Source organism: Vulpes vulpes, chromosome 6, assembly GCF_048418805.1.
Source record: "Vulpes vulpes isolate BD-2025 chromosome 6, VulVul3, whole genome shotgun sequence".
Lineage (NCBI taxonomy): Eukaryota > Metazoa > Chordata > Mammalia > Carnivora > Canidae > Vulpes > Vulpes vulpes.
The window spans coordinates 64,435,471-64,497,196 of NC_132785.1; the positions used below are offsets into that span (position 1 = coordinate 64,435,471).

Here is a 61,726-nt window from a genome sequence, read left to right on the forward strand (position 1 = left end):
GTTTACTTTTCATTTTAAGTCCTTTTTTTTCTTTTTTTTTTTTTAAGATTTATTTATTTATTTATTTATTCAGAGAGAGCAAGAGAGAGGCAGAGACATAGGCAGAGGGAAAAGCAGGCTCCATGCAGGAAGCCCGATGTGGGACTTGATCCTGGGTCTCCAGGACCACACCCCGGGCTGCAGGCGGCACTAAACCGCTGTGCCACCGGGGCTGCCCTTCCTTTTGATTTTTTAAAAAAGTTTATTCATTATTTAAGAGAGGGAGAGTGAGAGAGAGCATGAGGGGTGGGCAGAGGGAGAAGCAGGCCCCCCACTGAGCAGGGAGCCCAATGCCAGGCTCCGTCCCAGGACCCTGGGATCATGACCTGAGCCGAAGGAAGACTTTTAACCAACTGAGCCACCTAGGCGCCCCCGTTTTGAATGTTTATGACCTCTATTACCTGTTCAAAAATTAAATAATTTAAAACAAAACAAGGTCTTGATGTTGCAGAGAAAAAAGGGAGACCAGAGGGAGGGTCCTGACGAGAAGCAAATGACAAAGTTGGAGACGCAGCCTCCACAGAGGCAGCAGCAGAACCAGAGTTGAATATGTAGCTGTACTGCCAAGGGAAGAAAACTCTTTTTTTTTTTAAAAAAAAAAAAAAAAGTGAACTCTATGCCCACAGTGGGCCTCAAGCTCTCCACCCTGAGATCAAGAGTATCATGCTCTACTGAATAAGCCAGCCAGGAACGCCAGAAAGAGGGCTTTTCCAAAGGAGGACTACAACCAATGGTCAAATGTGGCCAAAGGGGAAGATGAGGGCAAAGGCCCAGTGCCTTTCATGTCTGAAGCTATTGAATTATGTCTATTGAAGATGGTGGTGGCAGGGCCTCCTCCATGAGGGGTGCCACACACACCACAAGCCTCTCTCCCCCTAACTCAACCAGTCCCATCAGCCCAACCCATCTGTGTGTTCCCTCCAGACGCCTACAGGAACAAGCTCAGAACAGACGGCAGCTGAAGCCACGCTCCCGCCAGACTTGGAAGATGGGGTCTTCACTGAGAGCCAGGCCTCTGATGGAGGCACAATAGCAGCAGGCTGCTGATCTGGGCTGGTGTGAGAGATCAGCACAGGGCCAAGGGGCCTGAGCTGTTTGTGCCAGGCAATGTCTTCTCTGCCCTCGTGCTCCTCTTAACCACTGCCGATTTTGCTTGCGCTCCTTTACTAGCTAGCCCCCGCTGCCCCCGGCCTACAAGGCCTCCTCACTGGCCAGGAGCATGAACTGTGTGTGTTCTGCCATGAGGGGCCAGAGGTGAGGCTAGTCCTGTGTCTTGGAGAGCATCCCTCTGCTCTGGGCCTCTCCTCAGAGTTGGTCCTTTAATGCCCTGCCATATCTAACCCTCTCTAGAGAGACTGGGGCAGGGTCTCTCCTCTTCTGAAAGCCTGCTGGTCCTGGAAGAACATTTCACCAGTCTTCTGGGTTAAACCCTCAAGCCCAGAAAGTCCCTTCATACATCTTTTTATTAGTCTACCATGGTTCCATCCACATCAGTCTAAGTCCATTTTTCCTGGACATTCATCCACAAATACTTGTTCCCCTCAAGTATTGCCATATACCAGTCACTGTGCTGGGCCCTGTGGGAACAACAAATACAGGTAAGACACTATTCCTGCCCTCAGGGAGCTTACAGTTGAGCTGGAGAGATGGGACAAGGTGGTCAACAGCAGCAAACTGGACTACATTTTGACTCTAATTATCTGGGGGCTACATCATGTGCTCTAAGAATTATGAACAGAAGAACCAGAATGTGAAGACAGATTTTAGGAATTGGCCTTGAAGGATATATGCAGGCTGTAAATAGATGGGGGAAAGAAAAAAACACTCCCTGTGGTGAAACTATGTGAGCAAATGCACAGATGTGAGACATGGTAGGCAGCCTGCTGCACGAGATAAAGACCCTCCCTGTACAGCCAAGTTGTCAAGGGACCCCCAAACCAGGTAAGAGCATTCTGCTTCTTAATCTCTTCTCTTCTTGGTGACTGATGGATATGCTCAAGATCCTTTGTCATCTATTGGAGTCTTTTTTAGGAAATCTTTACCCCCAAAGTGGGGCTCCAACTCACACCCTCAGATCAAGAGTTGCACCCTCCCAACTGAGCTAGCCAGGTGCCCCTCATCTATTTGACTCTTGATGCCAAACTCCATGGCTTGGTGGCCTTGTGGACTCAAGATCCAAATATAAACTCAACAGGGGCCTTTTAAGCATTTGTTAGCACTCTGTCCCACTGTTTTCTGGATGAAGAAAGTCACTCTCAACCACCCTACCTTTCTGGACCTTAGTTCTCCCAACTATAAAGTGAAGGGAACAGTACCTACCTTGTAGGATGGTCATGAGGACGAAATGCAAATGCAGATATCTAATTTGTCAAGCATGTAAGTGAGCCATGGACGTAATGTTTTTCTACAATCTGTGTCCTGGTCCTTTATTCAGGCACCCAGACAACTTGCTAACTTCTCAAAGTACAGCAGCACCCTGGAGACACAAATCTAAGGGGCACCTGGCTGACTCAATTGGTAGAACATGTGACTCTTCATTTTAGTATCGTGATTTGGAGCTCAGGAGGGGTGTAGAGATTACTTTAAAAAAAATAAAAGGAGGAACACCTGGGTGGCTCAGTTAGTTGTCTGCCTTGGGTTCCAGTCATGATCCTAGGGTCCTGGGATGGGGCCCACATCGGGCTCCCTACTCACCGGGGAGTCTGCTTCTCCCTCTTCATCTGCCCCCCACTCCCACTCATGCTCTCAAATAATAAAATCTCTAACAAATGATAAAAAAAAATTTTTTAAGTTGTCATCCAATGAGGTCCAACTTGCCTCCAGAGTAACCATCGTAGATAACCCCCATGATTGGATTTGCTGTTTTGAGGATTAAGGGAGGTAGAGATTGGCAATGGAAACCTAAGTGATGGTATCGTATTGCACAGGTTTCCTTTTTTTTCTTTGTTCCAGTTATAATTTCTTTAGACAGAGGACCTGCGCTGATTTAAAGTATTTCTCTGAAAGGAAATCGTCAGAGCTCTAGAGACCAAGGAGGGCAGGTGCTATGGGACACCTGGATAGGTGAGGAGGGGCACTAAGCAAAGGCCAGTAGCTGAGAACATTGTGGGGTTTCCTTGGCCAAAGCAAAGGGCACAAGGCACACTGAAGGTACCTAAGGTACCTGATGGTGTGGCCAGGTAAAGAATCATCTTGACTTTTTGAAGCCATTCGGTTATCGGATTTATAATTTCGTGCACAAAAACGGACTAAGCCAGTAGGACTTGTTTTTCTGACATCTAGGCTGCTTGTGATCCAGGACCTTGTGAGCTTGGGACTTCAGTCCAGGAACAATTAAGATTTACCTTTACCATTGCCTCACCCTCACTACTCTCCCTGCATATACCGAGCATCCTCTGAAGTTGGGAGATGAGGTCAGATGGGATGTCTAGTGTGTGGGTACCGAGAGAAATGGGAATAGTGGTGGCAGTAGCAATGACAAGTAGTAATGACAAGCTCTTAAGTTCCAAGGTCTCTTCATGGATCATTTCATTTCAGCCTCACACGGTCCCTGAGACAGATACTAGAGTTAGCTTTTCCTTTTCACAGATGAGAAGTCTGTGGAGTCACAGAAGGGATAGAACAGCCCAGCTTACTCAGCTGGTTTTTGACAGAAGAGCAATCTGAACCACAAGGTGTTGCTCCAGAGTGTGACCAATCTGCTAGAGGGTGAAGGTCCCCTGGCTTGCATGGACCCAGGAGTTCAGAAAAGGCTAATTTTCAGTGGTACCCTTCTCAACAAGTAGGCTTCATGATGCTTGAATGCTTATTATGTTGATGGAGGCTCCCTTCCTTTCTGGAACATTGACTAGTTTGACAAGTCTCCGATTTCCAAGGTCATTGCTTCCCCTCCCTGCAAGCCAGCACTGACTGGCTCCTTTCCAGTCTTCAGGCCCCTCATCCATCTACCATTGCCCTCAAAAATAACTGCTTAATGGCTCTCCAGTAACTGCAGCCAACTCTTTAAGGGCTCTTGAGAAGAGATCATGTGGGAAAACTAACAGAACTCATCCAACTTTTAGAAGTGAGATTTGATCAGCTGTTTCCTTGCCTCCACCTTCCCAGATTATCTAAATTGGTTGGTCTTCTTCACTTCTGAGCTCTCTCAACCAGGAGCACATGAAGAGCAAATCCATTCTGGATATAAAGTGCAAAAGTTGGGAGGGAAAGAGAGGGATGTTTAAAGCCAGAAGGTTCAGACGCAGTTCTGAGACCAGAATTCCTTTCCTGCATCCAGCTCAGGACTATCGACTTCACCTGGTTGTTATGGAAACATCAGTTTCTGTTGGATGGCAAGCAGCACTTTTGACAAAAAGCATCACAGGCTACCATGGTAACATCAAAAAGAGTAAAGCTGCATTCTCTCTTGGGAGGGGTGTGGAAGGAATGGAGGACACCAAGGAAAGCAGGCAGGAAGGGACGGGCTGACTTAACAGAGAGAGAATTAATTCAACACACATCTAGTATGTGCAAAGCAAAGTAATAATGAAGAAAACATGTCTATGGCTTGCCTCATTGGGCTATAATCATCTAGCAATAGAATTTTAACTGTAAATAAAGGCAGAATAAAACTTGTAACAGGACAATCTTGAAGAGGGAAATCAACTAGCAAAGCTTCAGAGTCTTAAAGGACAGGATTCTGACCAGAAGAGGAGCAAAAAGAGAACAAAATGAGCAGACAAGGAAGTGGAAAAGTCCAGGACATACTGAGAACTCTGAGTACAAAAGTAGAAAAAGCCGCTTCTAGGCCTTGGCTCCCAGGAGACACAGGCTGAGATTAGGATCCAGGGATCTGAAACTAGACTAGCCTGGATTGGAATCCCAAACTTGCTGTGTAATCACAGGGCAGGTTACTTACCCACTTGGGGTATCCATTTCCTTGTTCACAAAGCAAAGATGGTGAGTCTACCTCAGAAGGTCATTATGAGGATAAGCAACTCCATGCATATAAAGTGACTAGAAGGATGCTTGACCCACAACTCTGCACCAATGTTGACAGTTACCATCATACTACACCTCCCACTTTTGGAAGCCAGCTCAGCCTCTCCTCAGTGTCCAACTAATAATTCCTGATTCTCACCACACCTTCTGCAATAGAGAAAGGAGAGGCTGTGGTTGACCATCTCCCTTCAAGATGTAACCTCATTTCCTCATAAACACCAGGATTAAAAGTTCAAAGCGCAAACCTGCTTCCTCTGGTCGCTCACATCTGGGGGCTGCTGAAGCTTAAGAAGGAAGTAGGCAAAAAAATAAAAAATAAAAATAAAAAAAAAGAAGGAAGTAGGCAGAAACCCAAATTCAAAAACACGTTTAAGTTTGAAGAACAGGGAGGAAATACCACCACCTTAGAGAAGACAGAAGCATAGGCTAGAAGTCAAAAGTCAGGTGAACATCTCCCATTTAGAACTGAGGACAGCTGGGCAATTGTACGCAAGAGGATCATCTCAGCCAGTCTCTCTACCCATACCTGAGCCATTATGCCCAGGCAATAGAAACTGAGGAAGGTTTCTTTTACCTTAGGAGGATATTTGCTGCCCCATCCCCTCTACTCCAACCACCCTCAATGCAGGGATGAGTAACTAGAAGGCATTGAATCACATGCAGTGACTCTGGCTGTCAGCCACTGGATGCTGTCACCTTATAGAGGTTAAGACTAGAGTAGCTATCTTAGATGTTTCCTCACTTCCCTCATAGTCTCTCCCCCACCAAGAGGCTGTATGAGAAACTAAGAACGGTTAGGGGGTGGTGGTGAACTGAAGTGGAAGGAACCAAACTGTAGGAAGGCCAAAGTAGGCAGGGATGGGAATATAAGGAAACCAAGCAGAAACGGGAACCCTTCTGAGGAAGGCAGGGAGGCAGACAAGGCCTGTGGGTATTTATGTGTGTTTTTTTTTTTTTAATATTTTATTTATTTACTCATAGAAACAGAGAGAGAGAGAGAGAGAGAGAGAGAGAGAGAGAGAGGGAAGCACAGACACAGGCAAAGGGAGAAGCAGGCTCCACGCAGGGAGCCCGACATGGGACTTGATCCCCGGTCTCCAGGATCACACCCTGGGCTGCAGGCAGCGCTAAAAGCTGTGCCACCAGGGCTGCCAGGTATTTATGGTTTGAAGGAGTTCGAGACTACCATGAGGAAGCCTGGTCCCAAGCTTCAGAACTAACAAAAATGGTCCACATTGCTTTTCAGGATGCATTAGCAGCCAAATTAATGACTACAGGGGGACTGGGCTCTAGCCAGCTACTATGTAAAAACAATGCATCCTCCTTCCCTTCCCCCAGACCCAGAGAGCAAACCAGGACAGGGAAAGGGTGGGGGTGGGGGCGAAGGCAACAGGAGCAGCAAGTCAGGCTGCCACAGCCCAGAGGAATCAAGAGCTAGTCCAGGGTCCTAGTGGCCTTTTATGCCACAAGCAGGTGCCAAGTACCTAATACTTCAGTGTGAAAAGCAACCCCAAAAGCTAATACCACCAAGAAACCTTTACTCAGCTTAGGAAAGTCTGAGAGCAGACAAATTAAAACCTAACAGCAATTATCCATATTTTTAGCATGACAATAAAATCTTAACATTCTGTTGCCATAGAGACCGGTAGAGAATGGAGTCGTCCTACAGAGCTCTGCCCCAGAACCTCAGACCTCCTCTAGGCTGGTCCCTACCTGGTGAGCCAGGTTGTGGCAGGCCCCTAGTCATAACAAGCCTTACAAAGCAGGTGGAGGACAATGTGTATCCCCTTCATCAGGGCAATTCCTGGAATACTCAGCTTTCTGGAATTCACTGGTCCCAGGCCTGTGCTATCCCCTGTGCTATCCCAAGAAGGGCTATACATGGAAAGCAAGAGTTGAGGGGACGAACAGCAGACTTCAGGCCTGGGGAGCCTCGATGCCCAAACTCCTGTGGATACTGAACTGGGAGTTCCATAACAGAGCCAAAGACGGACACAGAGGCTAATGGTCAGAACGGGGAGCTTAGGTTTCTTTGGTACTCAAGCTCCTCAAGATCACGAAACACCTCTAGCTGAGGGTGCAGAATGTGCTACTGTCACAGTGCCATCTGGTGGAAAGACAAGATCTGTCCTTAGGCAGAGTCCAGCCTGGTGGTGCGCCCAGTGGCTGGGCACGGTAGGTTTGGAAATAAATTTAAGATTGGGGGAGGAGAGGGAGGAAAAAAAGGAAATAGTTAAGATGAAGACATATGGAGGAAACCCACGGGGCCGAGTGTATAATGCAGACAGATGGGGAACTCTATCCAAGTGTGTGCCTTTTGTCCATTTTAATTTCTAGAGAAGGTTAGATAAAGTAAAATTGAAGGGACAAAATACAAAGGCATTATAAATGTTTTATATCCCTAGAACCATTCACGGTTTTGGCTCATGAGAAGTTATTAACATCAAACACACCAACTGACCGAGACCACATACATATGGGCAGCAGCTGCCAAAAACAGTGGAGCTTGCCATTTATACAAAGTTTATACATATATATGTATGTGTGTACACACAGATACACATACATACATATACATATATATCTTATATACACAGACACAAGGGTATAAAATCCAGTGAAGAGGGCTCACATGTGCCCAGGTAGGGGACAGGAGCAGCTTTCACAGGTGGGGTTGAGCCCATGGTAGAGGCACATGGGAAATAGCAGAGTAGCAGCCTCCTCTCCATCCTCCCACCCTGGGCCACAGGAAGGACATGGGAGGAAAGACAACTATACAAAGGAAGATGGAACATATACTGGAAAGGTACCCCACCTTTCACTAAACTCCTGAATGCTCCGAAGACACCCAAAATGCCTGGCAGGACAGATGATTCCCACACCTCCCAGCAAGATGCTGAGCCCACAGTAGCAGTTCTGGCCCCAAGCTGAGGCCTAAGGCAGGCTTCACAATGTGCATGTCCACACCATCTTCCAGGGCCTGTGCGGCAACAAGCCAGCACCTTCATGGCTCGCCCCCCAAACTCCAAAGTCCTCTTACACCAGAGGTCTTAAGGGTTTCCCTCAACAGATTGTAGGGTAGAAGTACAGGAAAAGGAGAGAAGTTAGTTCCTTCAATTAATGCCCTATGGCCTTCCCAATGGGGGAGGAATCAAGGAATCACTAAGAGGTGGTTGGGAAGAGCAATGAAGGTCATCCCAGGAGATGACATATGTGGAGAGACAGGTGCTCAATGCAGGTGCAGATTCTGTCCTCTTCGACTAGTGGCTTTGCTCAGCAGAGTCCAGTCCCAATGGGCCCTGGGCAGGAGCTCTTCTTGAGTCTAAGGGTGGCCCCAAATTCCCGCAGATCAATGTCCACACCCTCAGGATGGCTTGGTCCATAAAATGGAGAAGGGGCCATGGAAGGGTAGATGTGGAGAAGGGAGTGGCAGGACCCAGAGGCACAGGGAGGCAGTGTACTGCGCCACTGATTTACCTATGGCAAGGAGAAGAGGTAAACGGAAAGCCACAGGAAAGAAAGTAACCAGTGACTTAACTGAGCCAGCCCCTGAGACTCACATGGTCTGAGGGGTGAAGAGGCTGGAAAGCTGGAAGCACTGGGAGGCAATTGCCTGGGAAGCGAGGTTCAGTGCTGGGCTCAGAGCTGTGAGAGAGAGAGAGAGAGAGAGGCACAGTGAGTTACTGAGCACAGATCATTCCTTCTTTCCGGGCTCCAACCCTTCCTCCCTCTCCCAAGTCCAAGCCTACCAGTCAGAGCCGCAGGGTTCAGGCCCCCCAAGGGAACTGTCCCATTTAGTTGCAAGGCGGCAGCAGCTTGGGCTGCGGCAGCAGCAGCTGCAGCTGTGGTAGGCAGCTGGATTCCAGAACCTAAAAGGGAAAGAAAAGTTGGTGTTAAGTCCCAATCTCGGATCTAAAACTCAACCCCACGCTCTTCACTCTACAGAGAAACTCGCTCCACCTTCTGCCAATTTGGCCATGAGCTGCAGACGTCCACCTGCCGATCCCAGATCCAGCTCCTGGTCCCCATCCGGAAAAGTGATATCTGTGCCACCATCCAGTCGCTCAGTCACATGGCCAACTCTCATAGGTCGACCAGCAAGCTCAAAGCCATTCAGCTGTTCCAAGGCCCGCCGGGCACACTCGGAGTCTGAGAACTACAAGAAACACAGGCCATTATCAGTCACTTACTGACCACAGACATGCTCTCCAACCCCCACTACCACTGCCTAGTCCTGCTATCCCAGGAAAAATGCATGCTCGCTGTGGCACAAATTATTGTCTTAGGGAGTGTGACCTAAGAGCCTCATCCCTCCAAAATGATCATGTGACAAGAACCTTTTCCAACGGACTCAATGGCAATCTTCCAGCTCCACTAAGAACCCAACAAAGGGAAAAAGTCTGTTATCTTTAGGGTGGCCTACACTTATGAGCTGCTTCACAAGTGAGCATATAAATGGAAGTACGACAGGCTGAGAGTCAAGATTCCTGGGCTTTTATTTACACCCTTAGGACTGATCAGTTTCAATTCTCAGTCAAAAAGTAGGAATCTGAAACCCCAGAGCCCAATGGTAGGAGGGAGTGCACCCTGGAATAGAGAGCAAGACCGCACCCCACCCCTATGCCTATACCAGTGCTGTTGATCACAGAGAGCTCTATTGTCCAGCAGCACCAGAGCAGCCGCGTATAGAGAAGATTCCAGACTGCTGTTGAAGTATCAAGGGTGTTGACAAAAAAAGCAGCAACACAAGAGCAAAAAGGCCTCACAAAAGCTTTTCTGCATCCGAGTCACACAAGGAGTTATAAGAGGTTCTTGCCACCATGAACACCAGAGCTGGCTTTGTTTCCTCTGGTAGCTCCTGCCTTAGGGCCTGGCACGTGGTACTGACAATTCCTAAGCAGGTGGTATAGGTGGCCTGCCTTCACTGGATACTTCTGAAGTGATCAGTACCCCTGGTCAAACACAACCTACCTCTCCTCTGCCCTGTAGGCAACTGTGGGGGTGTATGCTGCCCGGACTGAACCCAAAAAATATCAGCTTCTATAAGACACTGTGGCTGGCAGCCAGTCCTCAGCCTGGAGTCACACAGAAGAACCAGTTATGGGAACTGGAAGCAATTCTCTTGGGAGTGTTAGGAAAAGGTAAGACATTCTCACTATTTTCCCTATAGTGGTCTCTGAACATAAAGATACTTCTCAGTGGAGAAACTCAGTAGTGCCAGAAAAAAAAAATCCCTACTCCTGCTCTTATCATGAAAACATACTAATTCCATGAAACATGTCTATAAAAGCCCACACCTAACTTCCCTCATGTTCCCAACTTCCTAGCTGTAGCCTGAAATCATTTCTATTACCCAAAGAGCACGTTGCAGCACCAGGGAAGCTGGCTGACCTCCAGGACACCCCCATATCAGGGCCACTAACAGTGTGTAGGAGCAAAGTCAAAATCTCAAGCAATGCACTCATCTCAAGGGGCAGAAGGCTAGTCCAAGCTGCAGGCACCAGGCCTTATGGGTCATTTTTTTAATAAGATTTTTTTTTTTTAATTCATGATAGACATAGAGATAGAGAGAGACAGAGACACAGACAGAGGGAGGAGCAGGCTCCATGCAGGGAGACCGACGCAGGACGCAATCCTGGGACCCCAGGATCGCGCCCTGGGCCAAAGGCAGGCGCCAAACCACTGAGCCACCCAGGGATCCCTTATAGATTATTTAGAAAGTTCCTAAAGGAGGAGGATGAAGCTAAGCTGCAAAATCAGACAGGTGGACAAACCCACACTGAAATTCCAGAGTTAAAGACCAGAGACTCACCGTAATGAAACCATAACCTTTAGAACGGCCTGTATCTGAGTCCTTCATCAAGACAATATTATCAATCTGTAGAAGAGAGAGAAATTATTAACAATCTTTGGCTAACTCGTACTCTTGACCTTTCCTGCCTGACTGTTCTACCTCTAACTCTGTAGCCAATCAATTATAAATCTCCACATCTTTTTATTTTTTTATATTTTATTTATTTACTTGTTTAAGAATTTATTTTTTTCTTAAGATTTTATTTAAGTTTATTTATTTATTTATTTATTTATTTATTTATTTATTTATTTATTTATTTATTTATTTATTTTAAATAGAGAGAGAGAGAGAGGCAGAGACACAGGAGGAGGGAGAAGCAGGCTCCATGCCGGAAGCCCGACATGGGACTCAATCCCGGGACTCCAAGATCGCGCCCTGGGCCAAAGGCAGGCGCCAAACCGCTGAGCCACCCAGGGATCCCCAGATTTTATTTATTTATCCATGAGAGACACACAGAGAGAGAGGCAGAGACACAACACTGGCAGAGGGAGATGCAGGCTCCATCCAGGAAGCCCGATGTGGGACTCAATCCTGGGACTCCAGGATCATGCCCTAGGCCGAAGGCAGGCACTAAACCGCTGAGCCACCTGGGCTGTCCTCCACATCTTTTAAAAAAGAGACAAAGGCAACTTCCTTCCAAAACACCTTTTCTGACTAACCTTACCTTAGTATGAGCCCTGTTATTTGATTTTATGGTGCCTGACTCATTGGTGTACTGAATACTGAATGCAAAGATGGAGTCTAACTGTCCCCACATAGACCCATACGTTTGTTCTGATGGATGCTGTGGGTTAATCGTGGTCAGACAGAATGAAGAGGTACGTACACTTACCCTCCCCACTTTTTCCAATTCCCTTTAGAAGTTTCCATCACTTTCTACTCACTTTGCCAAAGGGCTCAAAAATGCCCCGGAGCATGTCCTCAGTGATATTGAAGTGTAGGGAACCCACATAAAGGCGCATTGGTCCACTACTGCCCTTCTGCAGGTTGTTGGCCATGGCTGCCAGCCGGTTTTTCTCAGCCTGAGCAAGAAAAAACTGATGAGTCACATCCCACACCTCCTCCCTTCAAGCCCATATTCTCATGTCAGTTTTGCAACCTGCTCACCTGCGAAGCCTGGACAATGATGGGCACTCCTAGCAGCCGCTGCCCAGTTAGCCCAATGGCAAGGGGCACAGACTGGATTTCACAGAATTCCACATATGCGATGCCCTTAGAACGACGGGAGTTCCGATCTGAGATGATTCGGACATCACGAACCTAATCCCGCCAAGAAGGAAATCCTGAGTTGGGCATTAAGGAGGATGGATGGAAAATAGGGTACGTGGAAGAAAACTAAGGTCAGGGAGGTTACCTTGCCGACAGCGGAGAAAAAGTCCTCCAGGTCTCGAGGCCGAATGCGGGCAGCTAGCTGCATACAAAAAACTGTGCGGGCATCACGCTCCTCAGGACTCAGATTATCAATTGGCTCCCTAGAGAGTGAGCACAATTTGAGACACCCGCTCCCAAAACACGGTCACTGTTCTCTAGCTACCTCCTCAGGTACTATATGTTCCTATATTCTGGCTCAAACGGCTTTCTATTCATACCTCATGGTCTAGAAGAGCATTCATCATGAACTCACCTGACGGGGCTCTTCTCTCTGAAATGGGGACTCTTACTGTGTGCATACCTGCGCCTACAGAACAGAGAACAAACAGAAAATCCTGTCATCCAACTTCACTCATGTTGGCTTGAGGCTCAGTCTTCCATCGTGAGAAGACCAGATGCCGGCACCTCAGCTCACATGGGAATTCTCAAGACCACCCCTGTAAGTAACAAGGTCTCCCTCCCTCCTGCCCATCACATCAGGCTGGAAGCACCTGCATGTAGGAACCACTGCACAGCGGTTTTACCCAGACTACCACATGAAAGCTGTTGTATTAGCAAAAGGTGGTACCCAGTGGCAAGTGGCGGGCTCCGGTAGCGCACGCGGTCCTCACGCCGCCGGTCTCGACTGCGTGACTCACTGCTGTGCCTCCGGTCCCAGCTCCGGCTGCGGTGGCGACGCTGCCGGTCTCGACTTCGGCTTCGGCTGCTTCTCCGCCTATGCCGGTCCCGGTCTCGACTACGACTACAAGTGGAGGGCACTACTGAGTTCACTACAGGACAAACCAACCTGTTGTAGGGCCTCTTTCCCTTTGTAGGGATCCTCAAAACCCAAAGGCCCCCAGCATTATTGACTCACCTGCGCTTCCTGTCCCTGCTTTTACTATGGCTCCGACTCCTCTTCTTCCTGTGAAGAAGGGGAAAAATCCTGATGACTAAGGAGGTTTTATGCTTTCCCCCAAGGAAAAGGAATGACGGAAAGACCAGGGTGGAACAGCAGTAAAAGACCAAAAAGCCTAGGATGAGTGGCAGGAGTTCACAGCAACACCAACTTGCACACAGCCCTGAATGCTGTGTGGCATCTAAAGTGGCCATTTCCCACCTCACCCCCTGCCAAAGCCCAGTAAAAGCAGCTGCTTTCAAATCAGGAGCCCCTCACTATTTTATTCAACAGAAACAATGATGCTAGAACAGATCCACAAGTCTATGCTGGAATGTGAAGGCCAGAAGACCATTAAACCAAGTCAACATGATTCCCAGGACCCAGCATTAAAAATGAGCAGTCTTATAAGCAACTGCCTCCCTATTTTGGCCATTTCTCCGATGGACACGGTTGCCTCCCTTGCCCAAGTTGCCAGCCCATCTCTTTATGCCACACTCACTTGCTTGAGTCCCCACTAGCGCTGCTCCCACTGGTGCCACCACCACTGGTGCTCATGGTGCTCGTGCTGGTATTGGCAGGGCCATCTTTTTTAACCTCTTTCCTTTGCTGTTCATCCTGAGAGGTTTGCCAGGAAAGATGTCAGAGGGTACAAGGTGGCAGACGCACATGTTCCATTGGGCAACAAAAGAACAGAAGTGGACAGAGAAGAAAGCTTATGAAATCAAAGCTCGCAATTATCCAGCCCGTTCCTGACCACCTGGGTCTCCTAACAAAGGGAATAACAGAACGGAGGAAACTACCTGAAAAGAAAAGATCAGAGTGACAGATTTTGATGTCAAACTTTAGCTACCCGACATTGGTTCCACTGACATCTATTCCCCAGGAGAGTGAGAAATTACTTAGGTCTAAGATACACTGACTTTCTACTGTGTCACTGATAGCTATGAGCAAAGCACTTATTCCTAGAACATTCTGCCCACCCCCCCCAACCTTCTTCCACCCCCACCCCTCAGCTTTGGGACCCTCTCTGCCAGCATGTCTTTAGAATTAGAGCCTGGAGAGTGAAGCTTACTAAAAAACTATAACTTTTATGAGTAGCAACGATACATAATAAATAATAAATAAGCAGGAAAAAAGGATTTACAAAATGTTGAAACTGATGATCTATAACTGCTTCTTCTTAACTAACCCAATTCCAGGAGTGAGATGGGGAATATTACCTCCTCCTTTTTATAAGGAGCCTCCAGCATGGCCTCAATCACTATATCAAAGTCATCGGACGCCATCGTAACAGATCTGAGGAGAGGACATGGATATATAAGAACCTATTTTTCTGCCCCTTTGGCACCCCACATCCCTTCCTTCTCCAAGAAACAGATTTCAGAATTCTTGAATTCCAAAGGGATCTTCCAGGCAGTTGCTCACTCTACATTTATTTTTGCACATTTTAAATCTGAACGTGTTTTGCTCTGGCTTAGAAAAGGTCAAGTGTCTAGAAAGAAAATATCTGGGCAGCCCTGATGGCCCAGCGGTTTGGCGCTGCCTTCAGCTAGGGGTGTGATCCTGGGGCCCTGGGATCGGGTCCCACGTAGGGCTCCCTGCATGGAGCCTGCTTCTCCCTCTGCTTCTGCTTCTCTCTCTCTCTCTCTGTCTTAAATAAATAAAAGAAAGAAGAAAGAAGAAAGAAGAAAAAAGAAGAAAGAAAGAGAAAGAAAGAAAGAAAGAAAGAAAGAAAGAAAGAAAGAAAGAAAGAAAGAAAATAGATAGAAACAAAATACAATACAGACCCTGTCCTGTGAAGAAAAAGTGTTGGCACTCAAATTTACTATTCACTTGACAATGGACACTAGGTCTCCATTCTACAATTCAAAATTCTGTATAAATAATTGGTTTAAACTTAAATCATTGAAATGAGCACATATTCCCAATAAAAAAGTAAAGATGCAAGACTAAAAAATTAGGAACAAGACAAAACAACACCAGAATGCAGACCTGCCCTAAGCTCTTCCCCATACCCCCCACCCAAGCATCAATAATTAAGGGACTCATCGTTAAGCATGTCCCATACAATACCAACTACAATTCAGGTAACTCAAAGATAATGATTCAGACAGGCTTAATCAATTCCACTTTGAAACCTGTCTAGGCAGGCAGAGTAAGACTTCATGCCTCCCTCAAGCTTTCACACCTAGCAATCATCTTTACCAAGTCTGTCTACCACATGCCTGTCAAATAAGAAAAGCAGATGATATCAAACAAAATCAACAGAATATTGGTCTGGAATTATCAATATACAGAACATGCATGAATCTCAAAATAATTATGCTGAGTGAAAGAAATAAAACCAAAAAAAAAAAAAAAGTATAAACTTTTTGTGCTTCCATTTATAGGAAAAAATTCTAGGAAACACAAACCTGTAGAAAGCAGAAAGCAGATCAGTGGTTGCCTAGGGATATGAAGAGGTGGGGAGAGGCTAGCAGGAAAAAAAATCACAAAAGGGCAGAAGAAACTTTTGGGGTGTGATGGTTTCATGGGCGTTTAAATATCAAAACCCATCAAATTATACACTTTAATGTACATAACTTAATTTTATGCAAATTATACTGCAACAAAGCTCAATAAACAAATACCTCAATACCTCAATAAATAAAAACAACTCCAGCTAATCTGAAGAACTTCTGTGCAAAGGAGGCTGGTCACAATTAGACTTTCCATATCCACAAGAGCTTTGTCCTCTTTATTTTTTTAAAAGACTTTGAGAGAGTGACAGATTGCAACAAAGAAAGCATGAGCAGGGAGGACAGGTAGCCTGACTGAGGGCTTGACTCCAGCACTTTGGGATCATGACCTGAGCCAAAGGCAAACGTTTAACAGACTGAGCCACCCAGACACCCCAGCTTTGTCCTCTTTGAAAGAGCTGATCCAGGGACACCTGGGTGGCTCAGTGGTTGAGTGTCTGCCTTCAGCCCAGAGCATGATCCTGGGGTCCCGGGATTGAGTCCCACATCGCGCTCACTGCATGGAGCCTGCTTCTCCCTCTGCCTATGTCTCTGCCTCTCTGCCTCTCTCTCTCTGTCTCTCATAAAAAAACCAAAACCAAAACAAAAACAAAACAGCTGATCCATCATCCAATGGTGTGGTTTGTCCTTGTTGCGCTCAGAGCCCATAGCCTATTTTGGTGATTTAAGAATAAAAGAGAAGAGAAAAAAAAAAAAAAAGAATAAAAGAGGAGTATAAAAGTAAGAACATCAAATAAGTCCTGTAAAAATATGACTTATCATTCCCATAGTACCTGATATTGCTAGGCACCAAACTAAGCCTGTTACAGAAACAAGATTCTTGGAAAGAGTAAAACAAAAATTACCTGGAGCCAAATTTAAGACTTAAAATAGAAACCAAATCAAAATCAAATAGGTGTGTGTAAGAACCAGTGAACCTGGGGTGCCTGGCTGGCTCAGTCAGTGGAGCTTGCAACTCTTGATCCCGTGGTTTTGAGTTCCAGCCCCATTTTTTTTTTAAGATTTTATTTATTTATTCATGAGAGAGAGAGAGAAAGAGGAAGAGACACAGGCAGAGGGAGAAGCAGGCTCTGAAGGGAGCCTGATGTGGGACTTGATCCAGGGAACCCAAGATCACGCCCTGGGCTGAAGGCAGGCGCTAAACCCCTTAACTACCCAGGGATCCCATCCAGCCCATTTTTGAGTGTAGAGATTACTTTAAAATCTTCTTTTTTTAATCAAAGATTTTTATTTATTTATTTGACACAGAAAGAGAGTGCACAGACCTGGGGAGCAGCAGGCAGAGGGAGAGGGAGGAGCATACTCCCCGCTGAGCAGGAAGCCTGATGCAAGCTGATCCCAGGACTCTGGGATCATGACTTGAGCTGAAGGCAGATGCTTAACCTGAGTGCCACTCAGTCACACCAAATATAAAATCTTTTTTTTTTTTAAGATTTTATTTATTTATTCATAGACACAGAGAGAGGTAGAGACACAGGTAGAAGAGGGAGAAGCAGGCTCCATGCAGGGAGCCCGACGTGGGACTCGATCCGGGGTCTCCAGGATCACACCCCGGGCTGCAGGCGTTGCCAAACCACAGCGCCACCAGGACTGCCCCCAAATATAAAATCTTAAACATCAACAAAAAAAAGCAGTGAACTCAACTACTTATTATAATTAACATGATATATTTATATAACAGTCAAAGGTAATACATGCTACAAGCAGTTATCAGGTCCAATGCACAATGAAAAAACTGAGGTTTTGTGAACTACCTAGAGTCTCAAAGCTTAAATCGAAGAGCTGACTCCTGATTAAGGTCTCCTGCCTCAAAGTCTAATGTCTCATCAATTCTATCAGTCACCTCTCTCTCCTGTGCTTTATAACTTAGCCCTAAAGGAAATTTCAAAAAGAAGAGTACACAGCATACCAAGATGTCTAGTTTTGGGTTTTTTAAAGATTTTATTTTTACGTAATCTCTACGTCAATCGTGGTGTCAGTCACCAGTCAGTCCCAAAGTCTCTCATGAATAAATAAATAAATATTTATTTGAAGTCTAATGTCTTAAACTCTACTGTCTCTCTCATGAGAGACACAGAGAGAGAGGCAGAGGGAGCAGGCTCCATGCAGGGAGCCTGGCAGCAGGGGACTGGATCCAGGGTCTCCAGGATCACGCCCCCAGGCTGAAGGCGGGGCTAAACCGCTGAGCCACCGGGGCTGCCCCAATAAATAAAAAAATCTTAGAAAAAATAAAAAAAAATAAGAGGTTTCAATCTATCATTTCCTTTATTTCCAGTCATAATGGCTGCCAAGTCTATACAAAGTTTTCTGTATTTCTTTCTCTAAGAGTATTTCTTTATTTTATTTTATTTTTTATTTTTTAGTTGTTTATTAAGAGAAAGTATTCCATAACCCAGTGTTCGTGTTTCATAGCTCAGGAACACAGGACAGTCAAGCTTCAGTGAAACGTAACCCAAAGGAATTCTTTATATTCCACATTCACTTTGCACTCTGAAAGATACCAGCCTTCTTCATCTCTTCAAAACCTTTCATGGAATCCTAATTTCTGTAGAAATCTGCATGTGCCTTCTTTCTTGGTTCAGCCACAGCAAACTTATAAAAAGCTGCAACCTGCAGGGATACAGCGAAGGCTCCAACGATATGAAATCGCAGACGCTTGGCCAGAAGGCCTCGCATCTGAGGTTTCATTAAAGCACTTGAAGTCATGGTAGTTATTCTCCTCAAACCTAACGTCCTTCCTAAGAGAATTAAAAGTATTTCTTTATTTAAATAATCTCTATACTCACCGTGGGGCTAGAATTTACAATTCCAAAGTCAAGAGTGGTACACTCTTCAACTGAGCCAGCCAGGTGCCAAGTCATACACCCAGCTCCTTTTTATTTTTTAAAATCTGCTTTTTCCTCACCAAACGAAATGCTTCTGATTTCAATAACTGCTCTTTGTTGACTGCTACTATAGGGTAGGAGTAACTTAACACACACATGCTCAAGAACTTTCACTTAAGTTGACAGTTCTTGTGACACCACCTACAAAGAAAACTTTTCACTCAGGTACTCAGAAATGAATGAATCTATTTAAAGCACCAACATACATAACATGAGCACATTTTGAAACTTGAAATCTCACTGGGTTTGGCATATCTTTTCAGACACCCTAGAAGCAGTAAAGTCCCAAATACTATGTATTTTCAAATTGGTAGTTTTCAAACTCTTCCTATGTCCTAAATTACGGGTCAAAGTCCATCAACCCCACCCATTAAAACACTATAGAGCCTACTTCCACCCCTGGCTCCAAAAACTCCATTGGGGGGGCCCACAATGAATGCAAGTGCCTGGACTTTGTCATCGCACAGTCAAGACCCCAGCAAGCACTTAGGCCTCACTGCTAAAGGAACAAAGGACAGTGAAGAACCACTGTCCGCTCAGTTCAGGCAAACTTCACCACACGCTGAGTCCCACAGGGTGATGCGTCCAGGCAGCTGGGCAGAAACATCTCCAAACTGAAGGCAGCTTAATTTGGAACAGGAACAGGGAGAAAGGTAAAACAATCCCCGTGCTGTGCAACAAGCCAAGGCTACACTTTTAAAAAGTGGTCCTGTAAGTAATGATTGGCACCATCTCTGCGAGGGCCAATGTCCCAATGCTAAAACCTTCTATGTGGTCTAACTATCCTGTACCGCCAAAGAACGTGTGGTCAAAAAACGGGACCAGGGAAAAGCCCAGAGGTCAACACAGTCAACACGAGCCTTCCAGAGACTGAAGACTGAGTAGTCTCTCAGAGTTCCCTAATCTCTCTGAGTGGTGGCACTAAGAGCTGAAAAACCGATCCTACGAGCCCTCTCAAACCGCGGTGGGTCGATGCTCCCTGCACCCCCGCGCCCCGGTACCGGCGACCCCGAAAGTCAGGGCTGGGACCGGGAAAGAGCGGTCACTGGGATCCTTGGGACAACATCATCTTTAAGAGAGAGAGCCAAGAGGGTACCGATCCCTAAAGTCATGCCAGCGGGCTACAGTTCGCTACGCTGAGGTGGCGAACACTTCCAGACCGAAGTAAGCAAAAATATTTTGTTAAAAGTTTGCCTGATTCTGCTCTTGACGCCATTTTCTGCCTGTGACGTCAAGGGGAGGCGCCGTGCGGCAACGTCACGCATTGGTGACGTCGCGGGGGACCGGGTTTCGGGGTTTCTCACCAGTTCCGGGTCCCCGCAGGGGGGGTCCCCGGTTTCCGCCGTTCCTTTGGGAGTGTTGAGGGCGCGAAGTACGGCTATTTTCCAGAGTCTCAGCAGTAGAAGAGGCACTGCAGCCCGAGCTGCTAGTCTTCCCGCAAAATGGCGGCAGCTCCGCGGTCTTCCAGAACTTTCCCCAAACTGCGCAGGCGCCGAAACATTCAGGCGGTGGAACTAATCTCCCTGGTTTCGCGGCAACAGTCCAAAGTACAGATTTTCATTGGCCAAAACCCTGAGCATGGGTGGAGCCAAACTCAAATGTCTCTTAGCAACCATTAAGTTCCCCTCGATTGGCTGGCCTCTCGGAGAGTGGAAGCGTCCTAAAAGCGGCCGCCCATCGCCCTCTCATTGGTTAGATGACTTGCGGAAGGCGGAGAAGGCGGGCAAAGAACCAGCAAGGACCCTGCGGCCTCCCTCCCGGGCTCCAGGTGTCGAGGAGGTACGGTGGACTTCTTTGCTACTCTCTACTCTTGATTTCCCAAAAGGGTCCCGTGTCGTACTCATCCGCGACAGCCTCGCGGAGAGCACTTGCATTTGTTTCACGCCGCCCGGAAGGATGTCGGGCTGGACTTTCCCCTTCTGAGCGTGCTGGCCACGCAGCCCTCCCAACTATCTCCTCTTACCCTCTGTGCTTGGACCCGGGAAAACACAAGTGTTGTCACGTTTGTCTAATTTCACACTGTCTTGTGGTTATTGCCTGGTCCCACAGCTACACACTTCCCAATTTTTAGTGTATGTGCTGCCGAAGCGAGCACAGCTACACACTTCGCACTGCAAAAGTAAACCTGGAAGTTTCTCAGGTGACTCCTTGGGTACAGCAATACTCAGCCCTCTAACCAGAAAGAGAAGGAACTGATGTCCACTCTCACGTTCCAAGGGGATCCAGAATCCTCACACTTTAGTTGCCCAATATATTAGCTGACAAAAACATAGCTGTTAGGATCCCTGGGTGGCACAGTGGTTTGGCGCCTGCCTTTGGCCCAGGGCGCGATCCTGGAGACCCGGGATCGAATCCCACATCGGGCTCCCGGTGCATGGGGCCTGCTTCTTCCTCCGCCTGTGTCTCTGCCTCTCTCCTCTCTCTGTGACTATCATAAATAAAAAAAAAAAATTAAAAAAAAAAAAAACATAGCTGGTTAGATCATTGAGAGAGCCACAGAGAGGATCTGTGTTCCAGTCTTGATTTGAATATTATATATCTTTGTGTCAGTTTCAGATTCCTCCTGTATAAAATGGAGAATTGGCACTCTTACAACTTCAAACTCTAACCTTGTGACTTTATTCAAATAAAATAGGTGGCTTCTTGTTGGAGGTGCCTGAATGGCTTCCAGTTTTCCTCCCAAGAGGTAGCTGGCAGTGCAGCAGCTCAGGAAAGTGGAAGGGAAGCTGGCTTCACTCACTACTCCCATCTTTCTCCACAAGGGCCATCTTTTCTCCCCAGAGAAAAGCCTAATCACAGATTTTAATGGACCTCTTTGCAGCTGGTCCCAAAGACCTACACCCAAGAGTCCAAGAGTGGCCATTAAGCTTCCTATATACAGAACAAAGATCCTTTGGGTCTTGGATAAAAGCACAGATCTGAATATGCCTAGGTTTAAGTAAGGTGTGAGAAAGCAAAGGCACAGGGCAGCAGAGTTGGAGCAGGAAAAGGCTGATAACTTCACTTTATTTGTATTTCCTCCCACACAAAACCATCAAAACAGAAACAGAGATGGGCAGGGAAAGGGATGAAAATGTGTTTAATCCACATGTTCTCAGGGCTATTCCAGGGAGTACTTGAGGCTGAGTGCCTGCTGGAGTAACTTCAGATCCAGCACAAATTCCTCCCTCCCTGGCCTGAAGTCTTTACAGGTTGGTGGCCTGAGCCCTGCAATTAATTCTCATCCTTTGCCCACCTTGCTGTAAGGCAGGAAAGCAGACTGAAATGCTCCGCTCTGATAGGCAAGGGGAATCACAGCCCACAGATGTGCTGCACTCTCTGTGCTTCAGGAGCGGAACTTTAAGCTGATTCCAAGGCTCTGAACACTGTAGGCAGGGCTAGAGGCCAATGGTGTATGAGCGGCCTGTGGGGTTATGAATAGCAGAACAGACTGGTGCTGTCACAGCCCACTCATACCACACCTTCTTGGAATTGCTGCATCGCCAGAAACGCACACAGATGGTCTGGCCTTCACGTACTGTAATGGGCTGCTGCAAGAAGAAAGACAAGTTTAAGGTAGAACTAACGAACTGTATATGGCAATATACTACTGAGCTAAGCGTGGAGAGAAAAGGATAAAACCTGACATTCCAATCCTCATAAAGTTTATTTGAAGTCTTTCAGAATGAATAATCAGAACTTCACAATCAGACATTGAACAGAAAATCAAAAGTGTGATGAGGGCCATGAACATGCAGAGGATATGCACTACAAGAACACCTATGAGAGGGAACTCGAACCTAGTTCTGTTGGTCAGGGAAAGTTATCAGACGAGGAATGTTTAAGGGGACCAGGAAGATAAGTTAGCTGGGTGAAGAGATGAACAAAGAACTTTCCAGGCAAAGGAGAAAAGTGTGAAAACCTGAGGCAGGAAAGAAGACTGTATTAGAATCCTGATGAGTACTGAGTAATGTACAGATATGCTGAATTATTATGTTGTATACCTGAAACTAACAGAACACTGTTCGTTATAGTTCAATAAAAAAAAAAAAAAAAAAAAAAAAAAAAGAAGGTCCACAGGGGTGACACAATGTAATCAAGGAGATAGTAGCTGAAGAGACAAGCTAAAACTAGATCACACCGAGTCTTACAATATTAAATCTTTATCCTGAAGGCAGTAAGAAGTCACTGAAGGTTTTTTCCTTTTTTAAAGATTCATTTATTTGAGAGAGACACACAAGCTGGAAGGACAGGGAGAGGGAGAGAGAATTCCAAGTGACTCCATGCTTAGCACAGAACCCAACAGCAGCATTTGGCTCAATTTCAGGACCCTGAAATCCCAATCTGAGACAAAACCAAGAGTCAGACACTTAATTGACTGGACCACCCAGGAGCCCCAAAATCGTTGAAAGTTTTTTTTTTTTTTTTTTTTAATGATAGTCAGAGAGAGAGAGAGAGAGAGAGAGAGAGGGGCGCAGAGACATAGGCAGAGGGAGAAGCAGGCTCCATGCACCGGGAGCCCGATGTGGGATTCGATCCCGGGTCTCCAGGATCGCGCCCTGGGCCAAAGGCAGGCGCCAAACCGCTGCGCCACCCAGGGATCCCCGTTGAAAGGTTTTAAGCAGTACAGAATTATGATCAGATTAAAAGATGACTCTTGCTCAAGGTAGAGACTGGACAGAAGAATAGACAGAGGAAATGTGGGACAGCCAAGGAGAAAGGGAATAAAAACATCTCAACACCTGCAACAGATCCACGAGCATGTGGGAGCAGAACATGGGTCATAGTCAAGCATCATCCTGAGAGTAGGAAAGGGGCAGAACACCAATGGCAAAAGTGACACCTTAACCCACTGAGTCTGAAAGGTGATTCCTGGGACTCCTGGGTGGCTCAGAGGTTGAGCCGCTGCCTTTGGCCCAGGGCGTGATTCTGGAGTCCCAGGATCGAGTCTCGCATCGGGCTCCCTGCATGGAGCCTGCTTCTCCCTCTGCCTGTGTCTGCCTCTCTATGTCTCTCATAAATAAATAAATAAACAAACAAACAAAAATTTAAAAAAAAAAAGGTGATTCCTACCTTGATGGGGAAGAGGATGGGAAACCATGAGAACATCCCAGGAGAGTGAGTTTCTGGACGGATACCTGTGTGAAAAAAATAATGAAAAAAACTGAGGTCTCTGTGACTCTTCTTTTTGCCTGGATTGAGGGGAGTGTCTTCTGTGAACAGAGAAACAAGTAATCTAAGATCCACATTCACTGATTCCTAGGCTCCCTGTGACTCTAAATGAAACATCTACATAAGTTGCCCAGATAACATACTCATAGCATGCCATCCTCGGCCCCAGATACTCACTTAGGGTGATGTCCTGATAAAGCACAGTCTCAAAGTAGCCTGCAAAGCCATGTAGCACTGTATTCACCTCCACGGGAAACTCCAAGGTGCAGTAGCGGTTGTTGTCAATCATAGGATCTGTTAGGGAGGAGTTGTGTGGATGACAAGGGACTAGAAGCTCTAGACAACTTGGTAAAGCAAGAACAAGAACTAGCAAGGGCAGCTTAGAGAGAGTAGACCCAGGATCGCAAAAGAAGAAACCACAAAGTAAGCTTTCAGCCATCCAGTCAAGAGGACAGCCACACAGGAACCCACCTCTATTGGGATGGCTGAAGGTGAAACAGGGCTGGGGCGCAGACAACTGGTGGAAGTTGTGCAGCCGCACCACATAAGGCATCTCGAACTGGGCCTGTCCCAAGAGACGGAGCAAGAACTGAAGCAGATAGGCAAGACATCTACTCCCCCAGGTAAAGAAGCCTGGGCGTCCAGGACACAGAAAAGGATAAAAATAAAAATTTAAAAAAAATTTAAAAAAATAAAAAGAAAAGGATAAAAATATTTTCACTTCAGTCACTTTCCCACATCCCCATCTCTTCCTTCACCTCTTCATTTTCTCCAGTGGAAGCAAACAGTTGATGCTAATATAGAAAAAAAAAAAAAAAAAAAAAGAGGACTAAAAAGAAAAGAGCTCTCCAGAAGAGAGTGGCTTTTTACCTCAGGGTCTCGGTCCTTTTCTCGACAGGCTCTGACCTCATTGTATAACTTGGAGGAGGAGATGGGAGCCAGAAAGGAGGTGTACTCCCCAGGGATGCTCACACCATCATCTGCAGAGCAGGAGGATCATATAAGTCCCGAAGGGATGAAAATGGTATGTCTAACTGAAGGTTTAAAGCTCCCACATCAAATAGACCCAGGCAGGGGCACCTGGCTAGCTAAGTTGCTAAGCTGGTGAAATGTACAACTCTTGATCTCAGAGTCGTACATTCAAGCCCCATGTTGGGCATGAAGCCTACTTAAAATAAAAATTGAAAAGAAAAACAAAACAAAACAACCCCCAAAACAGACCCAGGTAGCTCAATGTTGTCACATTCCCAGGCCAACCTACTTCCAACCCCTGTCATGGGAGATTCTACTTCTAGGTTAACTTACAGAGACACACAAGATTAAAACTGGAAAAAAACCCTAAGATATTCTGATCTAATGGTTCTTCTGTGGGGTCTTAGAGCTCTTAGAGATCTGGATGAAAGCTAAGCCCAAGGTATGTATCATGTCAGTATAGGGAGTCCACAGATCTCAGACTAAGAATCTCTAATCTAGTCCATTCCTCTCATTTTTACAGTTGTAAAATTTTACAGAACGCTGAGGTTCAGAAAGATTATTGCATTTGCTAAAGGAACTGACCCCAAGTCCCACCCACCTTCCCCTAAACTTTGCCACCTCCTCCAAGGCTGCTGTACCCACACCCACACCCGCCACAGCCTTCCTAGCTGATAATCCATTCCCCTTAAGCTGGTACATCCCAGCCTGGAGGCACCTTTTAGGAAGTGTTGGGCTCCATCCAGGCACTCAGGTGACAGTTCATTGTCAGCGAAGGAGCCTAGAAGCTCACTGACGATGATGTCTGCCTTCTCTGGAGCCACCCATTCCCGCATGTCCGATGAGACTACTGTCACCTGGCTTCCCCATTCTTCAAATTGCCAGTTCTCTAGCCTAAAATAAAGATGATGCAAGTGAGGACACTAATAAAAAAAAAACTGGCACTGTTGATAAACTTCCCAACAAGAAGGTTGCTACTCACGTCACCACAGCATTTGGATTCTTCTCCACAGCATATAGCTTTATCCGCCGGTCAGCCTGCTTGGCTGCCCGCAGGGAAGCGTTCACCAGGGGACCCCGGCCTGCTCCCAGCACCATTAGCACCCTAAGAGAGAAAGGGGAAGGGTCAAGCTGACTTGGCAGATAAAGAAGTCATCACGCATATCTCTGGGAAGAGCACTCACTGGATATTGGTATCCTTCTCCTCATCTGGCACTCGATCTAACAGACATTTATAGATGGCCTGGGGAGGGAAGGAGAAAAGACCTTGTGGCTCCAATCCCACCTTCACCAAGGTCTTCCTGGCCCTGTACTTAACCTAGACCCACATTATACCTGCTGATACTGAGAATATTTGATAGGGTCCTTTTCAAACACTTCATAAGTCTGAGATTCCAGATTGTCCATCAGTGGCTGATGAAGGAGAGGAAAAAGGCAAAATTAGCCAGCCAGTTTCTGGCAGGGGCAAAGCACCAGCATACCAAAAACTTTCCCACTGCCTCCTGAGCTTTGATAGGATGTTAGGGCACCTACTGCCAAAGCCATTTCCCCTACAGCTCCCTCTCGCTGCACTGTAGACCGACCTGGAGTGGAGACTGCAGATAGTCTTCATAGCCCTTGGCAAAGAGTTCATAGGCATTGGGTGGAGGGCGGTTCTGGCTCAGGTATTCCAGGTACTGGAGATAAGAGCAGAACTCCTTCTCTGAGTGGTGGTTGGTGCCTGTGATGATGAACTGCACTTCCAACTGTGAGAGAGGTCAGACCATCAGACGCAGTTCTCGAACCAAGATTCTGGAATATTGTTATGGTTTATGGCCAAAGAACCCTAGCATAAAATAAGGCCTGGCCTAGCAGTCTTCCAGTTCAAAAATCCCTCCAGGTACCAACAAAATAGCATGACGCTTCAATAAACTCATAAAGCCCTCCTATGTCGTATAAGCTTCATCCTGGCTCAAACAGGCCCATGGATCCTCACTATAACATCTTTTTTTTTTTTTTTTTTTTAAGATTTAATTTATTTATTCATGAGAGACACAGAGAGAGTGAGAGGCAGAGACATAGGCAGATGGAGAAGCAGGTTCCTCACAGGGAGCCTGATGTGGGACTCGATCCCTGGACCTGGGATCACATCCTGAGCTGAAGGCAGACACTCAATCACTGAGCCACTCAGGCATCCCATCACTTTAACATCTTTTTTTTTTTTTTTTTAAGATTTTATTTATTTATTCATGAAAGACACAAAGAGAGAGAGAGGCATACAGAGAGAGAGGCAGAGACACAGGCAGAGGGAGAAGCAGGCTCCATGCAAGGAGCCCGATGCGGGACTTGATCTCCAGACCCCAGGATCATGCCCTGGGCGGAAGGCAGGCACTCAACCGCTGAGCCACCCAGGGATTCCCACTTTAACATCTTAAATGAAACCTGCAAACTTCTCATGAGATCTGGTTCCTTCTGAAATGTTTCTGGGACACCTACTGCCATTTGCCTCTTTTGTTCTCAAGACCTCCAACTTTGCTAAAATTGCTCTCCAGAAACCAGAGAGGAAAAGAATCAGGCCCACAGGAAAAAAAGCATCATACATATGTAAGGCAAGAGGATTAGCTGGAATACCTTTTGAACCCTTCTACCACCCACCTTGAGAAGCCGGAAGATCAGCCTCTGGTGCATCTTAGAAAGAACAGGAAACCCCTTCTTATTGGTCAGGAAAATGCTGGTGGGGAGAATGGCTGCTTTGATGGGCTCCCCAAGCCAACGATCAATGACATGATTAGATGGGAGGTCAGCCCCAATTTCAAGAGCTACACAAGGAAAAAGAAAGACCAGTTACCTACTGCTAGGCAAAAAGGCTTTCCTTGCTTTTTTTTTTTTTTAAATCTTTATTTTTTAATTTAATTTTATTAATTTATGATAGTCACACAGAGAGAGAGAGAGGCAGAGACACAGGCAGAGGGAGAAGCAGGCTCCATGCACCGGGAGCCCGACATGGGATTCGATCCCGGGTCCCCAGGATTGCGCCCTGGGCCAAAGGCAGGCGCCAAACCGCTGCGCCACCCAGGGATCCCTTTCCTTGCTTTTTTTGTGCAAGATCTGTTTACTCCCTAAGAGCAAGGCAGAATGAGGCAGAGAGAAAACTGCCCAGCAGCCAAGTATACATGAAACTCCTGATTCTTTTCTTTTTTAACTATATCCAGCTTTATTAAAGATACTTTTCAAAAGCAATCATAGTGTTTCAGGCAGGATGTGGGCAGATAATCCTAAACAGTATACAACAACTTTCAAACTCCCTTCTTCAATGGACTACTAAAATCAGAGAGCTACTATAAAACACAGTGTGATGCTCTGAATAGGCAAAGTTTCGAATGAGAGTTGATAGTTCACCTTTAGCATGCTATTGCTAACAACTTTTCACAAGCCAACCCTGACTTTCAGGAAATCAAATGGGAATGACAGAATTATCAATCTGAAGATTCACAAGCTAAAAAGGGAACTCTTGAAGGATGCCATCTCCATGGTGACACTGCAAAGTCCATATTGCCTGATATACTGGCAACCATGTTTTGGGGTCAGCTTCCAACAGGTTTCTGGGTTTAAGGGAGTCAAGTCTATGTTGAAGGTGGAGAGGAAGAAGAGGACGTAAAAAAGGAATTTTAGTTTTTCTAAGGCATCTATGCCAAAGTGCCTAATGTTTTGTCAATATCAAGGAATCCCTCCTCCTGGGAACCAAGAGGAAGTTTTTCAAAACTAGAAGGGTGCTCCCCGCCATCCCTCCCAGTATCAATCTAGCTTTGGAGATATTCTATTAGTGACATATGCCCTTGCCCCAAAACAACAATGAAGTGTTCTGTGTGCTAACAACATAGCTTTTTTAAAAAATAAAATTCTGCATATTTATAAAATTGATAAAGTAATATCTCAACTGTAAAGTCACCAGAAGTACACTGTCATCAAAAATGCACACACTTCATCTGGCATCTCTGAAACCCCTGATTCTTATTCACAGGAGGTCAGAGAAGGGAAACCTATCCCAGGACCCTTGTAGACTTACCCACTGCAATCCTCTTGCTATAGTCACACAAGGTCCTGAAGTTGTGCCACCTGTTCAGGGTAAAATACAGAAAAAAAAAAAAAAAAAAAAAACAGTCAAATACATATGCCCACCAATCGCCATAGCTGGAGAAGACCCCCCCCACACACAACAGGCTCTACCCTATACTTCCCCTCCCCGTACCCTTTGCCCTGTATGGCAGCAAAAGGAGACATACCACATCCATGTCTTCTCCTCTCCACTATACTCCTCTGTATGTGTACTTGGTGCATTCTCAATTATATCATCTCTCAGGTCCTCTGGAGCCACCAAGGGTACCCGCATCCAGAACTGCATGTGGACAAGTACCCTATTTAGAACTCTATTTTGAACTCATTAGGTCCAGAAAGCTTCCTTCAATTATCTTGATCCAGATTGCAAGTTAACCCTTTTATATGTTTTTCCCAAGTTCTGATTATATGTACATATAAACTTATCTTGTGTATATCCACATGTAAATATCTGCCCTGTCCTTTATTGCAGCCATAAGTTCCTTTTTTTTTTTTTTTTTAAGATTTATTTATTCAGAGAGAGCGAGAGAGAGGCAGAGACACAGGCAGAGGGAGAAGCAGGCTCCATGCAGGAAGCCTGACGTGGGACTCGATCCCGGGACTCCAGGATCACACCCCGGGCTTCAGGCGGTGCTAAACCGCTGCGCCACCAGGGCTGCCCGCAGCCATAAGTTTCTAGAAATAATTGTACATTCTATGTTTTCTAATCCTCTGCTTACCACTTTTAGATGGTGGTAGCCAGTACTGACATTTCATTTCTGCCAAGTGCACCGTTTACTGAATTGCTAGGAACAAGAAGGTACCTAGCACAGCTTGACTACCATAATATTCAGCAGGAAATGAAGCCCTCAAGCCATACCATGGACGAGTGGTGGCCAGTGTGGATGTGGTTGGTCAAAACCCTGGCCAAGTTTGTGTTATCTTCCTGATTTAGGGGCAACAGGAAAGCTGGAAGACCCAAATATGCCCCAAAATTCAGCTCCTGTAACATTGCCTGGAAATGGAGATCAAGAAGACATTAAGAGTTAGCAACCCAAATAGGTTTAATTGCATTATATTAGATTTACTAAGTTATGGGAGGAAAAAAACTGCTCTCTGCACCCAGCTAGGTTATGGACCTGATCTCTAGAAAGATCCAGTGGAGAAGTCAGTCTTACCGCCTCAGAGTTCCTGCGGATCTTCTCCACTTTTGAGTCTGGACGAATCCATGGAGAAAGCTTTCCCACAATTAGCGTATTCCAGTCTGCACTCCCCCCATCCAAGAAAGACAAAACTATATGAGGTTCAGCACTTTACTTGTTCAATTTCTAATTCTTAACAGGGAATAGAGAGTAGAGATGAGAAACAAAGACTTTTTCTATCACAGATGTGGGATAGCCTGATGCAGAATAGAGTAAGGCTTTTTAGCAGGTAAGCAAGGAGAAAACAAGAGTTATCTATGTCCCAGGACTAATCAATATATCCAAGTCAGGAAAGGAGGAGAATGAGGGCACTGTTAAAGCAGAAGTTGTTATTGCCGCTAATAATTAAGGGGCATATGGGATGGTCCCTACCCCTTCCTGACAGCAGTAGGTCTGATCGTGTCTGGGGGCCCGGCCGATTCTTAGCAGGTTCCTGAGTGAACTCCCTCTTGAAACGCGGGTGGAAGACAGGCATGCAGAGGAAATCAAACCTACAACCGCGACAGACCCAGAATCGTCATGTAAAGAGAGCAGCAGTGCCCAGAGATCCAAGCAACTGGATTAGGCTATCTCAATCCTGCACAACCCTTTCTGCTGCCATCAGTCACCCGACTGGACTGCTGAGTTCAGCCTGCCTTGGGGCATTTTACTTCCGCTGCACTGTGCCTCAGTTTCTCCCCAAAACACAAGCATGGAAAAGAAAAAAAAGATAAAAATCCACGCCAAGTGGCTTTTCTACTCTGTTGTCACCGGTTTTCCAAGACTGTCACATCCAGATTTGCCTCAGTACCGCCCATGCTTCCCTCCAAGGTTTCTCTTCTCTCCCTAGCCCCTAACACTCTCTCCCATTCTCAGACTATAATCCCGCTCTCCAGGGCCCTGGAGGTCTCTAGTCCTCTTTTTGAGTTTACCTGACAACTCCCCTGACTTTGGGGCTCAGTGGCCACACGCCCCAGCAAGTTTTTTTGTTTGTTTTTCTTTGTTTGTTTCACGCTCCAGGGCCTAAGGCTTCCCCATCCTCCCCCAAGGAGTAATGGTTTCTCCCGCCCTAATCTTACCCACTCCGACCCCCTCACCCCTGCCTTTCGGGGATGACTAGTCTGTCCCTCTTCGTCCCCGAGTTCGGAGCCTGCATTCCGCTTGCGGAGGTCTGGACCCTCACCCCTGCTTGGCCACAGCCCCCAAAGTGTCAGCTATTTCGGGCACGCAGTTCAGGTCCCTCCCGCTGGACACGCGGCTCCCACCGGCACCTCCGACCGCCATCGCCGCCATCTTTTCCCTCGCGCCGTCCACGCCGGGATTCCTTGATATTAGCAGCCAATCACAAAGCCAGAGAAAAGCCCCCGGAAGGCGGAATGAGTCGCCCTAACAACCAGAGCGTCTGCCACTGCTTCAGAGTGGGAGGCCGAGGGGTGGGGAGTGGCTCTTTCCGCCAATCCGCTGGCTGCACCCGTGACGTACGACGTGGCTCCGTAAGATCCGCCAATCGCGGGATCTAGTTTTCGACGAACTTCAATCTCCCATAATGCGCCTGTGTTCCTAGAACTCCGTAAGGGGACTACACGTCCCATGAAACCCTGCAGTGTGAGCTTGAACTATCATCACTGAGCCAAGGGCGCTTGTCTCTGGGCCAGTGGCGCAATGGATAACGCGTCTGACTACGGATCAGAAGATTCCAGGTTCGACTCCTGGCTGGCTCGAGTGAGATGGTTTCCTTATTGCACCTCACGCAACATGGCCTTAAACAACGTCTCTTAGGTCTCTCCCTTTCCTTACACTTTCGGAAGTTTGCTTCGTGACTTTTCAGACCTTCATTTTTCAAGTCTTATTTTGGTTGAGTTCTGCAGCCATCTTATGTCAGCTTTTCCTGTTACCTAATTCAGAGATGGTTCTTGGGTCACTGCACGGGGTCCATCTAAACTGAGAGAACTGAGTTAATGGCTGCTGCTCTTAAAAAGGGCTTTGTATGCACCTTAGCGTATTTACAAATAGATTATGACAACTAAGCCACTAATTCCTCCGGTTCTGTATCTCAGACACAAAAGGTACACACACACGCACGCACACAACATCATGGTGAGGAGTCTGAACTGCCCGGAGGAGGGCTGGGAAAATACCTACATTCTTGTAGAGGCGTGGAACGGAAGGAGAGGAATGAAGCAAGGAAAACACGGAGAGAAAGGGAATACCTGGAAGCAGGCAGCCCAGAGGTGTTGAGGGCCTGGCAGCGGGGATCGAAAGAGAACACATTACAGAAGGCCCGAAGAAAGCGGCATTGACAGAACTGAGGGACTGCGAGGCAGGGAGCCACAAGAAAGAGGAGTCTCGGTTCTGGCCTCTCTGTGAGTGAAACAAGAAAGAAAAGTGGGTTAAGGGAGAATCCGTTCGGTTTGCAAATGCTGAATTAATTGGACGCCCAGGGGGCGCTGTGTAATAGAGAGTTGGATGAACAGTGTTATGACCGGATGAGATTTGGAAATGGCCAGAAGAGAGGTAGCGACCTCGAAGTAAAGAGTGACCTAGACTGAATGAGATCATCCGGGCCTGTCAGGGACAAGGTCCTTGGAAACACGGAAACGGTGTGGATAGGATAAGAGCCCTGGGTGCAATGTAAGAGCTCCAGAAGGATGAAAGTCCAAAAAGCCAAACAACGAAGAAAATGCTTATGAAGCCTAATGGGGTTGTCTCATCTTAGTCTTCAGTTGATTTTTGCAGATATTACAACAACAACAACAACCATTGCTACTAGACTTTATTTCTTAAAACAGTTTTAGATTTACAGAAAAACTGCAGGTAGAATGCGGTGTTCCCATCTGCCTCCCCACAGGTTTCTCTGTTATTAACATCTTTTTTTTTTTTTTTAAGATTTTATGTATTTATTCATGAGAGACACAGAGAGGCAGAGACACAGGCAGAGGGAAGCAGGCTCCATGCAGGGAGCCCGACGTGGGACTCGATCGGACGTCTCCAGGATCATGCCCTGGGCTGACCGCGGTAAACTGCTGAGCCACCAGGGCTACCCTGTTATTAACATCTTAACATGTATGGTACATTTATTACAATTCATGGGCCAATATTGATACATTATTATTAATTAAAGTCTATAGTTTATTCAGAATTCCTTATTAATTACCTAATGTCCTCTTCCTGTTCCAAGATCCTATCCAGGATACCATATTACATATAGTTGCCATGTCTCCTAGGCTCCTCTGGGGTATTCAGTTTCTCAGTCGTTCCTTGTTTTTCATGGCCTTGCTAATTTTGAGAAGTACTGGTCAGGCATACTATAGAATGCCCATCTGTTCAAATTTGTCTGCTTGTTTTCTCATGATTGACTGGGATTATGGTTTTGGGGAGGGAGATAACAGAGGTAAAATGTCATTTTCATAACATCAACATATCCTATCAACATAATTTAAGACTATTGATGTTGACATTTCTCACCTGGCAAAAGTAGTGTTTATTAGGCTCCTCCATTATAAGATTACACTCTCCCCACCCCCTTCCATCCTATGCTCATTGGAAGGAAGTCACCATTTGTGTCCCACACTTAAGGAGTAGGGAGTTATGCTGACTTTCCTTTAGGTGGAGTGTCAACAACATTTATTTGGATTCCTCCCTGCAGGTCTTACGTGTAGGTAGTTGTCTACAGGAAGTGGGTCAGTGCTCTACCAACATTTTAAGTGGTAAAAAAGAGTCTTGAGGAGGTCTGCTTGTTCTCTGCCCCATCTGTGTCCAACCAAACTCTACATTCAGAGAGACTTATTAGATGTTGTTTCTTCTTCAGAAGCTAATTATCTGGGTTGTGGACCATCTGTGCTCCAGGCATCTTCCTCCTGATGTCAAGCTGGTGGCTGTTCGGTTGATTGTTAACTAACCCATCCATGGGTAAGAGGCAGAGAGGAAAATCTATGAAACAGTAATGTCAGTTTTGCTATTGATTAAAATGATTTTCAAAAGAAACTTGTGCAAAAAGAGCCTGGAATTTCTGACTGGTCTTAAAATAATTCCACATGGGCTGAATGTCATTTGTCTGTGATGTCTTTGTTTTGTCATTCAAAATGGCCTCAGCTCTATGGCAAGCATGATGCCATTTCCCAATAATTGTGTACCATATTGCTCCCTGCCTCTCCTACAGCATTTTCCTGTGACTTAAAAAAAACAGCAGATACTATGGATCTGCTTATATGAGCCAGAGAGAAGCAGAAATGAAGGAGTGAAAAAGAAATAGAGCCCTTGTGAAGGACTTGGCCCTAAGCATTAAGTCAAGAGTTGATGAAGTCTGTCTTCTGTTCTGCTTCCCTCTTCTCTGCCCTCCATGCTGAACTCTCATACACAGAAGCATGTAAGTCGCCTATGGGAGGTCTAATGGATGCAAGCCTTTGCTGAGATGAAAAGGTAGGGAGGTAGTAGGACAGAGGGACAAATACCCTGGGTGAGAAATTATGTTACTTTCTCCAACAGGAGCCAGTGACCAGCAGGCAGAGCATTGGACCTCCCACAGATAATTCTCCCCTGGCCCCTGCACACACACACACACACACACACACACACACACACACACACACGCCCCTCACATTCCTCACCTCCAGGCCCAGTTCTTTTACCTGATCCTGTTTCTGTGACCTTGTTGAGACACCTCCAGCCCATTGTAAACACTCCCTTCATCTCTGGTTCTCACTCCTCCCTCAGCACTTGCCTTCCTCCCCAGCACCCCTTCACTCACCTCTGTGCCTGCCAAGCCAGCTACTATCTTCACCACCAAAATAATGGCCCGTTTGACCCTCCTACTGCTCCAAATTGCTTCTGGACAATAAAGGCTGTCTTGCAGCTACAAAAGTGGCAGAGTTACTGAGGCAAAATAATCTGTGCCGATTTGCATTCTCTTCCTTGTCAGCTCTATTATACAGTGTTTATCTGTCAAAATGAATAGAAAGTAGAAACTGTTCTGGAACATAGGAAAAGATGGAAAACTACCCAATTTGTTTACGAAGCCAGAGTATATTCAATACCAAAACCTGTCAGAAATAGCATTCCCCTTCCCCCAAAAAAACCCTACAGACCAATCTCACAAATGTAAATGTAAAAATCCTAAAATATTTAAAGATGAACACGTAAAAGCCAGCAGTATACTAATATAATAATTACATACTGAAACCAATTAGGGTTTAATCTTGGGACTTAAGACAAGATTAGGTATTAGGAAATTTACTTACATAAAAGGTCGAAAATAAATCAAACAATAAAACATTTCATCATTTTTAACAGTCACCAAAGAGAACATGGCAAGTCAATTCTATTTGCTATAAACACTCCTAGTAGGGATTCCTGGGCAGCTCAGTGGCTTAGCAGTTGAGCTGTTGAGCATCTGCCTTTGGCTCAGGGTGTGATCCTGGGGCCTAGGGATCGAGTCCCATGTGGGGCTTCCTGCAGAGAGCCTGCTTCTCCTTCTGCCTATGTCTCTGTCTCTCATGAATAAATAAATAAAATCTTTAAAAAAACCTACACTCTTAATAGTATTAATATTCTTCATATATAAACACATGTACATATCAGTAATTTATGTAAAAACAAGTATGTCTAGTCTCATCACTGTGTTATATAATATTCTGAAAAATCAAATACAATAGGCTGGAAATCTTTAAAAGGGGTTGTAACTTTTGGAAAGAGAGACAAATTACTCACTGTTTGCAGATGATATAATTGTATACATAGAGAATCCATGAAAATCAATTTTAAAATGATGAGAATAAATAATGGAATTCAGAAAAGTCACTTGGTACAACACAAATATAGTACAAATCTGTAGCCTTTTAAATGCTGAGAATAACCAGACAGAAGAAATAAATAGTAAAAACATCCCAATAACATGATAACTAAGATCACAGACTATGGGGTGCCTGCGTGGCTCAGTCAATTAAGTATCTGCCTTCAACTCAGGTCATGACCCCAGGGTCCTGGGATAAAACCCCACATGGAGGCCTGCATTGGGCTCTCTCCTCTGAGGGGAACCTGCTTCTGCCTCTCCCTCTGCCTGTCACTCTCCCTACCCGTGCTTTCTCTCTCTCTGTCAAATAAATAAATAAAAATCTTAAAAAATAATAATAACTTGTAAAAAAGATTATGGACTGTGGAGCCAGATGGAAAGAGGTTAAAGTTCTGCTCATCCATTTATTAACTACATAAACATAACCTCTCTGGCCTCATATTCCTCATCCATAAAATGGGAATGTAAATAGTAGTTCTTATCTCATAAAGCTGTTAGGAGGATTAGTTAAGTTTAAATTAGTTAAAATAGTAAAGCATTGAGAACCTACCCTACACATAATAAGCCTTCAATACTGTGATTAGTTTTTTCCCCATTCAAAATGGTAATAATAACGTTGCATAAAATACTTAGCTGGAGGGATCCCTGGGTGGCGCAGCGGTTTGGCGCCTGCCTTTGGCCCAGGGCGCGATCCTGGAGACTCAGGATCGAATCCCACATCAGGCTCCCGGTGCATGGAGCCTGCTTCTCCCTCTGCCTGTGTCTCTGCCTCTCTCTCTCTCTCACTGTGTGCCTATCATAAATAAATAATAAAAAAAATAATAATAATAAAAAAAAATAAAAAAAAAATACTTAGCTGGAACCTTTGAAATGTGCGGAACCTATAAAAAAATTACAAAGTTTTGCCAAGAGATACAATGAAAGACAGGGGAAAAAATGAAGCGACAAGCCATGTTCTTAAAAAAAAAAAAAAAAGAATCTCATAAAGATGTCAATTCTCACCAAATTAATTTCTTGCTTTTACAACATTCAATCGCAACTCTAATGGAATCTTTTGTTACTTGATAAAATGATTCTACTGTTCATCTGTAATAAAAATCAGACAAGAATAGCAAGGAAAATTCAAAAAAAGGAGAGAAAGGAAAAGGAATTGACTCTGTGTTTTACCTTAAACCCTTTATGAAATAAGCAGCATATAAATAATGGGCCACAACGTGCAGTTGATGTAAGAATAGAGAGAACAAAAGGGCTGAGTCAGTAGCCCAGAAACAGACCAGTTGTTTGTGTATATGTTTGTGATTAAATATATGATTTCTTTTTAAAAATATTTTATTTATTTATTCAAGAAAGACATACAAAGAAAGGCAAAGACATAGGTAGAGGAAGAGGAAGGCTCCCTATGGGGAGCCCGATGTGAGACTCGATCCCAGGACCCCAAGATCATGCCCTGAGCCAAAAGCAGACACTCAAACACTGAGCCACCAAGGTCCCTATGTGATTTCATTTATAAGAATAAAACCAGCTAACACATAGTAAGCTCTTATTTTGTGACAGGTTCTATGAAAAACACTACATTCACAAGAACCCTGTGAGATAAGAGGTATTATTCTCTTGGTCTTAGAAGGATAAAGTGATCTTTAAAGAAAAAGAAAGTGAGTTGCCCCCTTAAGAAAGGGTTTAGAGGGGGTGCAAACTTAGGCCAACGGACTCCAGAGCCTTTGATCTTAACCTTAAGACATATCATCTATAATTTTCCTTCTAGAAAGCTATCCTAGGGATCCCTGGGTGGCGCAGTGGTTTGGCGCCTGCCTTTAGCCCAGGGCGCGATCCTGGAGACTCGGGATCGAATCCCACGTCGGGCTCCCGGTGCATGGAGCCTGCTTCTCCCTCTGCCTGTGTCTCTGCCTCTCTCTCTCTCTCTGTGACTATCATAAATAAATAAAAAATTAAAAAAAAAAAAAAAGAAAGCTATCCTAGACAATCTTCACAAACTAGGACAAAGATTAATTAAGAGAAATGCTTAGTGTAGCATTTTTTTCATGATTACAAAGAATGTAAAACAACAAGTTGGGTATCCTATAGGGGTATGGTTAAATAAATCATCCATGCAATGAAATCTTAAGCAGCCATTAAAATCAATGTTGCCAGAGAAAATTTAATAACATGGAGGAGCGCTCAATGATATGCTCTTCTGTGACACAGATTACAAACTGTACATACAGAATGACTTTGATATGTGGGTAAAAATGGTATTTTCCAAATTTTCTGGGATAGGTTTATATTATAGTGGAGGCATTTTTAAAAATGAGCATAAAACCTGTGCCCTCCTCCTAGGCTTTCTGCTTGTTTGCATCTTTCTCTCTTTTGAAGACCCCCTTCCCTATTTCCAGCCCCCATCCCATCTTCAGCAGGCACTCTCACCTCAGAGCACTAATATGAGAACCCTCCTACACAGACTAATACCTACCACATGCCAAGGCACTTTAAATACATTATCTCACTTAATCCTCAGGACATTCTTTGGTGAGGGAGGAATTATTAATATATACATTCTGTAGATGAGAAAACTGAGGTTAAGTATCTTGAACAAACAAACAAAAAAAAGTATCTTGAACAAAGTTATGCTTCAGTTAAGTAGAGGAGCCAAAATAAGAACCCAGTTCTGGGGAATCCCTGGGTGGCTCAGTGGTTTAGTGCCTGCCTTTGGCCCAGAGTGTGATTCTGGAGTCCTGGGATCAAGTCCCACGTCAGGCTCCCAGCATGGAGCCTGCTTTTCCATCCTCCTGTGTCTCTGCCTCTCTCTATGTCTGTCATAAATAAATAAATAAACAAACAAACAAATAAATAAATAAATCTTTAAGGAAAAAAAAAAAAAAAGAATCCAGTTCTGATTCCCGACTTGCTGCTTTTCCTTTTACCTTTCTCAAAATGTAGTTCAAGGACTTAGGGGGCTCCCTGAGACCTTTCTAAATGGTGCTTGAGGATCTCCTACATGTCTCTGTGAGGTCAGTTTTTCTCTGTTCAACCAAAGCCATGTATCACCACAGAAAGAAGATATAGGAAGAATTCACTTGTCCTCTATTAAACCAGATATCAAGGAGAATTTACAAAAGTATAAAACAATGTTATTCTTGTCATTAAATTGTTTTGTTTTGGAAATTATACTTTTTTAAATTAAAATGTATATTTTAGGGATGCCTGGGTGACTCACTAGTTGAGCATCTGCCTTTGGCTTAGAGCGTGATCCTGGGGTCCTGGGATCAAGTCCCTGATCGGGCTCCCTGCAGGGAGCCTGCTTCTTCCTCTGCCTCTCTATGTCTCTTAAGAATAAATAAAAAAATAAAATCTCCTTCAAAATTTATTATTTTTAAAAAGCATTATTTATGTTAACATGCAATGGGCTTATTTTTTTAATGAATTAATAAACAAATATTTTAAGATTTCTCAGTTTTAATCTTTTTGGTTGGGAAAACAGTTTATTCAATTTATTGTGAATAAATTGGAACGTCTGGAATATCAGATACATCATTTCAATGTGTAAATATCCAGTCACATAAACAAAAGCTCTTTAGGGTCCTTTATTATTTTTTTTAAGATTTTATTTATTCATTCATGAGAGACACAGAAAGAGAGGCAGAGACACAGGCAGAGGGAGAAGCAGGCTCCACACAAGAAGCCAATGCGGGACTCGATCCCGGGATTCTGGGATAAAGCCCTGATCCAAAGAAAGACACCCAACCGCTGAGCCACCCAAGCTTCCCTAGGGTCTTTAATGTCATTGAGGGTAAAGGAGTCCTGAGACCAGAAAGACTGAGAACACTTGATTTACAAGCAGCTGCCCTCCAAGAGTTTCTGATGCTGTAGATAGAATTAAACATACCTTCTGGAGCTCCCAAGGGCAGTAACCCTCTTGAGGGTAAAATGTTCTAGTGCGCATTTCCTTACCAATTTAAAAAAAGATCAGATGGTTTTGGTTGGGTTCAATATCCATTGTCTTCCATCCCCACCAGAGCCCTGATGTAGCCTTGAAAGAACCACCAAGTGAAATGGGTGATATCTGCTTTCTGTTCTCCATCTCCACCTAGGAGAGTGCTGTCTTCATAAAGGCAGAGGCATGAAGTGGGGGTGGGGTGGGTAAGGAGTTCAGAAGAAATAATGAGTGTCAGGGTGACCTTCTATTTTTCCTTATGCCAGTAATGCCTGGGGCAGAAGCTAGTAAACTCTGGCGGTTGGCATGCTGCCTGTTTTTTGCAGATAAAGTTTTCTTGGACTACAACTACATCCATTCAAAACAAACAAACAAACAAAAAAACAAACATACCCCCCAATACTGTGATGAAAATTCAAGCACCTTTGTGATAAAGCTGTGGGGATTGAAATGGTAGACATTTTCTCCCTGGATTGGCAATGGGAAAGCAGAACTTGAGGTGGGCCTCAGAGATGATAGGATTTTATAAGCAAAGAGTTCTGCTAGGTAGATAGAACTGTAATGAGCACAGGAAAGCATGAAAGGGTGGTGAATAAGCCCTTGGGGGTGGCAGAGGGTGAGTAGTGAGTGTAAATGGGAGAAAGGTTGGAAAGTAGAGCTTCACCCTGAGGACTTGAATCCACAGCTGAGCCATAGGGGCTGTCTTTGGAGAAATGACAAAATGAAGTCAAAATTACAAAATACTTACGAAGAGCAAATTAAAATCATCATACAAATTGGCCTGGCAGGGGCACCTGGGTGGCTCAGTGGCTGAGCATCTGCCTTCGACACAGGTCGTGATCCTGAAGTCCTGGGATAGAGTCCCGAATTGGACTCCCCGCAGGGAGCCTGCTTCTCCTTCTGCCTATGTCTCTGCTTCTTTCATGAATAAATAAATAAATAAAATCTTAAAAAAAAAAAAAGAGTTTCATGCTCTACCGACTGAGCTATCCAGGGACCCCAGTGTGAAGCCTTTAGAGCAAAAACCGAGGTTTCCCACTGAAGAAGAAATTCTGCCTCAAGACAAGCAAGCATCATTTCTGAGTTGCTTGCCTACAGCTCACCCTACAAATTTCAGAATTGCCAGCCCCACAATCATATGAGCCAATTCCTTAAAATAAATCTCATTTTATATGATAAGTATAATAAATAATATAATATAATATAATATAATATAATATAATATAATATAATAGGCTCTGTTTCTCTGGAGAACCCTGACCTTGCTCTTTGGTTTTGTTTTGTTTTGTTTTTTTACTTATCTATTCATGAGAGACACAGAGAGAGGCAGAGACGCAGGCAGAGGAAGAAGCAGGCCCCATGCAGGGAGCCCGATGCGGGACTCGATTCTGGGTCCCCAGGATCAGGCCCTGGGCCGAAGGCAGGCGCTAAACCGCTGAGCCACCCAGGCTGCCCTGATCTTGCTCTTTGGATAACTCTTTTCTAAATTCTGGGCTGATTATTTTTTTAAGAGGTTTTTTCTTTTCGTTTTTTTAATATTTTATTTTTCTGAGAGAGAGAGAGAGAGCACAAGCAAAGGGAGCAGCAGAGGGAGAGGGAGAGGGGTCGCTGTATCCCATGACCCCGGATCATGACCTGAGCCGAAGGCAGACCCCCAACCAACTGAGCCACTCAGGCACCCCCTACTTTTGATTATATGTTCTTTCTTCAGCCAGGCTTGGTACATTTAGGTCTTTCTAAATTTCAGTTGTATTTTCTTGAGACCAGAGAAGCCACTTAGTCTAGACCTCAGCCACTGAATACAAACCACTTTTCATAGTAAATTACTTCTACAGATTGCTAATCTTGTGCAATATCAGTGGACTCCTTTTATTTTCTCTATCTGGAGATATAAGGAGACCTATCAGTTCCTTTAATGAAAGGTAGCCCAGATCCTTCAAGATGGGTAATGTGGAGAGACTGTTTGGTGGGGTGAAGGGCCCCACAGAGAGGCTGGCCCTCAGGGATTCCCCTCTCCTTTGGAGAGCATCAGGCAGGCCTCTAGGGGGTGCTGGATTTCTCTGTGCTGGCTGAAGAAGACTGAAGGGTTGCTGCCTCAGAGACCTAGAGAGCCAAAAATTTTTTTAAGATTTTATTTATTTACTCATTAGAGACAGAGAGATAGGTAGAAACACAGGTAGAGGGAGAAACAGGCTCCATGCAGGAAGCCTGATGTGGGATCATGCCCTGGGCTGAAGGCAGGCGCTAAACCACTGAGGCACCCAGGCATCCCATTGGATAGCCATCCTTCATTGAGAACCTTGAGGGAACAGGTTTTGTTTGTTCAAGAGCCCCAGAGTTTCCTTACAGAGAACAACCCTATCCCAGGCTCTGGAAGTGATTTCTTTTGTTGCTCATTATAGAAGAAGAATCAGCAAGACTGGGTTCTTGGTTAGATGGGGTAAGAGACAAGTGAAGAGAGATGCCTGTGAAAGAAAGGAGAGGCAGTAAATGTAAATCTTTTCTGAAAAGTGTGAGGGGAAGTGAGGGCAACTGAAGTCCAAGACACTAACCTCCAGCAGTCACAGTCACCCAGCCCCTCTGCTTCCCTCCAATCCCCTTTTCACCTATTCCCCAATAGCCAACAGCTCAGGGGAAGGGCACCTCCTGGAACCTGCCATCTCTAGTCATTGTGATGGACGAGAGGACAAAGACAAACCACTGAGTCCCCTCTTCAAAGAGCACTGAACACCCTTTGTGTTCCTTCTCCTACCTCCATGGCACAGTTTTGAGATACTTTATCAAACTATATTCATAAGCTGAGTAATTAGTTCACTTTTTCATGAAATTACTAGAATATACTGATTTTCTATAATACCAAAAATACAAAGACACTTGAGCAAGCATTAAGCATTTTGTAATGAGGCAAACTGGAAACAATCTAAATATCTAACATGAAGGGGATGGTTAAATTTTGATGTGGCCATATTCCAACATTATAACCTAATATTGCTATACATATGTTTGCAAATCTTTAGAAAAAGCTCTGGCATTATATTCACCAAATCACTCTGGCTACTCTATGGTAGTGGACTGGACTAATGGGTTCCGTGTGTACACGTTTGTGTGTGTCTCCTCAGGGGGTGTAGTAAATCTACTTTTTACTATTACATATTTATTTTGTTTGAATTTTTTTTTTTACAAAACACATTTTTTGTTGTTTTTAAGCCAATAATTTTTTTTTTTTTTTTATGTAGTTGGGCAGCACTGTTACAGGCAAATGTTCTGTTTTATTTGGGTTTTGGGAAACAAGAAACAGCTAGCTGTCCAACTCCAAGTCATTTAAGGAGCCAGGGTTGGGAACCATTGCCTTGGAAGCCATTTTGCTTTCTCAAGTAGTTGGAAATCTAAACATTTTTCAGACCCCAGCTCTCCAGAGACTTGACTGAAACCATGGGATATTCTTCTCAAATTTCAGTCATTTAAGATGAAGGCTTTCCTTGGTGCATGATTTTCTCATTTCTAACCTTGTACCTTCACGTACTACCCCTTCTCTTCTTTGCCACTTTTTCCAAAATGCCACCCAAAACTTACCTCTAAAGTGAACCAAAGCTTTCTTCCCTACTAAGTCTCTACCTTATAACTCCTGATTCACTTCTCTTGGTTTTCAACCATATTGATTTGTATTTCCTGTTACTTTACATGCTTAGACTGTTTTTACGTGTCTACTATTAAGTTGTAGGCCTTGAGGACAGAGTCCATTTTTTTTTAAGATTTATTTATTTATTTATTCATGAGAATATACAGAGAAGAGAGAGAGAGAGGCAGAGACACATGCAGAGAGAGAAGCAGGCTCCATGCAGGGAACCCAATGTGGGACTCGATCCTGGATCTCCAGGATCATGCTCTGGGCTGAAGGCGGTGCTAAACCACTGAGCCACCCAGGCTGCCCGAGAGTCCATTTTTTAATTATTATCCTTATTATTTCAAATACCATAACCTACTATGGTGTAAGAGGAGTACCTAATTAAATGAGGAAATGCTGAATGCCCTAATAAATATCAGGAAAAGCTAATTTGAGATTTTTTAAAGACAGTATTTATTTATTCATGAGAGAGAAAGAGGCAGAGACACAGGCAGAGGGAGAAGCAGGCTCCATGCAGGGAGCCTGACGTGGGACTTGATCCCAGGACTCCAGGATCAGGCCCAGGGCTAAAGGCAGCACTAAACTGCCGAGTCCCCCGGGCTGCCCGTTTTTTTTTTTGTTTTTTTTTTTTTTTAAGATTTTATTTATTGGGGGATCCCTGGGTGGCTCGGCAGTTTAGTGCCTGCCTTTGGCCCAGGGTGTGATCCTGGATACCCGGATCGAGTCCCGCGTCCGGCTCCCTGCATGGAGCCTGCTTCTCCCTCTGCCTGTGTCTCTGCAACTCTCTCAGTCTCTTATGAGTAAATAAAATCTTAAAAAAAAAAAAAAAAGATTTTATTTATTTACTCATGAGAGAGACAGAGGCAGAGACATAGGCAGAGGGAGGAGAAGCAGGCTCCATGAGGAAGCCTGATGTGGAACTTGATCCCGGAACTCCAGGATCACGTCCTGAGCTGAAGCCAGATGCTCAACTGCTGAACCACCCAGGTGTCCCCTATTTTTCACTTTTCTTTATTAAGTAATCTCTACTCCCAACATGGGTTTGAACTCATGATCCCAAGATCAAGAGTCACATGCTCTACCAACTGAGCCAGCCAGGGTCCCCTAGAACTTTCTATAACGATGGAAATGTTCTATATTTGCACCACCCAATACAGTAACCACCAAACTACTGAAATTTTCTCATTTTAATAAATTTAAATTTTTTAAGGTTTTATTTATTCATGAGAGACACAGAGAGAGGGAGAGACACAGGCAGAGGGTGATGCAGGCTCCCTCTGGGGGGCCTGATGTGGGACTCAATCCCAGATCCCGAGATCACACCGAGCCAAAGGCAGACGTTCAACCGCTGAGCCACCCACGCGCCCCAAGATTTTATTTATTCATGAGAGGCACGCAGAGGGAGAAGCGGGCTCCTGCAGAGAGCTTGATGAAAGACTCGATCCCAAAACCCCGGGATCATGACCTGAGCCAAAGACAGAGACACTCAACCACTTAGCCACCCAGGTGTCCCTTAAATTTGAATTTACATAGCTACAGGTGGCTGGCAGCTACTATATTGGACAGAACAGGAGAAAAGCAAGTTAACCACCATGGGAAACAATTGGACAACAGGACATCCTACAAAGTAACCAGACTGGATTTAAAAAAAAACAAACTGAATTCAGGGACACTTGGGTGGCTCAGTGGATTAAGCATCTGCCTTCCACTCAGGTCATGATACCAGGGTCCTGGGATCAAGCCCTGTATCATGCTCCTTGCTCATTCTCCCTCTGCTTGTGCTCTCTCTCCCTCTCAAGGAAAAAAAACCCCAAAACTAGTATCAGTTAAAAAAAAAAGTTAAGTGGGGTGCCTGGGTAGCTCAGTTGGTTGAGTGTCCAACTCTTGATTTCAGCTCAGGTCATGATCTCCAGGTTGTGGAATCAAGCTCTGCGTTGGGCTCCTCACTGGATATGGGGTCTGCTTAGGATTCTCTCCCTCTGCTCCTCTCCTTTTTTTTTTTTTAAGATTTTATTTATTTATTCATAGATTTTATTTATCATTCATAGAGAGAGAGGCAGTGACACAGGCAGAGGAAGAAGCAGGCTCCATGCAGGGAGCCCAATGTGGGACTCGATCCCGGGTCCCCAGGATCACACTCCAGGCTGCAGGTGGCACCTAACCGCTGCGCCACCAGGGCTGCCCTCCTCTCCTCTCTTAAAAAAAAAAAAAAAAAAAGGTAGGAAAAATTTTCTATTTCAAAAGAGATTAAAGAAATCTGACATCCAGGGGCACCTGGCTGGCTCAGTATATAGAGCATATGACTCTCAATATTGGGAGTTCACAGCCCCACATTTGGCATGGGGCCTATCAAAAAATAAAAACATACAAAAACAAAACAGAAAAAACAAACCTAACATCCAAATGTAATAACCAGAACTTCAATGGAACCTACACCAAGAAAACAAATTACAGGAATTTTAATATGACCTAGATAATAGACATTGTGAAATTATTAATTTTTAGGTATAATAATTAGTTATACAGAGGAATACCCTTATTTTTAGGAGTTGCCTGCTTAAGTCTTTAGGGAATGAAATAGCACATCTGTAACTTATATAAAGTGGCTTCAGAAGAAAAAAGTCTGTATAACTAATATATCTATCAATCTATACAGAGAGGGGGAGGTGGAAGAGGAGAGAGAGAGAAAAAAGCAAAATGTTCATTGTTGAATCTAGGTTGTTAAGACTATTGGTGTTTATTGTACTATTCTTTTAATTTTTCCATAGGTTTGAAACTTTACCCTAAAAATGTTGGAAAAGGGCAGCCCAGGTGGCTCAGTGGTTTAGCACCGCCTTTCAGCCCAGGGTGTGATCCTGGAGACCCGGGATCGAGTCCCACGTCAGGCTCCCTGCATGGAGCCTGCTTCTTCCTCTGCCTGTGTCTGTGCCCCTCTCTCTGCCTCTCTGTGCCTCTCATGAATAAATAAATAAAATTTTTAAAAATGTTGGGGAAAAAAAAAAGTATAGAACTAAGCAATATTGACTAACTCTGATGCCAGCAGGGCCCTGCTCTGTTCTAAGCTAAGTGGACTGTGAAACTTGGTTCCTCGGAGCAATCTCATCCCAATCTCTGCTTTTAGAGAAACACCAATGAGAACCTCAAACACAAGTGGCTTGTGCCCTTTCCTGTAACAGAGCTGGATGCCCTGCTGCTTTATTACAACTGCTCCACTGAGAGCCATAGCAACAGGATAGTCCCCTACCCGCCTTGGCATCCAGCACTCCTCTGGATATTACAGTTCTTCAAGACCAAGCCCAGACTTAAGCCATGTCTGCTCTTCAAGAATGAAGCCTGTAAGACTCCAGGTGGGCAGGCACTCCTACCTCCCACTCTTAGCATAAGCATTATACATCTGTTTGTCTAGATCCACTTGGTTTCCCTCCCAGCCCACCTAATCTTGATGTTCTTTTTTCACCCTTGCCCAAAGGAAGCATCATCACTTTATTCAGGAGATAATCAAATATAATGCAGGGCTGACACTGACAAATAGCTACACACAGAATTATATACATCTGCTCCATTTCCCAGAAGAGACTCAGTCACTGTAAACAAGGAAGAAAAACCAGGACAGTGCCTGACCCACTGCAGTGTTTCAAGCAAGTGTCCCCACACTCTCGGAATGAAAGCAGGCCTCAGGTGGTGGTGGTCCTTTCAGCAGCAAGTGGGGAGGCAGCGCCCGTGCAGACGTCCGCCTCCGGACAGGCCCCAGCCAGTGCTCAGCGGCAGGCCTTGTTAAACTCCTGGAGGGCCCAGCGCTTGTTCTCAGCTGCCTGCTTGAGTTGAGTGTACTCTTTTACCAGCCTGTCAAACTCCTCCCCAAGGACCTCATAGGTGCTCAGAACCTGTTGGGACTTCTCCATGTCCTGCTCTTGTAGGCGAATGGCCCCCTCCAAACGGTCCCTATATGCCCAAGAGAAAAGCAAGTTACAAGGTAAAAGAAAAGCAAGATACCATATAAGGATCTGGCTGCTCAGAAAGTATATAAGAACACATTAAAATGAATGAGTGTGGAGAGTGTGGAACCAGTTCTGAGTAGCTGGACCAGGCCCTTGGGAGTTCTCACCTGATGAGACGATGAACTTCTACTTTCTCAGCAGTGTAAGTGTCAGACAAGATCTTTAGCTCCTCCATCCTGACAGAGGGAAGAAAGAAAGGCTGAGGGGTCTTGATAGTAGTAGAGTTAGGAACAGGACGCAGAGTACCTGCCCATGGTCAAGAAGTGGGCTAAGTAGTGACAGGATAAGCAACCTCTGAATTCCTGAGGAATGTATCTCACAAGAAAGCACTTACTTCAGAAGGCTTTAAAATAAGACTCAAGGGACACCTGAGTGGTTCAGTCAGTTAAGTGTCTGCCAGCCTTCAGCTCAGGTCATGATCCTAGGGTCCTGGGATTGAACCCCACATAGGGCTCCCTGCTCAGTGGGGAGTCTGCTTCTCTCCCTCTGCCTCTTCCCTCTCACCTGTGCTCTCTCTCAAATAAATAAAATCTTTATTTATTTTTTAAAGGTTTTATTTATTTTTTTCATGAGAGACAGAGGCAGAGACACAGGCAGAGGGAGAAGCAGGCTCCATGCAGGGAGCCTAATGCAGGACTCGATCCCGGGACTCCAGGATTATGCCCTGAGCCGAAGCCAGATGCTCAATTGCTGGCTGAGCCACCCAGATGTCCCAAATCTTTATTAAAAAAAAATTGTTTTATCTATTTGACACATACACAGAGCACACAAGCAGGGGGAACAGCAGGCAGAGGGAGAGGTTCGAGAAGCAGGCTCCCCAGCGAGCAGAGAGCCCCACATGGGGCTCAATCCCAGGACCCTGGGATCATGACCCAAGCCAAAGGCAGACACTCAACTGACCGAGCCACCCTGGCGTCCCTAAAAAATATCTTATTTATTTATTTATTTATTTATTTAATGATAGTCACAGAGAGAGAGAGAGAGAGAGAGAGAGGCAGAGACATAGGCAGAGGGAGAAGCAGGCTCCATGCACCAGGAGCCTGACGTGGGATTCGTTCCCGGGTCTCCAGGATCGCGCCCTGGGCCAAAGGCAGGCACTAAACCGCTGCGCCACCCAGGGATCCCCGTAAAGAATATCTTTTTAAAAATTTTTTAAATAAAATAAAATAAGATTCAAGAATGCTGAACGGGGGCACCTAGGTGACACAATCAGTTAAGCATCCAACTTTTTGTTTTGGCTTAAGTTGTGATCTCAGGGTTGTGGGATTGAGCCTCATATCAGGCTCCACATTCAGTGCAGAGTCCACTTGGGACTCTCTCTCTCTCTGTCCCTCCCCACTGTGTGCTCTCTCTCTTTCAAACTAAATAAATCTTAAAAAAAAAAAAAAAAAAAGATTGTTGAACATTTCTGGGTTATCCAAAGGCTCATACTGCTGTGTGGCATTAACTGAATACCCATAAAATGTTAGGGATGACAGAGAGGAAAGGGAGATGAGGGTGAAAGTTGGAGGGGGTAGTGTGGGAGACAGTTTCCTAGACCCACAAGGGTCACAGAACTCACCTCAGCTTAAGGATCATGGCACTGCACTTGATCTCCAGGTACTGGGCATTGATACGGTCCAGCTCAGACTGGGTCTTAAGCCGGTGCTCCTGAAGAAGCCTTTGCAGCAAGGCAAGGCAGCGCAAAAGCACCTGAGCTCCAGGAGGCAGGAAGAGGGCAAAAACAAAAGTCAGCATAAAAGAATGCAGATCAGAAATCTCTGGCTTCCCCAAAAGTGCCCCTGGGGCCAGGATAAAAGAGGAGGCTGTCCCACTGCTGTGACAAACCTGGGAGTAGGTGGCACTCTTCTTCTCAAGCAACACCATCTGTTCCTTCTGCTGGCTCTTGGCATCCTGGCATTGCTGCTTCTCACTCACCAGGACCTCTGCCAGTTTCCACACCTTTGCTGCCTTCAAGGTTTCACTGTCTGAATCTGGGCAAAGAGACAGAGGACTAGACAGGAAAACCCAACTGCTACTGCCCTTCTAAGGCCATTTATCAGCACGCTAACGGATTTCTAGCCCTACGAATTCTCTTCAGGTTTTTTTCTGATGTCCTGTTAAAATGATCCAGTTCTCATAAAGTTCTCTATACTCTTACTTTTAATTTTTAATTTTACTTATTCATTTGAATAATCTCTACACCGCACATGGGGCTCAAACTCATGATCCCAAGATCAAGAGTCACATGCTCTTCAGACTGAGACAGCCACATGCCCCTCACTTTTACCTTTAATTCCAGATTTTGGGGAAAAAATTTCCAGATTTGGCCCTTAATTCTTAAGTCATAGAAGTGAAGATAAAGCCTGAGCTTTCTTCCCCATTGCATTCCAATTCTAATAAGAATGAACTCAACCTTCCCTGCTGCAAGAGGACACCTGGTACCTTACTGAATAAAAGGAGTCTCTCACATAATTCCTTGCTCGTATTCTACCAGCAAGGAAATAAGCATCTCCAAAGCTTCCTAGCTTCTGTCCTAAATCTAAAATTCAATATATTATTCTCAGAAGAGTAGACCAGGTACCCTGAAGGTCAGCTGTGAACAGAAGAGTGCCAGCACTCACCTGAATTGGGGTCATGATAGCAGAGCAGGGTGAAACATTTCTTCTTGAGCTGTTCCTCCACTTCCAGTGGGAGTCGAGATCTCATCCACATAAAATCCTATAGCCACAGCAGCAAGAGAGATCCAAATAGACTTTAGAATTAGGAAAATCCAGCCAATGAGTACAGGATGATAACAATCTCAAAGACAACCAGCGAAAATGCATCTAAGAGACATCAGGAAGATTTTTTTTTTTTTTAATTTATGATAGTCACACAGAGAGAGAGAGAAGGAGGCAGAGACATAGGCAGAGGGAGAAGCAGGCTCCATGCACCGGGAGCCCGACGTGGGACTCGATCCCGGGTCTCCAGGATCGCGCCCTGGGCCAAAGGCAGGCGCTAAACCCCTGTGCCACCCAGAGATCCCAAGATTTTTTTTTTAAAGACTATTTATTCATGAGAGACACAGAGAAAGAAAGAGGGAAAGAGAGAGAGAGAGAGAGAGAGAGAGAGAAAGAGGCAGAGGCACAGGCAGAGGGAGAAGCAGGCCCCACGCAGGGAGCCAGACATGGGACTTGATCCTGTATCTCCAGGATCAGGCCCTGGGCCGAAGGTGGCGCTAAACTACTGAGCCACCCAGGCTGCCCCAATTTTTTTTTTTTTTTAAAGATTTTATTTATGTATTCATGAGAGAGACAAAGAGAGGCAGAGACAGGCAGAGGGAGAAACAGGCTCCATGCACCCAGTGGTGGCTCAGTGTTTAAAATGATTCATAAAAATGAATCATCCCCAGAAGATTCATTTTTATTAGCCTATCAAATCCGCAAAGAATAAAATGATGGTCAAGATCCCATGTTGGGCAGCCCAGGTGGCTCAGCGGTTCAGCACTGCCTTCAGCTCGGGGTATGATCCTGGAGACCCAGGATCGAGTCCCACATCGGGCTCCCTGCATGGAGCCTGCTTCTCCCTCTGCCTGTGTCTGCCTTTCTCTCTCTCTCCCCACCCCATGTCTCTCACAAAGAAATAAAATTCTAAAAAAAAAAAAAAAAAAAAAAAATCCCACGTTGATGAAACGGTAGGAAACCGGTGGGGTACTCTGCATCCTGTTCCTACTCTACTACTGCCTCTCTTCCTGTGTCTCTCATGAATACATAAATAAAATCTTAAAGAAAAAAAGAAGAAGAACAACAACAACAACAACAAAGAAAGAAAAAAAGAAAAGGTAGGGAACTGGCAATATGTACCAATATGTTTATGTATATAGCCTCTGACCAGTGATCCTACTTTGAGAACCAGTAATTGGGAAAATAATCCTACAAAGGCAAACACACATATGAACCAGCATGTTCCTTTAAAAAAAAAAAAAAGATTTGTCTATTCATGAGAGACACAGACTGAGAGAGAGAGAGAGAGAGAGGCAGGGGCACAGGCAGAGGGAGAAGCAGGTTCCCCACAGGGAGCCCAACACGGACTCGATCCCAGAATCACACCCTGGGCCAAAGGAAGACACTCAACCACTGAGCCACCCAGGCATCACAAAACCCAAAATATATTAAGTGAAAACAGACTATATTCACTTTACAAGCATGGATGCTGTAATACCATTTATGTTGAGCTATATATAATATACTGTATTTATTTCTAGACTAGTATTTCAGCTTTTACTTTCTCGTGTGTAACATTTTTCTAATTTATTTGAGTTTGGCCCCCATGAATGTAGATCATTTTTACAAAAATAATAAAGTGTGGGATCCCTGGGTGGCGCAGCGGTTTGGCGCCTGCCTTTGGCCCAGGGCGCGATCCTGGAGACCCGGAATCAAATCCCACGTCGGGCTCCCGGTGCATGGAGCCTGCTTCTCCCTCTGCCTGTGTCTCTGCCTCTCTCTCTCTCTCTGTATGACTATCATAAAAAAAAAAAAAAAAGTGTAAAAAAGGAAAAAAAAAAGTTTAAATATATGGGAGAAATTAAGCCATTTTACTTCTTTGGTCCCAATATCTGCCCATCCCCAACCTCTGAGGGGGGCATGAGTTCCAGAAGATCCGTCTTCTCCAGCCCCAGCAGTGGAGGCATTTCCTTCTCCTGGCTGGCACCTAATAGTCGTGTCAGTTCAGTCACGAGTAGCCGCTGTTCAAGTGTCTCATGAAACTGAGAATAAAAGACAAAAGGGGGTTACTATTCAACTTCTCCCACTCCACCATCTCCATCCTCATAAACCAGTTCTTCACACATTTTCAAGGTCCTCAAACATGTTATCCCTTTCAGCTGCCAGTGCCTTCTCCTGTCAATCTTTTCAAAACTCTGACAACACACCCAACTCTTCCCCGTAACTACAGTCCATTTCTTCTTCTTTTTTAAAGATTTTATTTTTAAGCAATCTCTACACCCAATATGGGGCTCAAACTCACAACCCTGAGATCAAGCATCATATGCTCCACCCACCAAGCCAGCCAGGCGCCCCAGTCCATTTCTTCTTTGATAACATTAACTTGAACCTCCTCTTTCCCCCCAGAGCATACAATCAGGTGAAGCCACAGTTTGGTCATTCCTGCAGCTAGTAACCAACTGCTACTGCCTCTCTCCTGCTTCACCTTCTTGTCATCAGAAGTTAAATTTGTGTCTTGTGTCTTCACATAATAGTCCACAAGCAGCTCTTGAATGACTCTCTGTAAAATCTCAGACCTCAGCCATGTTGTCTTATGCAGTCGAACTTCCTTCCATGCCTAGAAAACCAAAAAAATCCCAGGTAGGAACCTCTTTCTCTCTCTTGGAAGATTTTTCCTTCTTCTTATCATCCCTCCTCCCAAGGCTCTTACCTGAGCCTGCTCCTTTGCCAGGGTAAGGCTTAAGCCACTCTCATCCATGTGTTGTAAGAGACCCAGCAGCAGTTTGCTGAAGTATGGGTTCTGTAACAGATCCTCTTCACTCAGGTTACAAGGAGGAAGCTGTTTGCTACATACTTAATGGGATGCCCCCCAAAAGGAAAAAAAAAAAAAAAAGCAAAGAAGGTATCATATATAATTGAGAATCACTCTTAGCTTAATACTCACTTCCAAAAAAACCCTAGGTTTTTGGTAGGGAAGTTTTCTATATCCAATGAAATGTTTTAAAAAACCTGAAAATAAACTAGAGGCAATACTCAAGGTAATAAGCATTTATATATATATATATACACAAAGATAAGATACTAATCAAGAATTAGGGAATGAGTCTCTAATGAAACTAAGAGATTAGAAAATGGAAGTAGAGTTGGAAAGTATTACACATAGAATCATGAATAAGAAACCTTTTGGTAGGGATCACCATAGTACTCCAAATGGCTCATTCACATATCACACACAGTAACTAAAATTCTTGAGAAAGGGGGGAAAAAAAAACACAGGTTAAGTTCCAACTTTGGATGGGATCTCTAGTTACATAAGCAAGACTGCAAGAAGGTATATTCTTAGGAGTAAGTGAAAAACTGAACTAAATTCTTATTGTAGGACATCTGCGTGGCTCAGTGGTTGAGCATCTGTCTGACTTTGGCTCAGGTCATGATCCTGGGGTCCTGGGATCCAGTCCTGCATTGGGCTCCCTGCAGGGAATCTGCTTCTCCCTCTGCCTGTGTCTCTACCTCTCTGTCTCTCATGAATAAATAAATAAAATATTTAAAATAATCTTATTGTAAACAGAGGTAAATAACCCATGTGGATTCAGAGCAGCACAAGAATGAGAAAAAGTACAAGAAGCTGGGATCCTCTGGTTATTCCATCGGCTCAAGTGCCTGTCTTTTCATCTCTTTTCCCACACACTTTCTGCTGGGGTCTTCTGTTTTACTCCTACTTACCAAACAATCAAATTTTCATTCTTTGGACCATCAGAAAGTCCTTTTAGAAAATAAGAAATCTCTTTTTTCCTCCCCCTCAGGCATTGAAGGTCAAAATATAGAAGATTCGAGATCTTGAAGGATTCAAGATATATAAAGGGTTTGGGATAGGGAATGAATTCAAGCTACAGAAGGACCTGAGATTTTGAAGTACAAAATATGAGAATATTCAAGACCCAGGTAAGAAGAAAGCCCTCACAGAGTGTGCTGTCCACCCTTCTCTTCAGGTTATGCCTGCTGATACAGCATGGAAACAACCAGAGTCTTCAGTCTACTGCACAGATGATACTTAACAGGAGCCAATATAATCTGTTTTCTAATACAAGATTGTTCAAGAATCTTGCATGTATCCTAGTTCCCCCAGGAACTTCGGCTTTTATATGAGAAACCATACTGGTGAACTTTATAAATCCTTTTTATTATAGAAAGCAAGAGCCTGGATCAGACCTCTCTGGGCAAGTCATCAAACTTCCTTCAAATGGTAGCCCTTACCTTGTTGGAGTACTTCCATCCCCTCTCCCGGTAAGCAGAAATCCCCAGATGCCATCTGAGTGAAACAAAAAGTGAATAAATTGGGTGGCTGCTCCAAGAAAATTACTTTGGGTTCAAGTTTCTGTTGTCTACAACCTGGGGAGGAACCACAGGGATACCTCTTACAAGGAGAGACTCTATCACACACCCTGGATCCCAAGCTCTTGTACAAGTTTTATGGGCAGACTTCTAAGTGGCAAAACAATTTGCATTCTAAGCACATAAATGTTTCTACTTGTTCCAAGCTGTCAAAAAAGGAGCCTCCTTTGGAAAGAAAATTTTCCAATTCACTAAACAGAAGTATGCTCCCTTCCCCTCAACATGATGTCTAAGTTAAAACTGAGCTGCCTTCCAGTTATGAGTGAATTGGGAAAAGGGCGGGGGGGCAGGTGAGGGGAGGTGGGAGTCAATGTCTGCTTTTTTCCTCAAAATAGCTCAGTTATCAAATTCCACAATAGTTTCTTGAGCTACTTTAACTTGTCCTTTCATCTAAAATCTGTTGGTGGCTTTTGATCATTAACTCTAGAATCATCCTTTAAGAATGACACACCATTCAGTTGAACGACAACTGATTTTCACATAACAACATCAGTAAGAAGCACCTGGAGGAAAGAACATGCCAAGAAGACTGACATGGGAGGTCAGTGCCAAAAGAGCAACGCCGCGGTGTCCTTGTTAATGTGGCTGAGGCTGGGACGTGGCAGTCCGGTGTTTTTGCCACAACATGGAATACACTGAGAACTATGACAGCAACACAAAGGGGCAGTAAAGATGGGTACAGTTTGGACTCTGGAGACTAAATTTTTCCCTTGACGTTATTTTTTGTTTTGTTTTGGCTCCACCCACTCCTCTCCATAAGGTATCAAACTCCAAAAGGCAGCTGAGCTTCCCAAAGCAGAAGACATGGAAGGTTATTATGATTTAACACTTTAAGTTCACAGAACATTTGGGTTACTCCCTCGTTTTATGGGTAGCATCAAAGTAACTACTCATTTATTCTGTAACATGGTCCAGATGGGGAGTTGGAATGCTAAGACTTAATTTGCAGCTCGGCGTTTCCTTCGGTGTGGTTTTAAGGGAAATGCTTTTTTGTGCCAAACTTTTTTCCACCTGCAGAACGGAGATAATGAATGCTGCCTTGGCTTAGATATCAAGGATTAATAACACAATCGGCTTCTCAACAAAAGCCACTAGTTAGTTAAGCCCAGCGTCTTAACAATTGTTTATCGTCGATCTAAATTCGTCAGGCAGGCAAATGTCGCACACAGAAATGAGGACCAGCCCGAATTTCAAAGGTCAGCTGTTCTTCCCTCCCTAGGGGTGCAGCCACTTGGGTTTTCTTGGGGTGCCTTTCTTTACCCTTTTAAAATGTTACAGGGCGTGATCGAAGGCGGCAATCAGGCTCGATTCTCCACCCTCTGCACTCAGACGTGTTAAAACGCTGCTACAGGGACCCCAGCATTTAAATGTTCTGACTCAGGCGTCTTTTAAATTCTTAAGAGCTGTCTTTACACGCTGCACTGAACGTTAAATTGATTTTACAGGTATTTTCACAAGATGTGACCCTTACAGGGCCCGAGATGAATCAAAATGCGGAGCGGGCTCTCCGGCGCCTACTTCCCCTCCGTCTGGGCAGCCAAGGATTCCCAAGGGCGCGGGCGGCCGCGGCGGCCGGGGTCAGGGGCGACCGGACTGACCCTCCCAGCACTGCTCCTCCCCGTAGCGCGGCCCGCCGACCCTCCGAGGCAAACCTGCACACCACGGGGCAGCCGAAGCTCCCGAGACAGTGCGGAGCCGGCCGAACTGGCCGGCAGCGTCGACACCGGCCCCTGCCCGCGCTCGGGCCCCGGAACCTCTCACTCGGGCCCAGCGCTGGGGCGGGGGGAAGACAGGCCCGGAGGACCGCGCGGGAAGGGCGGGGGAGGGCGGGGAAAAGGCAGAAACACGCGAGGACTCGTGGGAGCCAGGGGCGGGGCCTGTCGGGGCGGGGCCTGTCGGGGGCGGGGCCTGTCAGGGGCGGGCCACGCTCGAGGCGGGAACGGCAGGCCCCGCCCCTCGCCGAGCGCGCGGCCCTGGTCCTCCACGGCCGGTGAGCCCGGCTTCTGGGCTTCTGGATCCGGGCTGAGAAGGCCTCTTTGGCCGCTTTTTCCGAGTACCTGCCCCTTGTAGAGGGCAAAGGTTGAGAAAACGATAATTGTTTATTGAAGGCCTGCAGTGAGTCAGGAACTGCATCAAGCAAGAGTTTCCTTGCCATTCCTCATTTCATCCTCGTGTCGGCTCTTCGTACAGTGTCCTACGAGGGGGTCGCTATCATACCCGTTTTACAGAGGGGAAAACTAAGGCGCAAAGAAATACCTTGTTCAAAGTCGCAGCTCATGGTCTAAACCCGACGGAGCGGCCCTCTGAACCTTCCCAGACCCGCGTCCCACACTGAGCCGGCCAGTCTCCTCAGTCTGATGCAGACCCCTGGGTCAGCTTCTTCTCTAATGTCCTCCCCCAGGCTCCTCTGACCTCTCCATTATCTGTCATCCTTCATTCAGCTTGCTCGCTCACACTTCCTTATTCAAGCTCTCTCACTCATGCTCTCTCTCTCTTCCTCCTTACCTCCCTGCCTCCACTTTAAACTATAGGGGCTTTTAGGGACACCTGGGTTGCTCAGCGGTTGAGCAGGTTGAGCATCGGCCTTGGGCTCAGTGTGTGATCCTCCTCCCCCATCAAGTCCCCCATCAAGTCCTGCATCGGGCTCCCTGCATGGAGCCTGCTTCTCCCTCTGCCAATGTCTCTGCCTCTCTCTCTCTCTGTCTCTCATGAATACATAAATAAAATCTTTAAAAAAAATGAACTATAGGGGCATTCATTGTTTGCTTAATAAGTCTGGAACTGGAGGTCCCAAAGGCTTTTAGTAGCTCTGTGGTCAAGGTTTTTTGCAGTTCTTTTTGCATTTCCCTCATGGTCACAAGGTAGCTGCAGAAATCCAAGAAGTACATCCAACTCAACAGCAACCCAATTGGGAAGGAAGGGGAGGAACCTTCTTTCTGTAACACTCCGGGAAGAAAATCTTTCCCAAAGTACCCAGCAGACTTTCCCATATGTCTCATTGGCCAGTCTGGGTCACTTGTGCATCTCTAGGCCAATGAGCTAGATGTCTTCCATTTGCCCCCCAGATGCACATTCTGGTTTTTGACACAGTATGTAGACCTGTAAGTACTTCAGGGCTCCTGTATTCTCCGACCGCTTTCAGCCAATGAGGGATCTCAACAGGAGGTTGGATGGGAGGAGGGGGACAGGTACCTCTGACACCACTTCCACCCTCTTTTCAAAGATGACTGGAATGTAATTATTAAGTGAATTATTTGAAAAATAATATTTGATACTGAATAAATTACACCAAGTTTCTCAAATCTCTTGCATCAGAGAAGCTGATAGACTGCAATCTTGGTTAGGCAGGCAGGGTGATAGTTTCATTTTTTCCTTTAGTACTAACTACAGAGTTCTACTAGCAACACATAGAGGAATAGTGCGATCCAGTGCAGAAATTTTATTTCCCTGGTCATCTTGTCAGCTGCCACCTTTCATGCTTAATATTAAAGTGCTGTCATTTTCTACGGCTTTTAAAAATCATTTATGCTTCCTCAGCTCTGTGGTGCAGCATCATTTAATATCAGACATAATGTCCCTAACAAACGATTTTTGGAACAAAATAGTCAGCCTGCTTTAGTGACTCAGAGCTGGTCACAAATCGACTGAAATTTTGTGTCTCATATTTGTCAAGTTTTATAATATGGTACTATAGGAGCCTTGGCTAAGCAGCTCTAAAGGACTTGGGGAATGAGGAGGTGAAGGGTGCAGGGGCCTGTCTTCAGGTAGGGTGGGGGAGGGAGAGCCATGGGAAGCCTTGAACTGGATCAAACTTTCATATGCAATTATCTGTTCCATTTCTCTCTCTCTCTCTCTCTCTCTCTCTCTCTTTCTCTCTATCGGTGACCTTGGGATTCAGGTTCCTTATTTGTCAGAAGGAAGAAATAACATATTTCTAGCTCCTCCTGGGACTCCTGGGTGGCTCAGAGGTTAAGCATCTAGCTCCTCGGATCTCATAGTGTTGATGTAATGATCAAATGAGATAATGGCTGAGAGTGCTTTGGAAAGACTATCAAAGTGAGGTATTTTAAAATTGACACTTACTGAGCACGTATTAAGTGCCTTGGGAGACTCAAAGAAAAATATGACCCAGTCCCTGCCCTGAGGAAGTCCATGATCTACTTGAGAAGACATGCACACGAAAAACAATACAAGGCAGCAAAAACGTGTCAAAAGAGCAGTTTAGATTATAAATATTTGAGAAACTTAAAAGAAGGAATAGAACCTTTTCTTGGGCAGCCCTGGTGGCGCAGCGGTTTAGCACCGCCTGCAGCCTGGGGCGTGATCCTGGGGACCCTGGATCAAGTCCTGCTCCGGGCTCCGTGCATGGGGCCTGCTTCTCTCTCTGCCTGTGTCTCTGCCTCTCTCTCACTCTCTGTGTCTATCATGAATAAATAAAATAAAATCTTAAAAAAAAAAAAAAACTTTTCTGCAGGAATGGATAGGAAAGACTAGGAAATCAATATTATCTTAACTGGGTCTAAAAGGAGAAAAAATTTGGATTCTTTAGAATGGAGGAAACATCCCAGCAAGCAGAGGCAGAGACAGAGTCCAAGATGCCTTCTGAGTTCAAGAGATCGGACTCGCTGAAGTGAAGGATAGGACAGTTCTACATAAGACTAGAACATTGAGCCTATAGACTCTTGGCAATAAAAACTGCAGCAAAGTACTGAAAAAGATCTTATAATCACACATCATCTCGTGTCCTTGAACAAGTAGGATTTGCAAGAGAAGCCCTAGAATTTGTTCTCTTTCTTTCTTTCTTTCTTTCTTTCTTTCTTTCTTTCTCCCTCTCACCCCTTCTTTTTTTTTTTTTTTCTCTCCCAGATTAAAAAAAAAATGTGCACACAGGGGTACCTGGCTGGCTCAGTCAGAAAGAACATGGGATTCTTGATCTCAGGGTTGTGAGTTCAAGCCCCACATTGGGTGCAGAGATTATTACTAAAAGAAAAACTAACAAAACACACAAAGTTTTATTTAGGTATTTTCACATACCTAATACGTACAAGGATCCTGGAGACCTGGGATCGAGTCCCACATCGGGCTCCCTGTATGGGGCCTGCTTCTCCCTCTGCCTGTGTCTCTGCCTCTCTCTCTGTGTCTCTCATGAATAAATAAATAAAATCTTTAAAAAATAAATAAATAAATGGAATCAAATAAAGATGTACTCTTTTTTTGTCTGGCTTATGTCACTCAGCATAATTTTGCAATTCATACATGTTGTTGCTAGTATCAATAATCCATTTAAGTTCATGTCTTTTTATTGCTGAGAAGTAGTACAGAATCCCCTTTAAAAGCTTCACTTGTTTGGATTTGTAGTTAAAGGAAGTATTTCTTCCATAACCCTAACGTACCTATCTCAGTGGTTAGGATACAGAGGCACTTATTTGTTGCAGGAATGAATTTTGGCCACCCCGACAATGCTAATTCCTTATATAGTTTTGTTTGTTCTGTGAAATGCTTGACCTTTATGGGCCTGTCTCTTCATCAGTGTTGTTCACCTCACATTCTGCTATGCCATATGCAAAATACAATCACTCACTTCTTAAATGTTCTTTAATGATAAAGCCAAGAGCATGCTCAAAAGTATTCCTGAGCTAGATTCCTACAGGGATTTGGCGGGGAGGGTGCAGAAAGATAAATTAGGCATAACTCCTGCCCACAATCTAGCTCTACTTTCTTGAAGACATTGCTCTTGATCAAATATTAAAGAAATATTAATGTGAAAAAAAGAAATATTAATGTGTATGTTTTTAACTTGATGATAAATGTAAATGGGAGCCTGAGAAAAAGTTTACTTAACCTTTCAGACTTGGACATTCCCTTGCTGCATTGTTGAGAATTACAGAGAAGAATGGAGATGGAGATTTGCTGAGAAACCTGCAAAGACTCTGCCTCCCACACTCTAGCTTGGAAACAAAATGGTGCTACAAAGATAGAAATTTCAGGTGAGTATTTAGTACATATCTATATATCAAACTAATGAAAACATTTGAGTAGAATATGGCTTTACATGGAAAATTTAGGATTAAATAACCAGTTTCAAAGCCAGGATGTTAAAAGAGCCATTGGACTATGGAATCACTTTACTGAGCAATTGTTTAGGAAATTAAAAAAAAAAAAAAAAGAGCCATACCACTTTGAAAGAATCCAAAGACATGGGGATCCCTGGGTGGCGCAGCGGTTTGGCGCCTGCCTTTGGCCCAGGGCGCGATCCTGGAGACCCGGGATCGAATCCCACGTCAGGCTCCCGGTGTATGGAGCCTGCTTCTCCCTCTGCCTATGTCTCTGCCCCCCTCTCTCTCTCTGTGTGACTATCATAAATAAATAGAAATTTAAAAAAAAAAAAAAAAAGAAAGAATCCAAAGACAAGTAGCAAGAATGTACTTGTATTAGGGACCCAGGAATGAGTTTCAGGAATAAAATTTACAGGCAGTCAAGAGGTTTTAGAATTATTTTCAAAGGTGTTCACTGGAAAATGAAGGTATTCAGAGACACAACTATTGATGATTAAGCTAGGAAATTCCATGCCCATTGTAAGTATATGATTTAAGGAGGAAACAAGTGGATAAAGAAAATATGTAATCAACCTATGGCATCAAATGAAAATTATAGAACAAATGTTCATAATGTGCCATTTTTCAATTGTTTAACCATACCAAGGGGATTTCAAACCCAGCCCCCTTGTGGCTTCAAGGGTTGCCTGTCTATTCATGGAAACTTTTGTTATACAAACTGAAATGAGCCTGTTTTTACTTTGAGACACATTGTGAACTAGTATATAAATAAGACCTGATAGGACATTTTGGTTCTCAAAGAAAAGCTGAGAAATTGGCTCAAAAAAAAATGGGACAGATTGAAACAATTTTTACCAAAGGAATATGAGACAGTAAAGGAAATTGATTCAGAAGAAGAAGACTAGTATCATTTTGAAAAGCTAGACATGGTGTGCAATTCTTGTTATAAGGATTGAGTGTGCTACTATAATGAGAAAACATGTGCCTGGCTGATGAAAGTATTTCTCTGGATTTTAAACTGATGATGACACTGTCTTATATTGAGTTGCATATGAAAGAGATTTTCTCCTTTAAAAACTGTATCGGAACCAGTGGGAGAAACAGGCCAACCAAAGGGCATTTGGAGTTTCACGCTTGGGAAGAACATACATTGCAAATTTTGAAATGCCTCCTAAGATTAAGGTGTTATGGCAAAAAAAAAAAAAAAAAAAAAAAAAAAAAAGGAAAAAAAAGAGCAAAACCTTGAGGAAGTTAGCAATTTAGTATACTTTCTTTTTTTTTTTTAATGATTTATTTTTTATTTTTTTATTATTTATTTATGTAGTCATACAGAGAGAGAGAGAGAGAGA

At 44.7% G+C, this 61,726-nt stretch overlaps 3 protein-coding genes and 1 non-coding gene across 10 annotated transcripts; 1 reads left to right on the forward strand and 3 right to left on the reverse strand.

Annotated features, from left to right (window-relative positions):
* Positions 1 to 7,397: 7,397 nt before the first annotated feature.
* Positions 7,398 to 20,072, reverse strand: RBM23 (RNA binding motif protein 23). 2 transcript variants are annotated; one of them, XM_026007506.2, is made up of 14 exons: positions 19,833 to 20,072; positions 14,345 to 14,420; positions 13,624 to 13,739; positions 13,101 to 13,148; positions 12,813 to 12,986; positions 12,498 to 12,551; positions 12,228 to 12,345; positions 11,981 to 12,133; positions 11,758 to 11,895; positions 10,832 to 10,897; positions 8,980 to 9,175; positions 8,769 to 8,888; positions 8,580 to 8,664; positions 7,398 to 8,496 (listed from the first exon to the last, which is right to left on the reverse strand). In XM_026007506.2, the coding sequence occupies exons 2-14, from the start codon at positions 14,408 to 14,410 to the stop codon at positions 8,493 to 8,495; spliced, it is 1,338 nt and encodes a 445-aa protein (XP_025863291.1). In that variant the 5' UTR covers positions 14,411 to 14,420; positions 19,833 to 20,072; the 3' UTR covers positions 7,398 to 8,492. The 2 variants fall into 2 exon arrangements, with proteins under 2 accessions (XP_025863291.1, XP_025863292.1); XM_026007507.2 differs by having other exon boundaries at positions 8,440 to 8,664; positions 19,833 to 20,019.
* Positions 20,073 to 21,503: 1,431 nt separating this feature from the next.
* On the reverse strand, positions 21,504 to 32,213 carry PRMT5 (protein arginine methyltransferase 5). 4 transcript variants are annotated; one of them, XM_026007508.2, is made up of 17 exons: positions 31,090 to 32,213; positions 30,300 to 30,418; positions 29,904 to 29,989; positions 29,606 to 29,740; positions 28,914 to 29,026; positions 28,697 to 28,746; positions 27,286 to 27,449; positions 26,235 to 26,396; positions 25,987 to 26,064; positions 25,836 to 25,894; positions 25,634 to 25,756; positions 25,370 to 25,545; positions 24,550 to 24,659; positions 24,151 to 24,244; positions 23,857 to 23,973; positions 23,581 to 23,645; positions 21,504 to 22,058 (listed from the first exon to the last, which is right to left on the reverse strand). In XM_026007508.2, the coding sequence occupies exons 1-17, from the start codon at positions 31,197 to 31,199 to the stop codon at positions 21,906 to 21,908; spliced, it is 1,914 nt and encodes a 637-aa protein (XP_025863293.1). In that variant the 5' UTR covers positions 31,200 to 32,213; the 3' UTR covers positions 21,504 to 21,905. The 4 variants fall into 4 exon arrangements, with proteins under 4 accessions (XP_025863293.1, XP_025863294.1, XP_025863296.1 ...); XM_026007509.2 differs by having other exon boundaries at positions 31,004 to 31,326; XM_072761195.1 differs by lacking the exon at positions 21,504 to 22,058 and adding an exon at positions 22,703 to 22,851 and having other exon boundaries at positions 31,090 to 31,326.
* On the forward strand, positions 31,555 to 31,627 carry TRNAR-ACG (transfer RNA arginine (anticodon ACG)). Its single transcript has one exon. It is a non-coding gene; the product is annotated as a tRNA-Arg (tRNA).
* Positions 32,214 to 46,706: 14,493 nt separating the features above from the next.
* On the reverse strand, positions 46,707 to 56,200 carry HAUS4 (HAUS augmin like complex subunit 4). 3 transcript variants are annotated; one of them, XM_026007512.2, is made up of 10 exons: positions 55,974 to 56,200; positions 54,184 to 54,238; positions 52,640 to 52,782; positions 52,415 to 52,546; positions 51,837 to 51,971; positions 49,849 to 49,945; positions 49,073 to 49,218; positions 48,807 to 48,937; positions 47,353 to 47,421; positions 46,707 to 47,189 (listed from the first exon to the last, which is right to left on the reverse strand). In XM_026007512.2, exons 2-10 carry the CDS (start codon positions 54,236 to 54,238, stop codon positions 47,006 to 47,008), a joined length of 1,092 nt encoding a protein of 363 aa, XP_025863297.2. In that variant the 5' UTR covers positions 55,974 to 56,200; the 3' UTR covers positions 46,707 to 47,005. The 3 variants fall into 3 exon arrangements, with proteins under 3 accessions (XP_025863297.2, XP_025863298.2, XP_072617301.1); XM_026007513.2 differs by having other exon boundaries at positions 55,793 to 56,165; XM_072761200.1 differs by having other exon boundaries at positions 54,184 to 54,318; positions 55,974 to 56,137.
* Between the last annotated feature and the right edge of the window lie 5,526 nt (positions 56,201 to 61,726).

Excerpts from the sequence above, each read along its gene's own strand:
- RBM23 (XM_026007506.2), bottom strand. The coding sequence starts at position 14,410 with ATGGCGTCCGATGACTTTGATATAGTGATTGAGGCCATGCTGGAGGCT. Across the intron at positions 12,987-13,100 it reads AGCAGGGACAGGAAGCGCAG|TCGTAGTCGAGACCGGGACC; the intron begins GTGAGTCAATAA and ends CTCCACTTGTAG. Across the intron at positions 8,889-8,979 it reads CATGGCCAAATTGGCAGAAG|GTTCTGGAATCCAGCTGCCT; the intron begins GTGGAGCGAGTT and ends TTTCCCTTTTAG.
- PRMT5 (XM_026007508.2), bottom strand. The coding sequence starts at position 31,199 with ATGGCGGCGATGGCGGTCGGAGGTGCCGGTGGGAGCCGCGTGTCCAGC. Across the intron at positions 25,757-25,835 it reads GAGAAGGATACCAATATCCA|GGTGCTAATGGTGCTGGGAG; the intron begins GTGAGTGCTCTT and ends TTTCTCTCTTAG. Across the intron at positions 25,546-25,633 it reads AATCCAAATGCTGTGGTGAC|GCTAGAGAACTGGCAATTTG; the intron begins GTGAGTAGCAAC and ends TCTTTATTTTAG.
- HAUS4 (XM_026007512.2), bottom strand. The coding sequence starts at position 54,238 with ATGGCATCTGGGGATTTCTGCTTACCGGGAGAGGGGATGGAAGTACTC. Across the intron at positions 49,219-49,848 it reads CTATCATGACCCCAATTCAG|ATTCAGACAGTGAAACCTTG; the intron begins GTGAGTGCTGGC and ends CTCTTTGCCCAG. Across the intron at positions 47,190-47,352 it reads GAAGTTCATCGTCTCATCAG|GGACCGTTTGGAGGGGGCCA; the intron begins GTGAGAACTCCC and ends TTGGGCATATAG.